This window comes from Dendrobates tinctorius, unplaced genomic scaffold (assembly GCF_039654945.1).
Source record: "Dendrobates tinctorius isolate UK_male_01 unplaced genomic scaffold, ASM3965494v1 ptg000031l, whole genome shotgun sequence".
NCBI lineage: Eukaryota > Metazoa > Chordata > Amphibia > Anura > Dendrobatidae > Dendrobates > Dendrobates tinctorius.
The window spans coordinates 8,534,824-8,606,912 of NW_027361699.1; positions in this window are offsets into that span (position 1 = coordinate 8,534,824).

The following is a 72,089-nucleotide window of genomic DNA, read 5'->3' on the forward strand; positions in this document are numbered from 1 at the left end:
GCATTTATGAGGTAATAACTCTGGAATGCTCCAGTGGATCCTGGTGATTCTGACATTGTTTTCTCATGACATATTGTACTTCATGTTAGTGGTAAAATGTCTGATATAACTTGCGTTTATTTGTGAAAAAATGGAAATTTGGCAAAAATTTTGAAAATTTGTCAACTTTGAATTTTCATGCCCTTAAGTCACAGAGATATGGCACATAAAATACTTAATAAGTAACATTTTCCACATGTTTGCTTTACATCAGCACAATTTTGGAGCCAAAATTTTTTTTGTTAGGAAGTTATAACGGTTAAAACTTAACCAGCGATTTCCCATTTTTACAACACCATTTTTTTTGGGGGGGGACAGCATCACATTTCAAGTCACTTTGAGGGGTCTATATGATAGAATATATCAAAAAGTGACACCATTCTAAAAAATGTACCCCACAAGGTGCTCAAAACCACATTCAAGAAGTTTATTAACCCTTCAAGTTCTTCATAGGAATTTTTTGAATGTTTAAAAAAAAGAATATTTAACTTTTTTCACAAAAAAATTATTTCAGGTTCAATTTTTTTATTTTCTCAAGGGTAACAGGAAAAATTGGACCTCAGAAGTTATTGTGCAATTTGTCCTGAGTACACTGATACCTGATATGTCGGGGGAACCACTGTTTTGGTGCATGGCAGAGCTAGGAAGGCAAGGAGTGCCGATTGACATTTTCAGTGCAAAATTGGCTGGAATTGAGATCCGATGCCATTGTCACGTTTGGAGAGCCCCAGATGTGCCTAAACAGTGGAAACTCCCCACAAGTGACCCTATTTTGGAAACTAGACTCCCTAAGGAACTTATCTAGATGTGTGGTAAGAACTTTGAACCCCCAAGTGCTTCACAGAAGTTTATAATGTAGAGCCATAAAAATAAAAAATCATATTTTTTTCCACAAAAATGATATTTTCGCCACCAATTTTTTGGTTTCCAAAGGGTAACAGAAGAAATTGGACCCCAAGAGTTATTGTCCAATTTGTCCTGAGTACGCTGTTACCCCATATGTGGGGGTAAACCACTGGTTTGGCACATGGCAGAGCTCGGAAGAAAAGGAGCACTGTTTGACTGGAATTGAGATCAGACGCTGTGTCGCGTTTGGAGAACCCCTGATGTGCCTAAACAGTGGAAACCCCCAATTCTAACTCTAACCCTAACCCCAACACACCCCTAACTCTAATCCCAACAATATCCATAACTCTAGCCACAAACCTAACCCTAATCCCAACCCTAACCCTAATTCTAATTTTAGCCCCAACCCTAACCCTAACTTTAGCCCAAAACCTAACCCTAAATTTAGCCCCAACCCTAACCCTAAATTTAGCCCCAACCATAACCCTAACTTTATTCCCAACCCTAACCCTAGCCCTAACCCTAACCCTAACCCTATTGTGAAAATGGAAATAAATACTTTTTTTATTTTATTCTTTTTCCCTAACTAAGGGGGTGATAAAGGAGGGTTTGATTTACTATTTATAACAGGTTCATATGTTTGGCAGCTGTCACACGCTAAAAGATGCTTTTTATTGCAAAAAATGGTTTTTACATCACCACACTTTGAGAGCTATAATTTTTCCATATTTTGGCCCACAGAGTCATGTGAGGTCTTATTTTTTGAGGGACAAGTTGACGTTTTTATTTTTTATGATTTTCGTGCACATGACACTTTTCGATCGCTTTTTATTATGATTTTTGGGAGGCAGAATGAACAAAAACCAGCAATTCATGAATTTCCTTTGGGGGGGCGTTTATACTGTTTTGCATGTGGTAAAATTGATAAAGTGGTTTTATTCTTTGGGTCAGTATGATTACAGCAATACCTCATTTATATCATTTTTTATGTTTTCGCTCTTTTATACAATAAAAACAATTTTATATAAAAAATTATTTTGCATTGCTTTATTCTTCGAGCTATAACTTTTTTATTTTTTCACTGATGATGCTGTATGGTGGCTCGTTTTTTGCGGGACAAGATGACGTTTCAGTGGTACCATTTTTATTTATATCCTTCTTTTTGATAGCTTGTTATTCCACTTTTTGTTCAGTGGAATGATGATGATAAAGCATTTTTTGACTTTTTTTAAGGTGTTCACTAAAGGGGTTAACTAGTGGGACAGTTTTATAGGGCGGGTTGCTACGGATGCGGCAATACTAAATATGTGTACTTTTATTGTTTTATTTATTTTTTTACATAAAGAAATGTATTTATTGGTTAATATTTTTTTTCTATATTTAGGATTTTTTAAAATATTTTTACACATGCTATGTTTTTTTCTTCACTTTTTAACTTTGTCCCAGAGTGGGACATCACTGTATTATTTCAGCTCGTTGATCTGACACTTTGCAGAGCGATCTGACAGGCAGTGCAGGAGGCTTGCCGGTGACTGCTCTCAGAAGGCACTGACAAGCCACTTCCCTGCCTGACCCTGCAAGACCCTACGGCCATCTTGGATCTGGGGACCTGCAGGGTGGAGGCCCTTGGAGCAACACGATCACATTGTGTTGCTCTGAGGGTCTCAGCGAAGGACGCAGGGAGCCCCCTCAATGCTCGATGCTTGCCTATGCCACCGGATCACTGCGATCACAGTGTGCTGGGGTTAAAGTGCCAGGAGCAGTCCGTAACCACTCCTTGCACATAGTGCTGGTTGTCAGCTGTGATAATCAGCTGACACCCAGCCGCAATCAGCTGCGCTCCCCCCGTGAGCGTGGCTGATCGCGTATGACATACTATCCTGTCCATGGGCATTCAGGCCCAGTGCACCTGGACGGGATAGTACATCATATGTCAAAAAGAGGTTGTATGTTGGATGCTCCCCTTCCTGATTTCCTATTCTTTTGCATGTTTGTCACACTTAAATGTTTCAGATCACCAAACAAATTGTAGCCACATAACGGCCGCCGATACGCCTTTTAATGGCAGCAGTTAAGGGTACTTATGCCTCAGCACCACTTTTTAATGGCGTTGAGTAATAAGTGTATGGTACCCCAGGGTCAGAATTTCTCCAGGGTCTTGGCTACCCAGGGTAACTGAGACCCCAGAAAACATGATTCGGTTCAGTTTTTACCAACCCCAGTGTTGCGATCACCATTATTAATGGTATAACGGCAACCGCAAAAAAAAAGTCAGATTTCCCATTTAATTTCTCTCTCTTCTGATGTGATTGCACATCAGAGGAGAGAGAAATGGGGTCCCCGATCCCCTTTGGTACCTCCGGAGTCCCTGCAACCCCCGTGAAGTCCCCCGGGTCACCGGCATCTTCTTCCGGAAGAAAATGGCGGGTGCATGCACAGTGCGCCCGCTGAGATCTGACGGCCGGAAACCAGCAACAATAGGAAATTTTTCCTATTGGTCCTTTTTGATCACTGGGATAGATCCTATCACTGTGATCAAAATAAAAAAAGTAAATCAAACCCTACTTTATCACCCCCTTAGTTAGGTAAAATTAATAAAAAAGAAAAAAATGTATTTATTTCTATTTTTCCAGTAGAGATAGAGTTGGGCTAAAAGAGTTGGACTAAATGAGCTGGGCTAAAGTTAGGGTTGAGCTAAAGTTAGGGTTAGGGTGGGGCTAAAGTTAGGGTTATGGATGGGCTAGGGTTAGGGTTGGGGCTAGGGTTAGGGTTGAGCTAAAGCTAAGGTTTGGCTAAAGTTAGGGCTGTGCTAAAGTTAGGGTTGGGCTAGGGTTAGGGTAGTGCTTATAGTTGGTATTATGGTAAGGGTTGGCATTAGGGTTAGGAGTGTGTTAGGGTTAGGTTTGTGGTTAGGGTTATGGTTATGGTTGGGATAAAGGTTAGGGGTGTGTTGAGGTTAGGGTTGTGATTAGGGTTATGTTAAGGGTTGGGATTAGGGGTAGAAGTTTTTGGGGTTAGGGTTGGAGTTAGAATTGGGGGGTTCCACTGTTTAGGTACTTCAGGGGGTCTCCAAACATGACATGGCACCACCATTGATTCCAGCCAATTTGGTATTCATAAAGTCAAATGGTGCTCCCTCCTTTCTGAACCCTGCCAAACACCCAAACAGTGGCTTTCCCCCACATATGAGGTATCAGCGTACTCAGGAGAAATTGTGCAGCAAATTGTGTGGTTCATTTTCTCCTGATACCCTTGTGAAAATAAAAAAAATTGGTATAAAAAAAGTTAAATGTTCATTTTTTCCTTCCACATTGCTTTAGTTCTCATGAAACACCTGAAGGGTTAATAAACTTCTTGGAAGCTAAACAACACCTCCCCTTGAAAAAGCATGGCAAAATAGCAGTGAAATGTGCATCGGGGTTGTTCTACCACTCAAATGTTGTACCTCAGTATTTGGTAAGATGACCCTAGTCCATTGTTTTATGCATTTATAGTACAACTGTACACATTTTATGCAGTATGTTCATTTGAGTGTCTAGACTGGTTAACCCCATTATGACAAATAGGGAGATATAAGACTAATTAATATCAGCATCTGTAATCTATGACAGTAGCGGTTGGCTCTGAATGAGAAATGGAGTTTTTTATGGTTTTGACATTAATTTTATAGGGTTTTTTCCTTACTGGTTTACATACATATTGGTATGTGACCATTGTGACTTAATTGATACTGAGTGCCGCCTATTGGCATCCATATCTTGCACTTTATATGTATGTCTTTTTTACTGTTTTCTAGTGTCTAATATACACTCACTGGCCACTTTATTAGGTACACCATGCTAGTAACGGGTTGGACCCCCTTTTGCCTTCAGAACTGCCTCAATTCTTCGTGGCAGAGATTCAACAAGGTGCTGGAAGCATTCCTCAGAGATTTTGGACCATATTGACATGATGGCATCACACAGTTGGCGCAGATTTGTCGGCTGCACATCCCTGATGCGAATCTCCCGTTCCACCACATCCCAAAGATGCTCTATTGGATTGAGATCTGGTGACTGAGGAGGCCATTTGAGTACAGTGAACTCATTGTCATGTTCAAGAAACCAATCTGAGATGATTCGAGCTTTATGACATGGCGCATTATCCTGCTGAAAGTAGCCATCAGATGTTGGGTACATTGTGGTCATAAAGGGATGGACATGGTCAGCAACAATACTCAGGTAGGCTGTGGCGTTGCAACGATGCTCAATTGGTACCAAGGGGCCCAAAGAGTGCCAAGAAAAAATTCCCCACACCATGACACCACCACCACCAGCCTGAACCGTTGATACAAGGCAGGATGGATCCATGCTTTCATGTTGTTTACGCCAAATTCTGACCCTACCATCTGAATGTCGCAGCAGAAATCGAGACTCATCAGACCAGGCAACGTTTTTCCAATCTTCTACTGTCCAATTTCGATGAGCTTGTGCAAATTGTAGCCTCAGTTTCCTGTTCTTAGCTGAGAGGAGTGGTACCCAGTGTGGTCTTCTGCTGCTGTAGCCCATCTGCCTCAAAGTTCGACGCACTGTGCGTTCAGAGATGCTCTTCTGCCTACCTTGGTTGTAACGGGTGGCAATTTGAGTCACTGTTGCCTTTCTATCAGCTCGAACCAGTCTGCCCATTCTCCTCTGACCTCTGGCATCAACAAGGCATTTCCGGCCACAGAACTGCCGCTCACTGGATTTTTTTTCTTTTTCGGACCATTCTCTGTAAACCCTAGAGATGGTTGTGCGTGAAAATCCCAGTAGATCAGCAGTTTCTGAAATTCTCAGACCAGCCCTTCTGGCACCAACAATCATGCCACGTTCAAAGGCACTCAAATCACCTTTCTTCCCCATACTGATGCTCGGTTTGAACTGCAGGAGATTGTCTTGACCATGTCTACATGCCTAAATGCACTGAGTTGCCGCCATGTGATTGGCTGATTAGAAATTAAGTCTTAACACACAGTTGGACAGGTGTACCTAATAAAGTGGCCAGTGAGTGTAGATTTTGTGCATATTTTTAAACACTCCTATTTTTTTTCTTTTTGAAATGTATAATTTTGGTGTTGTCTAGTAGTGGCTAAGTGTATGCCTCTTGGCTAAAGCATTAATATGAGTCTCGGTTTTTGTGTGTGCAGTTGTGAGCTGATTTTAACAGACTGGAAAGCTCCATGGGTATTACCCCCTTCCCAGGCTATAAACATCTGCCCCCAGCTGTCGGCTTTCCCTCTGCTAGTTACGAAAATTGCACGGGAGCCCACGCCAATTTTTTCAGAAAAATAATCTTTTATTAATTAAATACATATACAGTAATTTGAACACACACTGTACTAATTGTATTTGTCGCAGACATCTATATATCTACGTATTCTATTTGTAATTACTGTATGTAATCCATCTCTTCCAAGCTGTTGGTTCCTACAGTGATTTTACACTACGTGACTGGTGAATTGCCGGCTTTTCTTCTATCTATCTATGTAATATATATACATATATATATGTGTGTGTCACTGACATCTACAGTGCGTTGTGAAAGTATTCGGCTCCCTGGAACTTTTCAACCTTTTCCCACATATCTTGCTTCAAACATAAAGATACCAAATGTAAATTTTTGGTGAAGAATCAACAACAAGTGGAAAATAATTGTGAAGTTGAATGACATTTATTGGTTATTTTAAATTTTTGTGGAACTTCAAAAACTGAAAAGTGGGGTGTGCAATATTATTCGGCCCCTTTAACGTAATACTTTGTTGCGCCACCTTTTGCTGCGATTACAGCTGCAAGTCGCTTGGGTTATGTCTCTATCAGTTTTGTACATCGAGAAACTGAAATTGTTGCCCATTCTTCCTTGGCAAACAGCTCAAGCTCAGTGAGGTTTGATGGAGATCATTTGTGAACAGCAGTTTTCAGCTCTTTCCACAGATTCTTGATTAGATTCAGGTCTGGACTTTGACTTGGCCATTCTGACACCTGGATATGTTTATTTGTGAACCATTCCATTGTAGATTTTGCTTTATGTTTGGGATCATTGTCTTTTTGGAAGACAAATCTCCGTCCCAGTCTCAGGTTTTTTGCAGACTCCAACAGGTTTTCTTCAAGAATGGTCCTGTATTTGGCTCCATCCATCTTCCCAATGTCAGGACTCTCATGTCAGGACCCTGTCAGCCTCAGCAAACTGCCACGCCGCGCCGGGTGACTTACCCACACTATGGGAGAGCACGGGGTCCAATACAGTAGTGATGGTTCAAACAGACAGGACCTGTGGCACTGAAAATAGCAAGGGGTCCCAGGACCTACGATCATATGACTGCGGGGGGCGGGGCTTAGCGTCCTACTGCTGCTGATGATGTAATGTACCTGCTGCAGGGCAACTGCTGTAGAGGAGAGGAAAACGCAGGTCAGACAAGCGAGGGTCGTACACGGAGAGGGCTATGCGGTACCAGATGGACGAGCAGAGAATAGTCAACTCACAGGCAAAGGGTCATACACAGAGAGGTAGCGCAGTACAAGAGGGACAGGCAGAACTCTTAACAGGGAAAGAACCGGATCAAAACCAAACAAGCAACAAATTATCAGGCACAAGGCACACGTACGCACAAAGTCAACTAACTCAGCCGAGGGCAGGAGTATAACTGACACCGGACCTAGGTCGAGTGAGCATTAAATAGCCGCCCTCAGCCAGAGAGAGGCAGAAACAATTAACCCCTGTCTGACCAGGACGGGCCAAAGACAAACCCCATCCTGGATCATGACACCCATCAATTTTAACCATCTTCCTTATCCCTGCTGAAGAAAAGCAGGCCCAAACCATGAAGCTGCCATCACTATATTTGACAGTGGGGATGGTGTGTTCAGGGTGATGAGCTGTGTTGTCTTTATGCCAAACATATCGATTGGCATTGTTGCCAAAAAGTTAGATTTTGGTTTCATCTGGCCAGAGCATCTTCTTCCACATGTTTGGCGTGTCTCCCAGGTGGCTTGATGCAAACTTTAAACAACACTTTTTATAGATATCTTTGAGAAATGGCTTTCTTCTTGCTACTCTTCCATAAAGACCAGATTTGTGCAGTGTATGACTGATTGTTGTCCTATGGACAGACTGTCCCACCCCAGCTGTAGATCTCTGCAGTTCATCCAGTGCGATCATGGGCCTCTTGGCTGCATCTCTGATCAGTCATCTCCTTGTTTGAGATGAAAGTTTAGAGGGGCGGCCAGGTCTTGGTAGATTTGCAGTGGTATGATACTCCTTCCATTTCAATATGATCGCTTGCACAGTGCTCCTTGGGATGTTTAAAGTTTTGTAAATCATTTTGTATCCAAATCCAGCTTTAAACTTCTCCACAACAATATCACTGACCTGCCTGTTGTGTTCCTTGGTCTTCATGATGCTCTCTGTGCTTCAAACAGAACCCTGAGACTATCACAGAGCAGGTGCATTTATACAGAGGCTTGATTACACACAGGTGGATTATATTTATCATCATTAGTCATTTAGGACAACATTGGATCACTCAGAGATCCACAGTGAACTTCTGGAGTGAGTTTGTTGCACTGAAAGTAAAGGGGCCGAATAATATTGCACGCCCCACTTTTCAGTTTTTGACTTTCCACAAAAATTTAAAATAACCAATACATTTTGTTCAACTTCACAATTGGGTTACACTTGTTGTTGATTCTTCACCAAAATTTACATTTGGTATCTTTATGTTTGAAGCATGATATGTGGGAAAAGGTTGAAAAGTTCTAGGGGGCCGAATACTTTCGCAAGGCACTGTACTACATACCGCGGTCCTGTGTACAATGTCATCAGTGATCACTGTATTACCTTTACTCTGACATTATATAGAGAGCTACTGTGTATAATGTCATTGATCACTGTATAATCTCTACAATATATACAGTGCTCGTGTGTATAATGTCACTGATAATCACTGTATTACCTGTACACTGATACTGTATACAGAGCTGCTGTGTATCATTATCACCAGTAATCACTGCATTACCTGTACAAAGACACTGCACATTAAGTACAGATCTCCTGTGTATGATGGCAATTATGGTGATATTAGTATGGTGTGTTTTTTAATGACCAGTATTGTAGTATTCAGTCACTATGCGGTGGTAATAAGTGGTCTGGTCATGGTGTAGTGGTACTTGTTCCTTGTCTGTGGTATTATTGGTCACCATGTGGTGGTAATATGTGATCTGGACATGGTGCGGTGGTATTTGTCCCTTGTATGTGATATTATTCGGTCACTGTGGTGGTAATATGTGGTCTGGACATGGTGGGGAGGTATTTGTTCCTTGTATGTGGTACTATAGGTCACTATTTGGTGGTATTACGGTGTCTGGTCATGGTGTGGTAGTATTTGTCTCTTTTAAGTGATATTATTGGTTATTTTAAAAATTGAAAAATAAATAAAAATATACCTCTTAATTGTATTGGATATTTTAACAAATGTTTAATAGATTAGAGTAGATTAGGGCCAGGCCAAAAGAATCTACCTTGTCTTGGAGGCAGCTTAAAAAATCTTTTGGCCAAAACAAAAGCTGCTGGCTATATGTGTGGTCTGGTGATGGGAACTGTTAATGTGTGATTGGTGAGAAGTGGAGTTTTTTCAAAAGAGAGCGGTGGGGCTGTGGACATTTCAAAGGGTGGAGGCGGGGCTAGGGTGGAGCCTGGGTGGAGTCTCAAGGGGGCCCCTAAAATTTTGCCAGTATGGGGCCACGAAATTCCTAGTGGCAGCCCTGCATGGAGACAATCAGCCTGTGGCACTGCTGAGGTGTTATGGAAGTCCAGGTTGCTTTGATAGCAGCCTTCAGTTTGTCTTCATTGTTGGGTCGGGTATCACTCATCCTCCTCTTGACAATACCCCATAGATTCTCTAAGTTAAACAAATGATAGACAGCAGCATTATACATATGTAGTAAATATATTAATATCTTAGTATCAGCTGTCAAAAACTGGATAAAAAAATTAAGGATCAATCGCCTAAATACATAGAAGCAGAAAAGAGGAATGTGGAAACCACACGAAAAAAGGTGATCAAAGATCCATATAAAAATATACCTTTATTAGTTATACAAGACAGGACAAATGGACAACATGTGCAAACAGATCCAAAGTGCAACTGTGCCAACAGAGAGACGTTTTGACCCTCTTGTTAATATTCTCTTTGTACAATAATGAATAATTTTAGTATATCATACACACAAGACCACCAGCTAACCATGCATTATGGGATATAAAGCTTGTTACTCCATATCATATAATGTAGTTCATACTAATTAGGGGAGAGGGACAAAAGTACATAAATTTAAATATATCTCCCCAAGTGGCAATACATACTTCTAAGTGTCCCCTCGATTGCCCAGATACTCACAGGGCTTAACCCGTTCCATAGAAAAGCATTACATGCATAGGTCAAATGAACATAGCCAGTGGTATTGTTACCTTTTACAGGTGAACCCACGTGTGTCCAGGTGCACATATAGTTATCATATAGTGTACTGGAAAACAAGAAAAAATTCCAATTGTGGTGAAATTGCAAAAAAGTGCAATTCCACAATAGTTTGTTTTTACCATGTTCACTAAATTCTAAAACTGACCTTCCATTATGATTCTCCAGGTTATTATGAGTTCGTAGATACTAAAGATGTATAGGATATTTTTTATTTAACCCCTTCACAACCTGGGTTTTTCCACTTTTGAGTTTCAGTTTTTTGCTCTCACTTTTCCCAGAGCCATAACTTTTTTCAATTTTTCTGTTAATATGGCCATGTGAGGGTTTTTTTTTTGCGGGACGAGTTGAACGTTTGAACGACACCATTGGTTTAACCATATAGTGTACTGTAAAACGGGGAAAAAATAAAAGTGCTGTGAAATTGCAAAAAAAGTGCAATTTCACAATAGTTTTTTTGGGTTGTTTTTTTACCATGTTCACGAAATGCTAAAATTGATCTGCAATTATGATTCTCCAGGTCACTATGAGTTTGTAGATACCAAACATATATAGGTTATTTTTATTTAAGTGGTAAAAAAAATACAAAGTTTGTTATTAAAAAAAGTTGCCATTTTCTGAGACCTTTAGCATTTCCTTTTTTCATGATCTGGGGCTAGCTGAGGGCTCATTTTTTTGCATTCCAAGCTGACATTTTTATGGATAACATTCTGGTGTAGATGCAATTTTTTGATCGCTTGTTATTGCATTTTAATGCAATGTTGCAGTAACAAAAAAAATTCTGGAATTTTGATTTTTTTTTCTCTTTACACCGTTTACCGATTGGATTCATTCTTTTAATATAGGAAAGATGTATATCTTTGCACCGTGTTAGCCAGTAGATAGAAAAATATTCAGGATTTTCAGGATTTTCAGTTAGCCATTAAAAGGTATCAACCACTGAGGACTCTCAATCCTGAATATTTTTCTTTTAATATATTGATAGATCGGGTATTTCTGCACTCAGTGATGCCAAATATGTGCATTTTTTTCATTTTTTTTAGTTGTTTTTGTTTGAATTGGGCAAATGGAAGGTGATTTAAGCTTTTATATTTTTTTCTAATATTTTTAAAACCTTTTTTTACTTCTTACTAGCTTCAAGTCTCCTTGGCAGACTAGAAGCCACGATCTTCTGATCGCTCGTGCTACACGCATCAGGGCGGTGCTCATAGCTAACCGGCAATGACAAGACCCTGTGTTGTCATTCCAACCCATTGGCAACCCGCTGTCATGTGACAAGGGCGCTGATGGGTGGGGTTTGTGACATGCTTCCAGCGTGATCATGTCAAATACTGCTATCAGAGATTGACAGCAGCATTTAACATGTTAACAGCTGCGGGTGAATTGATTTTAGGGGCACATGTCAGCTGATTTCATCAGCTGACATGTGCCTGAAAAGTTGACTGCTCATCGCCAGAGCCCGCGGCAAACATGTGGAGGCAACCTTGGATGTACCTATATGTCCAAAGTCATAAAGGGGTCATAAAGGGGTTAAGTGGTGAAAACAATCCAAAGTTTGTATAAATAAGTGCCATTTTTCAAGATCCGTAGCGTCTCCATTTTTTGGGATCTGGGTGAGGGCTTATTTTTGCTCACTGATTTGACGTTTCTATCAATACAATTTAGGGGTAGATATGATCTTTTGATCTCCTGTTATTGCACTTTAATGTGAAATTGTGGCGACCAAATAAAAAATGTAATTATGGAATTTTTTTTTGTCGCTACACCGTTTCACGATTGGATTAAATCTTGCTGTATGATATATATAGCAGAATTGATCATCTGCTGTGACCACCGGTCATGAGGTAGAGCTCTTAGCTGATCTGCCTATCCATTGGAGCCCTGTGATCATGGGTGGGGTTTGTGACACACTTCTGGCATGCACATGTTAAATGTCGCTGTCTGAGTTTGGCAGCGGCATTTAACATGTTAACAGCTACTGGTGGATTGCGATTCTACCCGTGGCTGTTAGGGGCACATGTCAGCTGATTAGATCACCGCTGATCAAATTAGCTGTCATATACCTGAAAAGATGCGGGTTCAGTGCCAGAGCTCACATCAGAGGGGGTGGCGACCTATGACGTATCTATACGTTATAGGTTGTAAAAGGGTTAAAAGCAGCAGGACAGATACCAGCTGCACCATATCACTAATCTATCTCCCTGAGCCTTGGCACCTTTATTATCTCTCTTTCCTTTTATAGATTGAATTTTTGTGTTTTCCAAAGATAACTGCTCATTTACTTCAGTGCTGCAGATGTATAACATATTACTGCACGGAATATTTGTCCAATATTTCTCTGCCTATCTCTATTGCAAAGTTGTGAGCTCTGAGGACCTCTCACTATGGCTAGGTTCACATTTGCATTTGAGTCCATAGTGTATTATCCGCATGGGCAAACGCATGCAAAAATGCATGCAAACACAGCGTTTTTATCAGCATCATCTTAAGCATGACGGAAAAAAAACGCTGCGCTTAAGCATGCATTTACGCATGCGTTTGCATTATTTATGCGCATTTGTTCGATATTTCCAATGTTTTGCAGTAGCTTTTCCTTGACATCAGACACCCAATGGGCGTGCCTCATGAGATTTCTATCTATAGACACACTGTACTATGGAAATCCTCGCCTTTGGCTGCTGTATCCAGCTGCAAGATGGATCTTGACATAGAGAGCTTCTATGATAACCTGGATTTACAATTGAAATTGGCTGTTGCCTTTGCTTTTGCTCGTCAAGAAGAAAGAAGACAAAGACTGAGAAGACGTCATCGCTACTGGCAACACCCAATCCTTGAACTCAGAGAGAACCATGGAGCATACCACTCTTTGTACACTGAGCTGCCTGCAAACCCTCAGAAGTTTTTTGACTACACAAATACAGTGGGGCAAAAAAGTATTTAGTCAGTCAGCGATAGTGCAAGTTCCACCACTTAAAAAGATGAGAGGCGTCTGTAATTTACATCATAGGTAGACCTCAACTATGGGAGACAAACTGAGAAAAAAAAAATCCAGAAAATCACATTGTCTGTTTTTTTTTTCATTTTATTTGCATATTATGGTGGAAAATAAGTATTTGGTCAGAAACAAAATTTCATCTCAATACTTTGTGATATATCCTTTGTTGGCAATGACAGAGGTCAAATGTTTTCTGTAAGTCTTCACAAGGTTGCCACACACTGTTGTTGGTATGTTGGCCCATTCCTCCATGCAGTCTCCTCTAGAGCAGTGATGTTTTTGGCTTTTCGCTTGGCAACACGGACTTTCAACTCCCTCCAAAGGTTTTCTATAGGGTTGAGATCTGGAGACTGGCTAGGCCACTCCAGGACCTTGAAATGCTTCTTACGAAGCCACTCCTTCGTTGCCCTGGCGGTGTGCTTTGGATCATTGTCATGTTGAAAGACCCAGCCACGTTTCATCTTCAATGCCCTTGCTGATGGAAGGAGGTTTGCACTCAAAATCTCACGATACATGGCCCCATTCATTCTTTCATGTACCCGGATCAGTCGTCCTGGCCCCTTTGCAGAGAAACAGCCCCAAAGCATGATGTTTCCACCACCATGCTTTACAGTAGGTATGGTGTTTGATGGATGCAACTCAGTATTCTTTTTCCTCCAAACACAACAAGTTGTGTTTCTACCAAACAGTTCCAGTTTGGTTTCATCAGACCATAGGACATTCTCCCAAAACTCCTCTGGATCATCCAAATGCTCTCTAGCAAACTTCAGACGGGCCCGGACATGTACAGGCTTAAGCAGTGGGACACGTCTGGCACTGCAGGATCTGAGTCCATGGTGGCGTAGTGTGTTACTTATGGTAGGCCTTGTTACATTGGTCCCAGCTCTCTGCAGTTCATTCTCTAGGTCCCCCCGCGTGGTTCTGGGATTTTTGCTCACCGTTCTTGTGATCATTCTGACCCCACGGGGTGGGATTTTGCGTGGAGCACCAGATCGAGGGAGATTATCAGTGGTCTTGTATGTCTTCCATTTTCTAATTATTGCTCCCACAGTTGATTTCTTCACTCCAAGCTGGTTGGCTATTGCAGATTCAGTCTTCCCAGCCTGGTGCAGGGCTACAATTTTGTTTCTGGTGACCTTTGACAGCTCTTTGGTCTTCACCATAGTGGAGTTTGGAGTCAGACTGTTTGAGGGTGTGCACAGGTGTCTTTTTATACTGATAACAAGTTTAAACAGGTGCCATTACTACAGGTAATGAGTGGAGGAAAGAGGAGACTCTTAAAGAAGAAGTTACAGGTCTGTGAGAGCCAGAAATCTTGATTGCTTGTTTCTGACCAAATACTTATTTTCCACCATAATATGCAAATAAAATGAAAAAAAAACAGACAATGTGATTTTCTGGATTTTTTTTCTCAGTTTGTCTCCCATAGTTGAGGTCTACCTATGATGTAAATTACAGACGCCTCTCATCTTTTTAAGTGGTGGAACTTGCACTATTGCTGACTGACTAAATACTTTTTTGCCCCACTGTATGTCTGAATGGAGATTCGATGACTTGCTGCAATGTGTCCTAGGATCCATCACCAGGCATGACACACAACTCCATCGAGCAATTCCTGCTGAGGAACGTCTGTTGGTGACCCTGAGGTACATAATAGTGAAAAACAAACACATGTTCATAGTATTATTGCTAGAAAACCCATGTATTAATTTTTTTTTTCATTTTCTGTTTGCAGATTCCTGGCTATCAGAGAGACCTTATCATCTCTCCATTTCCAGTTCCGGATTGGAGTGTCTACCCTTTCTGTGATTGTTGGAGACACCTGAAGGGCTTTATGTGATGTTCTGCATCAAGAATTCCTCCCCCAACCCACAATTGAAAATGCTAAGAAATTCAAGGACTGTGGACGGCAAACACATTAGGTTATGAAACTTGCTGGAAGTGGAACCGAGTATTTTAATTACAAAAAATACTTTTCGAAAGATATTCATGTTCCCTGAGCAAGTGCAGGCCTCAGAAAAGCAAGGTTACGGTGGTATTTGCATTTTCTTATTATCCTTTGAACAGCACCACTTTTAACCTGGTTCTCCTGTCTCATGTCCTTGTTGAAGCGATCCTTCATCGAGCGCCAACGGACTCTTATTCTCTTCACTGTGAAGGGGGAAGAAAAGGAAAAAAATAATTGTAAAACAATGCACCTACATTTACGGTTTCAATGGCATGTCACTCCACATTGCAATTACAACACTGATGAAAAGAATACTTACACCCCGACTTTCCTCCTCAGACATATGAGCCCGACAACCCGAATCATTTCCACTCGACTGCTCCTGCTCTTCATCAGTGGAAGGTACCTGTAAAGATATTACATGATTTAACACAGGTATAGTATTGCTAGTCACTACATACCAATCAGTATAGCAAATGTGATTATGTGGCGCCCCCAGGAGTATGGCCACCACAGTGGCTTTGCCTTCCTCCAGGGAGGGTAATGCCAGGCTTGGAGGCAATGATGGGTCTCTCTCGCAGTTTATCTATGCATGCAACACAGTTCCACTCCAGGCCAGTAGGGGGGACTTTGAACCGGAATTCGGGGGAGGAGTGCCCTCTGGGGGCCAAGAGGAAGGAGTGGTAGTTAATCTGCGGAGGGTGAAGTGTGCAGACGTGAGGAAGGAGCACTGAGATAGAGCTGAAAGGAAGAGCTCGTCTCCCACAAGAGCGCGTGAACTGGAGCCTGGTCTCCACGGCTGTATGGACACTGATGGTCCTACAGCAGACACCAGAGGAGTAGAAGGCTGTAAATGCAATACTCCCATCTAAGACTTGAGGGCACAACAGCAACACTGATAGTGAGCCGGGACTTAGGAGTGAGGAGTCCCTGGAACAAGCTACAGCTGTCTTCCGTTCAAGTAGAGTTCTTGGGAACATCTGACAGGAGGAACTTCAGTGTAACTCGGTACTGGAGATCCCTCAAATAAGCGCTAGGAAGGAGACTGCACAGCCCATCTGCTGAGAGAGAACCCCTGAGTTGCTTCCAGGGTAGCCTGCTCCGTTACCATCTGTAATCAGGACCCTGGACTGCATTTGTGAAGTAAAGGTACAGAAACTGCACCCCATTGTGTCTTGTCTGCTTCCTACCCTTCCGGCACCGCTACATCCCCATGCCAACCACATCTACACTGCTCTGGGACTACAGCTTCGCCTGTGGGGAGTTTTTACATCTTTGCTGCACCATACCATCAGTCCCAGAGGATTTGCATGCAACGTCTGCCTAACATCTCACTTGCCGAACACCACAGGTGGCATCACGAACTATTCCATTAACTACATTCCACCATTCAATCTTCTTTTTTTACATTGGGCGCCCAGGGCCACGGACCGGGTCACGGCTGCTGTGACACATCCTGCTGACACCGGCCCGGTAACGAGTACCCCACAGCCCTGGGAGGGCGACCCAATTACATAATCTTTGTCAGGTCCACCCTGGGAAGAAGTCAGTTCTTCACTTGAGGACATGGTTGAAGAGCAGGCTGCAGTCAAATGAAACACTACAGAAAAAAAAGATAACAAAAGTTAAACTTGTTAAGAGCCAAACACAATGTAGCCAAAAAAATGAACACCAATACTTACATTGCAGGCAGTAGTCCAGCAGCACAACAGTCATCACAGGACAGGGACAGATGGCAGCACCAGGAGAGACAGCAGCACCAGGAGAGACAGCAGCACCAGGACAGATGGCAGCACCAGGACAGATGGCAGCACCAGGACAGATGGCAGCACCAGGGCAGACGGCAGTACCATTAGAGACAGCAGCAACAGGAAAGATGGCAGCACCAGGGCAGACGGCAGCACCAGAACAGACGGCAGCACTAGAATAGATGGCAGCACCAGGACAGAGGGCAGCACCAGGAGAGACAGCAGCACCAGGACAGACGGCAGCACCAGGAGAGACTGCAGCACCAGGAGAGGTACCAGCACCAGGAGGCAACCAGTCTAAAAGGAACAGAAAAAAAATTGACCTGAGCATAAGGAGAGGTCCCTTAATTTGCCACAAAAAACTGGGAAAACTTATTGACTTGCATATAAGCCTAGGGTGGAAAATTCAGCAGCTACTGGTAAATTTCAAAAATAAAAATAGGTACCAATAAAAGTAAAATTAATTGAGACATCAGTAGGTTAAAAGTTTTTGAGTGTCTATATTGAATCAGGAACCCCATATAATGCTCCATACAGTTCATGATGGGCCCCATAAGATGCTCCATAGAATAATATGCCCCATATGCTACTCCATAAAGGTTAATGGCCCTTTAAGATGCTCCATAGAATTATATGCCTCATATGCTGCTCCATAAAGGTTGATGGCCCCATGAGATGCTCCATAGAATAATATGCCCCATATGCTGCTCCATATAGGTTGATGGCCCCATAAAATGATCCATAGATATATATGCCCCATATGCTGATCCATAAAGGTTGATGGCCTGATAAGATCCCCATAGATATATATGCCCCATATGCTGCTGCAATTAAAAAAGAAATGACATAATCACCTCTCGTCACTGGGGGCCAGGTGCCGGTGTCCTGAGCAGGCAGAGACACTGGCGCACTATGGGGGCCAAGTGCTGGTGTCTTCGCTGGCTCAGGGCCCCAACACCTGCGATATTCACCTGTCCCCATTCCACCGCCATGCGCCGCTCTGTCTTCCGGGTCTCTGCAGCGACTGTTCAGGCAGAGGGCGCACACTAAACATGTCTTCGCGCCATCTGACCTGAACGTCACAGCCAGAGGACTTGGAAGACAGAGAGGCACGCAGCTGTGAAATGGGGACAGGTGAATATCGCATGGTTCCCCCATCATACTCACCCCCTCCTGGTGCGGTCTCTGTAGTCCTTACTTCTCTGATGGTCTTCGGTGCCGGCAGCTCTTTCCAGTGTTCAGCGGTCACGTGTTACCGCTCATTAAAGTAATGAATATGCACATATTCATTATTTTAATGAGCAATACCACATGACCGCTGAACACAGGAAGAGCTGTGGCACCAGAGACCATTGGAGAAGCAGGGACTACAGAGACCATGCCAGGAGGGGGTGAGTATGATCTGACAGCCGCACTCCCCTCCCCCCACTGACAATGCGTTCCCACAGACAGTAATGCGTTTTTTGATGCAATCATCCGTATGCGCATGCTTGCGCATATTTGATGGATTTTTGATGCCACAAAAAATGCAACATGTTGCGTTAGCCGCGCCCCGCCGCATACCACGAAACGACGCAAAAGCATGCGAACCCATGCAAACACAGGTCCCTGTGTACACCATGTTAAATATATGTATGAACGATGCTACATTCCCTGTGTAGGCTTTTATACAAGCTATGATAGTCATTATTGATTTGCACTATGCTATGTGATGTATTAGTTGCAAAGCATAATGGGGAAAGCCCTGACACCATGACAGCTTTCTTTGACTGATGTAATCTTCTGCAATTTATAAAAAAACATTGTGTATTTTTTGGCTATTCACATAAATTGAATCGCAAATTGTTTGAATTTGGGATCCGCGAATATCATAACATTTACTAAAATTCTATTCTCATTGAATTGATTCAATCATCTGAAGTACTGGTTCGAATTGTTTTAGTATGTTTTTAATCTTTAGGTGGTATGGATTGTTAGTTAGAAACCCATTTGAAAAATCAGGGGCATTCGTGTTACTAGAGATTCTTTGTGCAAATTGACTCTTCAGAGGAAGAGTACTTGAACTCTATAGCACCACATGTTGGAAGCAGCAATCCTACAAGTCATTATCAACCCTTTAAAGATTCTTGCAATGTTAGGATAAAACCCAAAGGGTAGATAATGACTTGTAGAATTGCTGCTTCCAACAGGTGGTGCTGTAGAGTTCATGTTCTCTTCCTCTCTCAAGATGCAATTTGCATATTAAATTTCCCAAAGGAGCATTGCATGGCAAATAAGCCTCCTTACCTTGGCATGCCAGAACAGGTATGTCATTCTCCACAAGGAGAAAAGTTACCCCTTAAACCTCAGTCCAGAGCCTCTATGATAGCCAAATCAGTTCTCATACTTTGCACTGATGAGTAGTGTTGAGCATTCCGATACCGCAAGTATCGGGTATCGGCCGATATTAGCTGTATCGGAATTCCAATACTTAGTTCCGATACTTTTTTCATATCGAATACCGGAATCGGAAGTTCCCATAATGCTAGGAGCCCGCTCGATTTGATTCAGCCAATGGGGATCCTCAGAAGTGTGGGCATATCCTGTTAGGCATGTAGGCATGTTAACTACTGGCATGGCTGTGATTGGCTGCTGAAATGATGTCATGAAGCACTATAAAAAGCGCTGCAGCCGCCATTTCTGGTCACTCTGCTGTGAATTCAGTTAGGGACAGGCTGCTGTTGAAGACTGTGAGGGACAGTTAGAAATAACGATTCCACAAAACATATAGTGCTTAACCCAGGCTACATAAACCACCACTGTAGCTTGCTTTTCCCTAGCAGCGCTGTTTTCACAGCTGTCTGCAAGGGCTGTGTGAGTGCAGACCCACGCTGTGTTGTGTGTCCTGCAGGCACGTCTGCTTGTAGGCCGGCCAGCGTGTGTCTCTGCCTCATACACATTTTTCTTTTATTGCTGCTTTTTTTTTCTCCTGTATAGTGTGCTTCCATACGTATCCATATACGTTGGTTGCAAACACTAAAGGAGTGGACAGCGGAGCCTTTCAGCAGCCTTTCAGTGCTATAGCCCATTTCTCTGCACTGTTTTTGGCTGTCTGATAGGTCTCTCTGTGTGTGAGTGCAGCTCATGTTGCAGTGTGTTCTACAGCCACCGCTAGCTGTAGTCCGCTCAGCGTGCGTCACTGCCTCATACATAGTCCTTTTTTTGCAGCAAATTTAGCCAGATTTTTGCTCCAATATTAGTGTGCTTCCAACCGCATCCATTGTCATTGGTTGGTTGCAAACACTATATAGGATTAGATAGAGGAGCCTTTTTGCTGGCTTGTGCCCTTCAGGGCCAGCCAGGCTAGTATCACCCTATTTTTTGGAGCCTCATCAATTGCATTGTAGGTTAGCTTCCTGCATTGTAATCGCTCCAAAAAGTTTGTGATACTATAGCTTTCAAACTTTGGTCACATCCTTTCCTTTCCCCCCACCCAAAAAAAAAAGGAAATAAAGTTCACCAAACACTCCACTTTACAGTTGTCTAGGCCACATTAGATCATATTAAAGTGTAGTACACACACTCTTAGCCAAATTAGTGTTTCTTATACTGGTTAGCAGGTGTTCAGGAATAAGAACACTAAGCCACCCCTTTTTTACTTTTCTGCCTATCTTTATCAGTCTACCAAGATGAAGAAGGCAGGGAGTAAGGCACGTGGTCGTGGCCATGGAGTTTCAGCAGGGAGAGGACGGGGGGATTCAGCAGGGAGAGGACGTGGGGATTCGGTGTCTGCTGCGGCCACCAGTGACCCGGCATCCCCCACTTTTACCAGGCAACAGTCCTTCATGCGCAGCTTTGTAGGACCTCGCCGTACCCCACTGCTGCGTGACGAACAAATTGAAGCCGTTGTCGGATGGATGGCAGCTAACGCATCCACTTCAATGACTTCCACATCCTCCCAAGGCCAGAGCACTGAAGAGCAACCATCTGTCTCTTCACCACCTGCCAAATTGCCCAGGCAGTCTGAGAGCCCTGGACAGGAGCCATCTCAATCTTTACTTCTGTTCTCAGAATCTGTTGGCTTGGAAAGAGGTGGCCAGCCAAGCAGCATTCTAGAGCGTGAAGAAGAGGGAGTATGCAGTGATGCGCAACTGCTTTGTCCCTCTGAATCTGAAGAGGCGGGTGGGCCAGTGCCTATGGTCAGCACACCTCAGTATGCATCAGATGATGATGAGACTCAGTTGCCAATTTCTGGTGCGTACGCTGCTGGCGAGACAACCCAGGATCAGCCGGTGCTTGAAGAGGGGAGTGGAGATGATGAGGTCCTTGACCCATCATGGCGTCAGCCACAGGAAGGTGGTGGGAGCAGCTCTGAGGAAGAGATTCCCCGAACGGCCAAAAGAGGAGGGAGAGGGCGGGGGCAGACTTGGTTGCCTGTAGCCTCCACTTTGGCACCCGTGAGGAGCAATCCTCTTCCAAAACACAAAACGGGCGCTCCCAGGACTTGCAGTGCGTGGTCTTTTTTTGACACAGTTGCAGATGACATTTGCTTTGTCAAATGCAAGCTGTGTCATCAGAAAGTGAAACGAGGCAAAAATGTGACCAACCTCAATACCACAAATATGTGGAAACATGTGCGTACCAAGCACGAGGTGGAGTTACACAGACACACTGAAGATGTAGGCCAACCTTCAGCAGCACCTACCACCTCTTCAGCTCGTGTTGGGGCCTCTTCCTCCAGGTCACACACAGCTGGTTCGGCTTCCTCACTGGAACGCCATGGAAGAACCACTGCCACTGTTGTCCAGAGACCCAGTGAAATTCCACCCACTGAACCACGTTCGCAGTCATCAGCACCCTCCCAGGCCACTCACCAGCAATCGGTAGCACAGGCATGGGAGAAAAAGCGGCCATACTCGGCAAACCATCCCCGAGCACTGGCTCTGAATGCCGGCATTGCCAAACTACTGGCCCTTGAGATGCTGTCATTCAGGCTGGTGGAGACTGACACATTCCGGAACTTTATGTCATTGGCAGTTCCACAATACAATGTGCCCAGCCGCTTTTATTTCAGCAGGCAAGCTGTCCCTGCCCTGCAAAAGCATGTGGAGGGAAAAATTAAAAATGCGCTACTAAATGCCGTCAGTAGCAAGGTCCACCTGACCACCGATGCGTGGACCAGTAGCCATGGACAGGGACGATACCTTTCCCTCACTGCCCATTGGGTCAATGTTGTGGAGCCGGGTACAGATCTGGAGAGTGGCTCTGTACGTATTCTGCCAACTCCAAGGATTGCAGGAATGCAGTCTGTACATATTGAGTCCTCCTCCTACTCTAGTTCCTCGGAATCAGCACTGCGTGAGCCTGTTAGGCCAGATATGAGCACAGGTGTGGCCAAACGTCAACAGGCCATCCTTAAATTAATTTCTTTGGGGAATCGGAGCCACACAGCACAGGAGCTCTGGAATGCCATCAAGCAGAAGAGCGATGTGTGGTTTGTGCCAGCGAATCTCCAGCCAGGTTTGGTAGTGAGTGACAATGGCCGAAATCTAGTGGCAGCTCTGGGCCTAGGCAACCTCACTCACATACCATGTCTGGCACACGTGCTCAATTTGGTCGTGCAGAGCTTTCTGAGGGACTATCCGGATCTTGATGCACTGCTGCACAAGGTTCGCCTAGAGTGTGCTCACTTGCGGCGTTCCAGCATGGCAAGATCGCGCATTGCATCTCTACAACGCCGATTCCGCCTGCCAGAACATCGCATCATATGTGACCTCCCCACCAGGTGGAATTCAACGTTACATATGTTGGAGCGGTTGTGTGAGCAGCAGGCAGCAGTAATGGAGTACCAGCTGCATCAGGCGCAAACAAGTCACACTTCACCACCACTGAGTGGGCCACTATGAGGGACATCTGCCAAGTTTTGTGTGCCTTCGATGACTCCACGCGGATGGCCAGTGCAGATGGTGCACTAATCAGCATGACTGTCCCCCTCATCTGTCTGCTTCAAAAAACCTTACAAGCACTAAGTGAGGAGGTTTTTGAAGAGGTCGAGGATGAGCAGTCAGAAATGCCATCTGCTTCTGGCAAGTCTGCGCAACGTGCTTCCACACAAAGGCCCAGGCAGGGGACACTTAGTGAGGAGGATGACGAGGAGTCAATGGAGGAGGAGGAACACATCTCTCCAGAGGAGGGAGGTACACAAGGCTCTAGTAGTCAGTGTGTACAGCGAGGGTGGGGTGATGCTGAGCAGGCAGAGATGCTGCCTCAAGCTGGGGACAGTGTTTCCGGTCCAGTTGGCAGTCTGCAGCACATGGTTGATTTCATGCTGCAGTGCTTGTTAAATGACCGCCGCATCGCCAACATTCTCCACACGGTTGATTATTGGGTGTACACCCTCCTAGATCCTCGCTACCAGGACAACTTACAAAGCCTCATACCACAGTTGAACCGGGAGCGAAAAATGCGGGAGTACAAAGAAACACTTGTGCAGGCCATCATGTTCTCCATTCCCCCCACAAGTGTTGCTGGTAGTGCTTTTCAAACCAGCCATGTGGGTAGAGGCAGTGGAGGAAGCTCTGCACAAAGAGGTAGCAGAGGCAGTGCCGCAGGACAAGGCAAGGCCAGTATGGCCCAAATGTGGAAAAGTTTTGTGGGACCGCCACAAACGGCTACACCATCACAGACGGCTCCAGTCAGCAGGAGGCAACGTTTCCGTCAGATGGTGACAGACTACTTGTCGTGCCCTGTTAGTGTTCTCCCAGACGGCTCTTCCCCGTTCAAGTATTGGGTCTCTAAGCTGGATATATGGCCAGAGCTTAGCCAGTATGCATTGGAGGTGCTGGCTTGCCCTGCTGCCAGTGTATTATCGGAACGTGCCTTTAGTGCTGCAGGTGGTGTGGTAACAGACCGTCGCACGCGACTATCCGCCGATAATGTTGACCGGCTTACTTTTGTGAAAATGAACAAGGCCTGGATCTCACCTGAATTTGCCAGTCCTCTTCCAGAATAAATAATTGGCTGGCAACAGGATCCAGGTCTCCTGTTGTGTTCATGTTTCTATGACCTGAACTTTATTTCCTGGGCTACAGCAACGCTCGTTGTTGCTCAGAAGTGCTGTCCACACAGACAAAACACTCGCTCATGTGTAAGTGGGGTTCGGTAACGTCAGCTGATCCCCTGCTGTGCGTATGGCAAAGTGTCCTGCTCCCTCCACAGTCAAACAACCTCAGATTTACACCTGGCTCCAAGTAGGCCTTGGCCTACTACCTCATTTTCCCTGGGCTCCGACAACGCCAGTTGGTGCTCGGAAGTGCTGTCCGCACAGACAAAACACTCGCTCATGTGTAAGTGGGGTTCGGTAACGTCAGCTGATCCCCTGCTGTGTGTACGGCAAAGTGTCCTGCTCCCTCCACAGTCAAACAACCTCAGATTTACACCTGGCTCCAAGTAGGCCTCGGCCTACTACCTCATTTTCCCTGGGCTCCGACAACGCCAGTTGGTGCTCGGAAGTGCTGTCCGCACAGACAAAACACTCGCTCATGTGTAAGTGGGGTTCGGTAACGTCAGCTGATCCCCTGCTGTGTGTATGGCAAAGTGTCCTGCTGCCTACAACTTCTGACTACCTCTGATTTAATATGTTCTCTGATTTGCCCTCTGTCTCCACTCTGTTTTGAGTATTTCCTCCGGCCTACAACACCGCCTGTTTCTGCTCTCAAGTGCCGTCTGCACAATCCACACTTGTTCCTGTGGTACCTGGGTCCTGTAACATCTGCTCATCTCCAGAGTTGAGCACGGCAATGTCTCCTGCTTTGTCTACATTCCCACTACTTGTAGTGGAAATGTGGACAGAGCAGGAGACTGCCTGACTCACCTCTAGGGAGAAGCTGCTGTTACAGAACCCCAGTAACACAGGAACAAGTGTGGGTTGTGCAGACGGCATTTCAGAGCAGCAACTGGCGTGGTTGGAAGCCAGAGGAAATACTCGAAACAGAGTGAAGACAGAGGCCTAATTGGAGTACGTTGACAGTTAGTAGTAGTCTAGAAACAATCGCAAACTGCCACCAAGTAGGCCTCGGCCTACTACCTGATTTTCCCTGGGCTCCGACACCGCCAGTTGGTGCTCAGAAGTGCTGTCCGCACAGACAAAACACTCGCTCATGTGTAAGTGGGGTTCGGTAACGTCAGCTGATCCCCTGCTGTGTGTATGGCAAAGTGTCCTGCTCCCTCCACAGTCAAACAACCTCAGATTTACACCTGGCTCCAAGTAGGCCTCGGCCTACTACCTCATTTTCCCTGGGCTCCGACACCGCCAGTTGGTGCTCAGAAGTGCTGTCCACACAGAAAAACACACTCGTTCATGTGAAAGTGGGGTTCGGTAACGTCAGCTGATCCCCTGCTGTGTGGCGGGCAAACTGCTGCTGCCTCCAAATTTTAGCTACTTCAGATTTAAACATTCTCTGATTTTGCCTCTGTCTCCACTCTGTCTCTAGTATTTCCCCTGACCTCCAACACCGCCAGTTCCTGCTCACAGTTGCCGTCCACGCATTCCACACTTGTTCCTGTGTTCCTGGTGTTCTGTAACGTGAGCTGATCCCCCAATGTGTGTCCGGCACTGTCTCCTGCGCTGTCCACCTTCCCACTGCAAGTGGTGGGAATGTGGACAGAGCAGGAGACATTGGCAGACAAACATCAGGGGATCTGCTGACATTACAGAACACCAGTAACACAGGAACACATGTGGATTGGGCAGACGGCTACTGTACGCATAAACTGGCGGTGTTGGTAGTCACATGAAATCCTGGAAACAGAGTGGAGACAGATGCCTAATTGGAGCACGTTGACAGTCTGTTGTAGCCTACAAACAATCTAAAACTACCACCAAGTAGGTCTCGGCCTACACCATGATTGTCCCTGGGCTCCAACAACGCCAGTTGGTGCTCGGCAGTGTCTTTGGCACGGGGACTCCCTGTTGCCCAGCCTGGTTCCAGCACGCCTGCTGTTTCCGGGTAGTGTCAAGGTCACTATGCCACCAATCCGTTGTCCTGTCGTCTTGCGGCCGGGTTAGCCGACTCTACAGTGCCTGCAGTTTAGGTGACTCCTATGTGGGACTGAAGGCTGGATCCATAGTGCCAATGGGACATCGACCCCCTGTAGGACTGTGGGTTTCGGTAACTGCGGCCGGCTTGCAGCCTGGCTACTTTGCTTTCAATGGGTACCTTCTGCTACCCACCCGGGTTCCAGCACTGTCTGCTGGTTCTCGCCAGAGCCTTTGGCCTAGGTGCCTCCATCTCGGTATCCGAGGTCCAGCACCGTCAGCTGGTCCTTGGTAGTGGTTTCTAGCACAGGTACCTCCTGCCTAGTAACCGGGGTCCAGCACCGTCAGCTGTTCCTCGGTAGTGCCATTGGCTCTTGTAGCTTTTGACACTCATCTGGGTTCCAGCACCGTCAGCTGGTTCTCGGCAGTGTCTTTGGCACGGGGACTCCCTGTTGCCCAGCCTGGTTCCAGCACGCCTGCTGTTTCCAGGTAGTGTCAAGGTCACTATGCCACCAATCCGTTGTCCTGTCGTCTTGCGGCCGGGTTAGCCGACTCTACGGTGCCTGCAGTTTAGGTGACTCCTATGTGGGCTGCGGGAACTGGCACTGAAGGCTGGATCCGTAGTGCCAATGGGACATGGACCCCCTGTAGGACTGTGGGTTTCGGTAACTGCGGCCGGCTTGCGGCCTGGCTACTTTGCTTTCAATGGGTACCTTCTGCTACCCATCCGGGTTCCAGCACAGTCTGCTGGTTCTCGCCAGAGCCTTTGGCCTAGGTGCCTCCATCTCGGTATCCGAGGTCCAGCACCGTCAGCTGGTCCTTGTTAGTGGTTTCTAGCTCAGGTACCTCCTGCCTAGTAACCGGGGTCCAGCACCGTCAGCTGTTCCTCGGTAGTGCCATTGGCTCTAGTAGCTTTTGATACCCATCTGGGTTCCAGCACCGTCAGCTGGTTCTCGGCAGTGTCTTTGGCACGGGGTCTCCCTGTTGCCCAGCCTGGTTCCAGCACGCCTGCTGTTTCCGGGTAGTGTCAAGGTCACTATGCCACCAATCCGTTGTCCTGTCGTCTTGCGGCCGGGTTAGCCGACTCTACGGTGTCTGCAGTTTAGGTGACTCCTATGTGGGCTGCGGGAACTGGCACTGAAGGCTGGATCCGTAGTGCCAATGGGACAGGGACCCCCTGTAGGACTGTGGGTTTCGGTAACTGCGGCCGGCTTGCGGCCTGGCTACTTTGCTTTCAATGGGTACCTTCTGCTACCCACCCGGGTTCCAGCACTGTCTGCTGGTTCTCGCCACAGCCTTTGGCCTAGGTGCCTCCATCTCGGTATCCGAGGTCCAGCACTGTCAGCTGGTCCTTGGTAGTGCTTTTTAGCACAGGTACCTTCTGCTTAGTAACCGTGGTCCATCACCGTCAGTTGGTCCTCGGTAGTGCCATTGGCTCTTGTTCCTTCTGCTACCCATCCGGGTGCCAGCACTGTCTGCTGGTTCTCGCCACAGCCTTTGGCCTAGGTGCCTCCATCTCGGTATCCGAGGTCCAGCACCGTCAGCTGGTCCTTGGTAGTGCTTTTTAGCACAGGTACCTTCTGCTTAGTAACCGTGGTCCAGCACCGTCAGTTGGTCCTCGGTAGTGCCATTGGCTCTTGTTCCTTCTGCTACCCATCCGGGTGCCAGCACTGTCTGCTGGTTCTCGCCACAGCCTTTGGCCTAGGTGCCTCCATCTCGGTATCCGAGGTCCAGCACCGTCAGCTGGTCCTTGGTAGTGCTTTTTTAGCACAGGTACCTCCTGCTTAGTAACCGTGGTCCAGCACCGTCAGTTGGTCCTCGGTAGTGCCATTGGCTCTTGTTCCTTCTGCTACCCATCCAGGTGCCAGCACTGTCTGCTGGTTCTCGCCAGAGCCTTTGGCCTAGGTGCCTCCATCTCGGTATCCGAGGTCCAGCACCGTCAGCTGGTCCTTGGTAGTGGTTTCTAGGACAGGTACCTCCTGCATAGTAACCGGGGTCCAGCACCGTCAGCTGTTCCTCAGTAGTGCCATTGGCTATTGTTCCTTCTGCTGCCACTACGGGTTCCAGTACTGTCTGCTGGTTCTCGCATGAAGACAACCACCAAGATACAGAACAAAAGACAGAAGAACAAGATGCAGAAGAAGCAAAAGCAGAAGAACAGAAAGCAGAAGAACATTAAGCATAAGACAAAAAATCAGCATAGAAGAAATCAAAATTATAAGCAGAAGAAGACTAAGCAGTAAATGGGGGTGAGTCCGTTCCTCCTCGTGGTGCCCCTGGAAAATGCCTGCTGCTGCAGGCCAAACTGAACGCGGACAAATCCTGTTGTAAATCTTTTGTGACAGGCAGAAAGTAAGGTGTAATCTTATAACTTTTATAGATAAGTACTACAGGAATGCCTGTCACCATAAGAAAATGAAGAATAGGAAGAAGATGAAGAACTAGCATATGAAAATTAATAATAGCTGAATAAGAAGAATATGAAGAATGGAAAAAAAAAATTAATGGGAAGAAGGTGAAGAAGAAGAAGATGAATAAGGTGAAGAAAAAGTTGATGAAAAAAATGCTACTGCTGCGGATCATGAAGGAGAAAGTGTGGGAGAAGTACAAAAGAAGGTGAAGAGCATGGAAGTTGTGAAACATACATATCTGACTAAATATAAAAAAGGTTAACATAGTCAATATCTTTTTAACTCCGAACGTCTTGAAAAAAAAAAATTGGAATTAATGCTATGCCATGTGATTTGAATAAACCACTATGCTTTTAATGTCTCCTCCACCTCCCACAATACATTCTACATGATTCTTATTTGTTTTCAGTTATGTAGAATTAGCCAACAAGGAAATAAAGGCCTTTTTTTTAATTCCGATACCGGAAGTCCCATTGACTTGAATGGGACTTCCGGTATCGGAATCGGCGATACCCGATATTTTTTTCGTATCGGGCGATACCATCCGATACGATATTTTTGGGTATCGAATGGTATCGCTCAACACTACTGATGAGGGGAAATAACCCGAAACACCGTGTCTGCAAATTAAGATTCTGATTTGGCTTTTTCAAGCCTCCTTACCTTGGCATGCCGTTGCTGGTATGTCACTCTCCACAAGGAGAAATGTTACCCCTTAGACCTATGGATTCTTTGAGCTTTTCTATCAGAGATATCTGCTTAACTCGTGCTGCAGAGTTTCTCACTAGTTCATTCAGGTACCCTTTCTCAGAGAATCTGCCTATCATAATTTTTAATTGTTTTTTCAGCAAATTGTTTGTTGAACAATTTCTTTGAATTTTCTTAATTTGATTATAAGGAATATTATGCTTCCAATTCTGATAAAGATAATTATTATAGTTAAAATAATGGTTAGCATCTCCTTTTTAAAAAATGTCTCAACTCAGATGCAGGAGCCATATACAGATCCAGAAACAATGTTTCATGTTGCTGTATATTTGAAGTGATATAAAGATCCCATTCATTATGGTTAGGCCTTCAATGAAGTAATTTAAAGTATCTATAGACCCCTTCCATACGAGGATCAATTCATTTATATACTGCTGGTAAAAATAAAAACTTTAATGTTTGCACCAGCAACTATCTTGTTTGAAAACACCTATGAAAAGATTTGCTCAAGTAACTTCTTTGTTAGGCTGTGTGCCCACGTAAGTGTCTTTTTTGCATTTTTTAAGCGTTTTTACTGGCAAAAACGCTTAAAAATCGCTTAAAAGAAGCATTCCATTCATTTTAATGCATTCTGCACTTTTTGTGCATATTGATGCGCTTTTTCCACAAAAATAATGCATCACGGTAAAAAACGCAGCATGCTCATTAATTTTGCGGAAAAGTCTGCGTGTTTAGCTATTTTCTAGACTAGACTGGGGAAGCGCGGAAAAAATGCATCAAAAACGAGCTTTTTTTGCGCAAAAGACGCGCAGAGAAAACGTGCGTTTTCTGGGAAGGGGTCCGGTTTTCATGCAGAATTTTTCTGCATATGTGGGCACATAGCCTTACATGTAGAATTGTGCATTATATGTAAAGAATACAGGGGTAAGTATAAACTCTATAGACATCAAAAGAAATTTGCACTGTATTTTGGGCATACGAAAACTCTTTAAATGCCCTAAATCCAAGTAGGTGCTTGATAATACTGTGTAAAGAACTAATATTTAGAGCTTACCACCATATACTTTCCTTCCAAATAATATGGTACAAAAGTTAATGGAAGGAAATTCTCACATAGTATGGAAGAGTAAGCACAGATCTGTGTAACTGATCATTTGAATACACAGTTAGATTTGTAGTCAGGGAATCAATATCAGCTATAAAGGGTCTTCCTAGTGGTCTATCAACTGATTTATAAATTTTAGGAAGAAAATAAAAACACTGTATAGAAGTATAACAAATCTTGATTAACTTTTTTTGATATTTAGTTATTTATAATATACTAGAAATAGGCCCGATGCTATTGAGGAGTGCGGTGAAATAAACATCCGCCGGCATGCAGCTCAGCCAATGAGCGGTGCTGCGCGGCTTTGGCTAGGGATTTGAATCCCCTGCCCCGCCGGCTGAGCCATTGAGCGGGGCAGGGGATCCTGGTATGCATGGCCCTCTCACCTCCCTATCCTGGTATGCATGGTCCCCTCACCCCCCAATCCTGATATGCATGGTCCCCTCACCCCCCAATCCTGATATGCATGGTCCCCTCACCCCCCTATCCTGGCATGCATGGTCCCCGAACCCCCTATAATAATAATCTTTATTTTTATATAGTGTTAACATATTCCGCAGCGCTTTACAGTTTGTACACATTATCATCACTGTCCCTGATGGGGCTCACAATCTAAATTCCCTATCAGCATGTCTTTGGAATGTTGGAGGAAACCAGAGTACCCAGAGGAAACCCACACAAACACGGGGAGAACATACAAACTCCTTGCAGATGTTGTCCTTGGTGGGATTCGAACCCAGGACTCCAGTGCTGCAAGTCTGCAGTGCTAACCACTGCCCTATCCTGTTATGCATGGTCCCCAAACCCCTCTATCCTGGTATGCATGCTACCTCTCACCCCCCAATCCTGATATGCATGGTCCCCGAATCCCCCTATCCTGGTATGCATGCCCCCGCACCCCCTATCCTGATATGTATGGTCCTCTCACCCCTATTATACTGCACACATACGAAAAACAAAAAACATTTATACTCACCTTTCTTCCCTGTGCTCCAGCGCTGTCACGTTCTGCCGGAGGCCGGAGGAGGAGTGTGGGGGGAGGAGTGTGGCGCCAGAGTACGCGCATGCCCATACCGCGCTGTCCGGCGCCATATTGCTGAAGGCACACTGCAAATGTCTTCGGTAAAATTGCACCGGATTTCGCTATTCGCATGCGCGATTCCGACACCGCACTCCTGCCCCAGTCTCCGGTGAGAAGAGAAGCGCCATGGCAACGCTCCTCCCGGTCAGGTAAGTATGTAATCCCCCGCCTGTAAAAGTAGCCTTACTGTTAAGAGCCTGGGTACTCTACTACTTGTGTGTCTATGGTACAGCATTTATAATGTGACATCCATTAAAATATGAACTAAATTTAGGAATAGTTCTCCAAATTGATGGAAGTAAACAATACACTTCATTTTAGTTTTCTTCTGCATAGTTTCATGATAGGAGTTCAGAAAGCTCCTATTTACTGTCAAGGTGAAGAATGTCAATAAAATTGCACTAGTTCCAATGTGCAGCAATTATTCTGTAAGAAATTGCACCTGTGATACAATTTATAGGCAGCCGCTGTCGATGTAGAACAAGTGTCTCATTGTAAAAAGTCATTCATCTGTGGCTTGCTATGAAGCTTGCAATGGAAGGATACGGCCTTTCTTTCTTCCCTCCGCTTTGTTGTCTCCACTGAAGTTACTCTTGTCATCAATGCATTGCATTACTTCACATGATACTGCAGAAAATATGGGTTACGTGTGAATTGCTAGGCATGTGGCTTCACATCAAACACTGTAATAATTCATTAATGGTGACATACTCAGCCCCTGTTGTAAATTAAGCTCTTGAGATCTGCGGTGACAAAACAGAACATTAAAAGTTGGGATAATTGACAGCTTTCACAGCTGAATTTACTTTACAAACGTCTATACTTGAAACGGAATAAATTATACATTGCAGAAAAGAGGGGGAATAAAATCAGCTTTGTATTTGAGTTTAATGTAAATGGCATTGGACACCTGGCACTTTCTAAACACTGTGACACTGTGCAGTGGTAAACAGGGGTACAATGGCGTTCTTATTCTGGAGTGGAGAATCCATCTGCGCACCACAGCACAAAGACAAAAGAGGATTGTTAGCACTTTAAGGCACCTTGATGCAATCATACCACTTGACTGTTTTATTAATTGTTCCATCTGCTAAGTGAGAACTTTCTGACATTGGCTGGTACAGCGATATGAAACCCTAAAGTCTGCTTCCTATTGGTTCCACATGTGTTTGTGTTCGTTCTCAGCTAGTACAGATTCCAGTGAAAAGACAAAGCGCTTCAGATCGATTGCTTTATCAGTCATGCAGAATAGAAGGCGAGACGTTTCATACCCTCCTTTTAAACGCATTTCATTAGCTGCTTTAATACCAGGAGAAAAAAAATGTTCCAAAAGACACATATATGGATGGCCATACTTATTACTTAGTTTGCTTAAATGAACTTGTAAATAACTTTTTATTTAAAAAGCCCAAATATGTTTATCATTATTTAGATATTTTTTACAATTTATGTTATTATTATTATTTATTATAGTGCCATTTATTTACACATTGACACAATTACACATTTTTGTGCAATGTTCATTACCTGCAGGCCATAGATAATAGACTATAATATATTGCATGTTTTTCTTAATTTATTTAAGCTATTTAAATAATTTTGAAACAAAGGTAAAATAAAAATGATTTTATTTAAGGTCAACTATCTAGCTGTAAAGCAATGAACTGTTTGCAAGGCTTGTATACCATACACACACGTGGTCAAAATTGTTGGTACCCCCGTGTAATGACAGAAAAACCCACGATGGTCACAGAAATAACTTGAATCTGACAAAACTAATAATAAATAACAAATCTATGAAAATGAACAAATGAAAGTCAGACATTGCTTTTCAACCATGCTTCCGTGGAATTTAAAAAAGAATAAAACTCATGAAATAGGCCTGGACAGAAATGATGGTACCCCTGAAAATAATCTGACAAAAGGGACTTGTTAAATCAAGGTGTGTCCACTAATTAGCATCACAGGTGTCTACAATTTTGTAATCAGTGAGTGGGACTGTATATACGGCTACAGATACTCACTGTGCTGTTTGGTGACATGGTGTGTATCACACTCAAAATGGACCAGAGGAAGCAAAGGAAAGATTTGTCTCAAGAGATTAGAAATAAAATTATAGACAAACATGTTAAAGGTAAAAGTTATAAGACCATCTCCAAGTAGCTTGATGTTCCTGTGACTACAGTTGCACATATTATTCAGAAATTTAAGCTCCATGGGACTGTAGCAAACCTCCCTGGACGTGGCCGCAGGAAGAAACTTGATGACAAATCAAAGAGACAGATAATACGAATGGTAACAAAAGAGCCCAGAAAAACTTCTAAATAGATTAAAGGTGAACTTCAAGCTCAAGGAACATCAGTGTCAGATCATACCATCCGTCGTTGTATGAGTCAAAATGGACTTCTTGGGAGACGACCAAGGAGGACACCATTGTTGAAAAAAATCATAAAAAATCCAGATTAGAATTTTAAAACTACATGTTGACAAGCCACAAAGCTTCTGGGAGAATATCCTATGGACAGATGAGCCCAAAATGGAACTTTTTGGCAAGGTGCAACAGCTCTTTGCTCACAGATGGAAAATTGAAGCATATCAAGAAAAGAACACTGTCCCTACTGTGAAACATGGAGGAGGCTCTGTTATGTTCTGGGCTGCTTTGCTGCATCTGGCACAGTGTGTCTAGAATCTATGCAGGGTACAATGAATTCTCCAGACTATCAAGGGATTCTAGAAAGAAATATGCTGCCCAGTGTCAGAAAGCTTGGTCTCAGTCACAGGTCATGGGTCGTGCAACAGGATAATGACCCAAAATACACAGCTAAAAACACCCAAGAATGGCTAAGAGAAAAACATTGGACTATTCTGAAGTGGCCTTCTATGAGCCCTGACCTAAATCTGTACTGTATGTCTATGTATGTATTTTTTGCACTGCCATTGAGTTACATGGGCGAGTCTCATCCGGTAGTAGTACATTCTGCATTTTTTTTCTCATGGATGATCTAACTGAGAAGGAAATCTGTCATCTGAACAGCCATATTGAATAATTTGGGTCATTAAATTATATATGTCTTGAAAAATCTTTTCAAAGTGTAAGTTAATTTGGTCTACTGGTCATTACACTGTATCTCAGCCATCCTGTGTGTTCCCTATAAATTGAAGAAATTAAGAAGCTGAATCTTGGTAATTTTTACTTGACCTTGCAGACAGCCGGCTTTCTGGTAGACCATCCTGTATAGAATATGTGAGTCTAGGTACAGCTCATTTATAACTTACATGGACCACAGGAGATCAGTTCTGGAATGTCCTGGAAAAAGCAAAAATCTGGTGATATATTAAAATATGAAAATGATTATTACAGCCTAGTCGTCAAATATATCTTCCAGAATAAACAATCTACAATCATTTTTCATTCACTACCTACCAGGCTAGTTCATATTCAATGTTTCTGCATTTCGCACTAATAGTAAACTTGTCATTTTCTCATGGGTCTTCAATGCACTCTCCATGTGACTTTGGATACTTAAACCTCCTGGCCTGAGTTCTTGGTTAGAGGAACATGATATTAATTCCCTGCTTTCACCATTATTTGGTGTTATGCCTTATGCATCTTGGCTCTTACATGCTTCTTTCTGATCAAGAATTAATTCCAATGGCGCCTGCTGTTTTCTTTCAAGCTTCACTTGCAAAAAGAGAAATCCTCATACCATTCTTGCTATAAATGCTACACAACATTTAAACTATATTCACTGAATATGCCGAAAAGAGCAGCTTCGAAATAACATAAATCAGCATGAACCGTATGGTTAACTGAACTAACGCCACACTGAGATTTGTATTCAGAGTATTCTGATAGTAATTAGTAAACACGACGGAGCATGGAATTGCAGACAGATCGTTACTGACCGCATCTATGGAGTCAGCCAACCATTGTGCAGCACACATGGCCAGTCCCTTGGCTTTAACAAATGTCAAGGTGGGCACCATGCCACACAGACATATGGGTAGGTATGTTAAGCAGACCAAAAACAGGTATGGGATTACAGAAAATAAAGAATTTCAAGGGCAACTACTCCAGCTGGCTACAATGATCCACTTTTCTAGATTCAAGCAAACATCATCTATATTAAATAGTTTATTTTAAAAGTAAAGAAATCACCCTAAATTTAGTATGATGCAACATACACTTCTTGCAATATCTGAATGTGCTTGAGTGCTTGTAAATATGTAATACATGTTTTTAATAGGTTATAAAATATACATACTGTCTACATGACGTATTCATTATTATATGTGAATATTAGGATACTAGATTAAGGCCCGATGCTATCGCATCGAGAGGATAGTGACACACCTCTTGCCATGTTAACCCTCAATACACACACACCTCCTCAACACACACTCCTCTCACCTTTCACCATCTCCACTCACATCCACTCACTCTTTCACTCCACATACGACCCTTTCTCTCACTCCGTCTCTCATACTCACACTGTCATCGTCGCTGCTCCATGATTCCCGACATCTTCTTCCCCGGCGCCATCCTGGATCCCGACGTTGTCCACGCCGGCGACATGTTCTTGCGGCCATGCCATCTTGAGTATTCTGAAATCCTGCGAGTGGACATTAGTGGAGATAGTGAAAGGTGAGAGGAGTGTGTGTTGAGGAGTGGTGTGTTGAGGGTTAACATGGCAAGAGGTGTGCTGTGACGTCACCGGTTACAACTGGACGGAAGTTGTTACAACCCGGAAGCTGCTTAGCGCATTTATTATAGTAGATTAAGGCCCGATGCTATCGCATCAGGAGGATAGTGACACACCTCTTGCCATGTGAACCCTCAACACACAGTACTTCTCAACACACCACACCGCCTCAACACACACTCCTCTCACCTTTCACCATCTCCACTCACATCCACTCACTCTTTCACTCCACATACGACCCTTTCTCTCACTCCGTCTCTCATACTCACACCGTCATCGTCGCTGCTCCACGATCCCCGACATCTTCTTCCGCCGGCGCCATCCTGGATCCCGACATTGTCCACGCCGGCGACATGTTCTTGCGGCCATGCCATCTTGAGTATTCTGAAATCCTGCGAGTGGACATTAGTGGAGATAGTGAAAGGTAAGAGGAGTGTGTGTTGAGGAGTGGTGTGTTGAGGGTTAACATGGCAAGAGGTGTGCTGTGACGTCACCAGTTACAACTGGACGGAAGTTGTTACAACCTGGAAGCTGCTTAGCGCATTTATTATAGTAGATTAAGGCCCGATGCTATCGCATCGGGAGGATAGTGACACACCTCTTGCCATGTGAACCCTCAACACACACTCCTCCTGAACACACCACACCGCCTCAACACACACTCCTCTCACCTTTCACCATCTCCACTCACGTCCACTCACTCTTTCACTTCACATACGTACGACCCTTTCTCTCACTCCGTCTCTCATACTCACACCGTCATCATCGCTGCTCCACGTTCCCCGACATCTTCTTCCACCGGCGCCATCCTTGATCCCGACGTTGTCCACGCCGGCGACATGTTCTTGCGGCCACACCATCTTGAGTATTCTGAAATCCTGCGAGTGGACATTAGTGGAGATAGTGAAAGGTGAGAGGAGTGTGTGTTGAGGAGTGGTGTGTTGAGGGTTAACATGGCAAGAGGTGTGCTGTGATGTCACCAGTTACAACTGGACGGAAGTTGTTACAACCTGGAAGCTGCTTAGCGCATTTATTATAGTAGATTAAGGCCCGATGCTATCGCATCGGGAGGATAGTGACACATCTCTTGCCATGTGAACCCTCAACCCACACTCCTCTTGAACACACCACACCACCTCAACACACACTCCTCTCACCTTTCACCATCTCCACTCACGTCCACTCACTCTTTCACTCCACATACGACCCTTTCTCTCACTCCGTCACTCATACTCACACCGTCATCGTCGCTGCTCCACGATCCCAGACATCTTCTTCCGCCGGCGCCATCCTAAATCCCGACGTTGTCCACGCCGGCGACATGTTCTTGCTGCCACGCCATCTTGAGTATTCTAAAATCCTGCGACTGGACGTTAGTGGAGATAGTGAAAGGTGACAGGAGTGTGTGTTGAGGAGGAGTGGTGTGTTGAGGGTTAACACGGCAAGAGGTGTGCTGTGATATCACCAGTTACAACTGGACGGAAGTTGTTACAACCCGGAAGCTGCTTAGCGCATTTATTATAGTAGATAGATGTATCACACCTATGTTTTTATGTGGATAAGATATTTACATAGTGAGCCTCAAGAAGGACAGTATTACTGATGTATGTAAAGTGCTATTGAAATAATAGTACTCTATTAATAAATAAAAAATTAATTATTATTACCTAAGTTATGTAGGTATGTGTTAGCTATGTAGTTGAAATCTACGTATGTTTGCCTAAATTTTTTTTGTTTTTGCCTTTTTTTTTTTAATCTATATATACCTATTCCTATGTATATTTTTATGGATTTAAATATGTCTATGACATATATGTGAAAGAGATAATTTGTGTAAGATATATCTATCTGCTTAAAATATTTATATATATAACATATATCAAGCTATGTATAGAAGTCTTAGAAGTCTATTATCTATATCTATTTAGAATGTAACTATTATTTATATATCTATATACCTATCAATTCTAGGACCAACTTAAATAGTTTAAAGTAAGACATTTTTGTAAACGACATTTCTAGTGAAGATTTTTGGGCTATTAGGTAGCAATTGTCCTTGAAGTGGTGTATCCACCACTTTGACCCTAACGTTGCTGCGTTGCTTTACTCGGGAGAATGCAACATACAATTGTCCATGGGCAAATACAGGTTCGGGCAAAAAAATTCCAACTCGATTGAGGGTCTGTCCTTGGGATTTGTTAATGGTCATAGCAAAAGCAGGTTTTAGAGGAAACTGTCGACGTTTTAATTTAAAAGGTAACCCAGTTTCTGAAGGACACAAATCGATGCGTGGAATAAACACAATGTCTCCTTCAGCTGAGCCAGTAATCACTTTAGCCTATATGATGTTGCGGAGTAAGGCAATGACAATGAGGCGAGTGCCATTGCAGAGACCTTTCTTGGTGTTTAGGTTTCTTAATAGCATCACAATGGTGCCAATTTTAAGTTTTAAGAGATGTGATGGCATTCCTGATGGTGTCAGAGAGTTTAAAAATTCAACTGGGTAGTTTTCACATTCCTCTGCCTCATCAGCATCGACAGAATCATCGCTTGTATATACAGTATAATCACCACTGATGCGATCCATTACTTTACAGTTCAGAAAATCGACGTCATCATTTTTCGGACATAGTATAGCATGTGATGCAGCAGTGTTGAGGCTTTGTTGATCATTAACATCAATGCAAATATGGTCTCCAAAGATCTCCGTTACTATAGAGCCAGTGCAAAGCATGTCTGGAGGAATTTCAATGACATCCTCTCCAAGGTTATGTTCATTAGACAGCTCACCATTTCCAAGTTTAAGCAACCAAGTGCTGTATTCAGGATCAGTGGAGCGCATGTTGTTGATTAGCGGTAGTCTGGTAAAATGTTGCCAATGTTCTGAATATTTAATGCAGGAATCTACAATGTCTATTCTTGTTCCATGAGCGATGACGGGAAGACATTGTCTGAAGTCTCCTCCAAGAACAATAACTTTACCTCCAAATGGTGTTTTATTTTTTTCAGCAACATTTGTTGTCATGATGTCACGTAGAAGTCTATCTATCACATTCAATGCATGTTTTTGGACCATAGTGCACTCATCAATAATAAAAAGTTTTGTACTCTGTAAATGTTTTCCTGCATTTGTATCGTTTTTAATCCTGGAAACAGATGTTTCGTTGATCGGAATAGGTATGCCATATAGAGAGTGGATTGTTCGGCCTCCTTGTATCAAGTTAGATGCTATTCCTGTAGTTGCTGCAGGTGACACAATTTCTCCTTGTCCTCTTAAATGATGTGTAAGTAGATGGTATAGGTAGGTCTTTCCACTGCCACCAGGTCCATCGAGAAAAAAGCACTTTGGTATTAAACTGCTAATTTGTAAAGCTTCAGTAATGACATCATAGGCAAAAAGTTTCTCCTGATTAAGAGTTTCTTTCATCTCTGCAGCTTTTTTTAACTCATAATCCTTATCATATTGTTTAAGGAGTTGTTTAATATTTTTTGCTGGGCGTGGTAAATTATAATCAGCAAAAGTTTTTCCATGGACTATGAGGACATCTTGGACATCTTTCATAGCATATCCTTCACAATCGATACACTCTTCAGTGTTGCTGTGGTATGTATGACAATAGTCTTGTAAAAAATGGTCCTTAAATTCATTCCACAATTCAAGTGGATTACTGGGGGGGCCAAAAATACAGATATAAGCAAACATGTCTCTAAGTTGGGAAGGCATGTTAAGAATGCAAGCATCTGTTAAAGTATGTCTCCAGATGCTATCATCGAATAATAATCCAAGTGCTAACGCAGCATCCTTAAAGGTTTCATGCATAACTCCATTGACGGTTTTAATGCTGTCAAAACTGGTAGCAGCTTTTACATGCAGTAACAACAAACGTAAATAATAGCGTTCTTGGTCTTTCACACTAACAGTGTACATTCTTCCAATAACTGTGAGACCCCCTCGTTTTCTTTGTTCCCATGTGCCTTGTTTCCAAACGTAGTGTTCTGGAATTTCGCGGTAGAAATAGTTATGTGCATTGTGGTCGATCTTATTAAGGTTGAAATACGCCATAAGTGTAGAATTGGAATTGAGCTTTTAATGGATGTTGTCTGCAGAGTCATTCTCATGAAAATAGAGTGGTTGAGAATTAGGCAGATGTACGGCTAGGCGAATGATGGCATGAGATTGTTTATGCATAGGAAAAGCAAATATCCGCCATGCAGCCTCAGGTGCACTAACATATCTGGTATCCGTAAATTGGTGTGTTTCATCATGTTGGATGTTATTTTGGGAAATTTCAAGGTTGGCTTTGTCATGTCCTTTGTAAACGTATTTAAATAAATATTTTACACTTTGAATGGAAGCACATATTTCTACATTAATATGGCACTTGTATTTGGTGAGTAAAAATGGGTTATATGGAACTACCCATGAATTGTCAATCGTCTTAGAATGGTGTTCATATATTTTGCTAATGGGTCTGCGGTAAGTGGGATAGCCATCCTTTTCTTTGATGGTATATGGTTGGTTTTGTTTTGGGAAACCTTTGCTACACTTTTCAAGATCCATACAGGGAGAATTAGGATTGTGTTCTCCACAGGGACCATGAATCATGTGTTGAAGAACAATGTTATGGAGCTGAGGGTAGATTGTTTCATCAGGTATTTCAGCCCAGACTATATTGTCTATGTCCGCCTCAGTCCGTAATTTAGACAGGCTGTCAAGAATAATTAAAATATGAGCGTGTGGGAGACCACGCTTCTGAAATTCAATGACATGGACCATTGCAGTGACGTTTCCAAATAATCCACTGCTAATGTCTTTTAAGAGGGATTCCAGTTTAATTTTAAAGACACGTGCAACCAAGTCTGGTCTGTGTTCAACACGCTGCCACGGTTCTAAATGTGTAGTAATCTCATTCCACTTAGGATTACATGTCATGGTGATAAATAGATCTGGTCGACCATACTTTGTAACAATAGCCATAGCATCCTGGTAGCGCTGCTGCATGTTTCTTGGACTGCCTTCAAAAGAAGATGGTAAAATGACGGTTTTCCCAATAGGGATGCCCTTTTGAACCGATTTTTTGAGTAGATGTTCTTGAAGGAGGCAGTAATCCTCCACTTTTAAATCTTTTTGGTGTTTGCGGATTTAATGTAGGCGATTAGCTTCGATTTTGACATAAGCATCTACTAAATATTGCTGTGTTAGCTTACCACCATTGAGGAGTGGATTAAAGTAATTTCTGACAGATAACATATAGCAATAGTATTGGAGTTGAGTGATCCTCCTCGAACTTTTGCCTTGTTGTTTGAGTCCATCATGCCATCCTTGGTCTCCATAAGGGAAAAATATTGGATAGAGGAGGGCATCCAAATTGCTATGGAGAATACTAATTTGTTGTGTTTTTGGAGCTAAAGGGTTATGGGGATCAGGTTTTAAATGAATTAATATGTCTCTATTGAAAGGTGGCTCACCATTGTCATTTTGAAACACAACTGCTACTTCACTGACAGTGGGATTATTGTAGCGTCGAGGGTCTTGAGAATGATCTTGTTTAATAGCCATAGTGATGTTTGGCATGACAGTTCCGTTTTGTAGAGATTTAATTTTTTCTTGTTCTTCCACATCACGTAACATTTGATAAGCTTCCACAAAAGGATTAATAGTTTGGATTTGAAGGGCAATAATGTTCATCAATGTAGGATGACATTTTTGATTTTCTTTACATCGTAAGCATTGTTCGTTTGCGGTAGTGGTATCGAGAATGTAAAGTTGGGCAAATGCGCGTTGCTGGTCATCTGAGGGATGTAGTGTTCCAGTTCTATGATAGATCTGGCCATGTATGCGGAAACAGTATGGGCCATATCCAGGAGGTGGTGAAATATTTGCACCCATGGAGGCAAAAGCAAAGGAACTGTTAATACTTCGAATATTATCCATGAAATTTTTGCTAAATTCACTTTGCCCTTTCAGCAAACGTGTAAAGACATCAGGATATTGTAGTATGGGTACATGGACTTTACCCTTCTGACAGCAGAGCGTAAAGTTGTTATCTGAAGGTATCTCTGCTACAAAATGCAAAGCTTCGCAATGCTCACATACATGGATCATGTCACCACAGCTGTGTTCGGTAATACTATTTTCATCATTAGTGAAAATGTGAGGTTGTAGTAGAAGTGCATGTCCAACCGATGGGGTGCGCCTAGTTTTGAGACCAACGTATATTTGTCTTGGTTGCACTTTCTGCGGGCTAACTGCAGCTTGTATGTGAAGAAACTGTGCGTTGGTATTGACTAATGGTGGTATTGATAGGGCAGAAACAGATTGCTGATTAGTTATGTCAGTGAACGGCATATAGAATGAAGTGTGGTAGTAACTTGTTCCACATGCTGATGTGGAAGCATCCTGTTGTGAGTCTACTAATAATGATGAGGAAGAAGCCGTCTGTTGTTGGCGGTGATGGCGTGTAGAGGCTTCTTCAGCCAATGTAATAGATTTAGAGTTAGGGGATTCGTGTGTGAGACGACGGCGTTTATAAGCCTTAATCTTGTCAAGTCGATGCTGTTTTTCCTCAGGAGTCTCATTAGCACGGCGTTGTTTTTGTCGTAGTGCTAAAGCTGCTTTCCTTTCACTGGCATTGGCATACTGTGCATCGGTATTGAATGGTGGTATTGATAGGGCAGAAACAGATTGCTGATTAGTTATGTCAGTGAACGGCATATGGGATGAAGTGTAGCAGTAAATTGTTCCACATGCTGATGTGGAAGCATCCTGTTGTGAGTCTAATAATAATGATGAGGAAGAGGCCGTCTGTTGTCGGCGGTGACGGCGTGCAGAGGCTTCTTCAGCCAATCTTATGGATTTACAGTTAGGGGATTCATGTGTGAGGCGACGGCGTTTATAAGCCTTAATCTTCTCAAGGCGATGGTGTTTTTCCTCAGGAGTCTCATTAGCACGGCGTTGTTTTTGTCGTAGTGCTAAAGCTGCTTTCCTTTCACTGGCATTGGCATACTTTTTGTTATGACTCATGTTGGCACAGGTAAAGGAGTCTATTTGGCAGTTATCTGGCAGTGAAGAAGGCGTCCTGGAGTATTGTAGAGTAAACAGATACTAATTGACCCTGTAATTGCCCAGCAGTAGTTATGAAGTGGTAGTGGCAAATTGGCCCTGTAGTTAGACACCGGCAGAGGAGCAAGGCAGCAGTAGTTATGGCGGTAGAGGCAAATTGGCCCTGTAATTAGACACCGGCAGAGGAGCAAGGCAGCAGTAGTTATGGCGGTAGAGGCAAATTGGCCCTGTAATTAGACACCGGCAGAGGAGCAAGGCAGCAGTAGTTATGGCGGTATTGGCAAATTGGCCCTGTAATTAGACACCAGCAGAGGAGCAATGCAGCAGTAGTTATGGTGGTAGAGGCAAATTGATCCTGTAATTAAACACCGGCAGAGGAGCAAGGCAGCAGTAGTTATGGCGGTAGAGGCAAATTGGCCCTGTAATTAGACACCGGCAGAGGAGCAAGGCAGCAGTAGTTATGGCGGTAGAGGCAAATTGGCCCTGTAATTAGACACAGGCAGTGAACAGTCAGAGGAGCAAGGCAGCAGTACTTAAGGCGGTAGAGGCAAATTGGCCCTGTAATTAGACACCGGCAGAGGAGCAAGGCAGCAGTAGTTATGGCGGTATTGGCAAATTGGCCCTGTAATTAGACACCAGCAGAGGAGCAATGCAGCAGTAGTTATGGTGGTAGAGGCAAATTGATCCTGTAATTAAACACCGGCAGAGGAGCAAGGCAGCAGTAGTTATGGCGGTAGAGGCAAATTGGCCCTGTAAATTAGACACCGGCAGAGGAGCAAGGCAGCAGTAGTTATGGCGGTAGAGGCAAATTGGCCCTGTAATTAGACACCGGCAGAGGAGCAAGGCAGCAGTAGTTATGGCGGTAGAGGCAAATTAGCCCTGTAATTACACACCGGCAGAGGAGCAAGGCAGCAGTAGTTATGGCGGTAGAGGCAAATTGGCCCTGTAATTAGACACCGGCAGAGGAGCAAGGCAGCAGTAGTTATGGCGGTAGAGGCAAATTAGCCCTGTAATTAGACACCGGCAGAGGAGCAAGGCAGCAGTAGTTATGGCGGTAGAGGCAAATTGGCATTGTAATTAGACACCGGCAGTAAACAGGCAGATGACCAAAGCAGCAGTAGTTATGGCGATAGAGGCAAATTGGCCCTGTAATTAGACACCGGCAGAGGAGCAAGGCAGCAGTAGTTATGGCGGTAGAGGCAAATTAGCCCTGTAATTAGACACCGGCAGAGGAGCAAGGCAGCAGTAGTTATGGCGGTAGAGGCAAATTGGCCTTGTAATTAGACACCGGCAGTAAACAGGCAGATGACCAAAGCAGCAGTAGTTATGGCGGTAGAGGCAAATTAGCCCTGTAATTAGACACCGGCAGAGGAGCAAGGCAGCAGTAGTTATGGCGGTAGAGGCAAATTAGCCCTGTAATTAGACACCGGCAGAGGAGCAAGGCAGCAGTAGTTATGGCGGTATTGGCAAATTGGCCCTGTAATTAGACACCAGCAGAGGAGCAATGCAGCAGTAGTTATGGCGGTAGAGGCAAATTGATCCTGTAATTAAACACCGGCAGAGGAGCAAGGCAGCAGTAGTTATGGCGGTAGAGGCAAATTGGCCCTGTAAATTAGACACCGGCAGAGGAGCAAGGCAGCAGTAGTTATGGCGGTAGAGGCAAATTGGCCCTGTAATTAGACACCGGCAGAGGAGCAAGGCAGCAGTAGTTATGGCGGTAGAGGCAAATTAGCCCTGTAATTAGACACCGGCAGAGGAGCAAGGCAGCAGTAGTTATGGCGGTAGAGGCAAATTAGCCCTGTAATTAGACACTGGCAGAGGAGCAAGGCAGCAGTAGTTATGGCGGTAGAGGCAAATTGGCCTTGTAATTAGACACCGGCAGTAAACAGGCAGATGACCAAAGCAGCAGTAGTTATGGCGGTAGATGCAAATTGGCCCTGTAATTAGACACTGGCAGAGGACAAAGGCAGCAGTAGTTATGGCAGTATAGGCAAATTGGCCCTGTAATTAGACACCGGCAGAGGAGCAAGGCAGCAGTAGTTATGGCGGTAGAGGCAAATTGGCCTTGTAATTAGACACCGGCATTAAACAGGCAGATGACCAAAGCAGCAGTAGTTATGGCGATAGAGGCAAATTGGCCCTGTAATTAGACACTGGCAGAGGACAAAGGCAGCAGTAGTTATGGCAGTATAGGCAAATTGGCCCTGTAATTAGACACCGGCAGAGGACAAAGGCAGTAGTTATGGCAGTATAGGCAAATTGGCCCTGTAATTAGACACCGGCAGAGGAGCAAGGCAGCAGTAGTTATGGCGGTAGAGGCAAATTGGCCCTGTAATTAGACACAGGCAGTGAACAGTCAGAGGAGCAAGGCAGCAGTACTTAAGGCGGTAGAGGCAAATTGGCCCTGTAATTAGACACCGGCAGAGGAGCAAGGCAGCAGTAGTTATGGCGGTATTGGCAAATTGGCCCTGTAATTAGACACCAGCAGAGGAGCAATGCAGCAGTAGTTATGGTGGTAGAGGCAAATTGATCCTGTAATTAAACACCGGCAGAGGAGCAAGGCAGCAGTAGTTATGGCGGTAGAGGCAAATTGGCCCTGTAAATTAGACACCGGCAGAGGAGCAAGGCAGCAGTAGTTATGGCGGTAGAGGCAAATTGGCCCTGTAATTAGACACCGGCAGAGGAGCAAGGCAGCAGTAGTTATGGCGGTAGAGGCAAATTAGCCCTGTAATTACACACCGGCAGAGGAGCAAGGCAGCAGTAGTTATGGCGGTATAGGCAAATTGGCCCTGTAATTAGACACCGGCAGAGGAGCAAGGCAGCAGTAGTTATGGCGGTAGAGGCAAATTAGCCCTGTAATTAGACACCGGCAGAGGAGCAAGGCAGCAGTAGTTATGGCGGTAGAGGCAAATTAGCCCTGTAATTAGACACCGGCAGAGGAGCAAGGCAGCAGTAGTTATGGCGGTAGAGGCAAATTAGCCCTGTAATTAGACACCGGCAGAGGAGCAAGGCAGCAGTAGTTATGGCGGTAGAGGCAAATTGGCATTGTAATTAGACACCGGCAGTAAACAGGCAGATGACCAAAGCAGCAGTAGTTATGGCGATAGAGGCAAATTGGCCCTGTAATTAGACACCGGCAGAGGAGCAAGGCAGCAGTAGTTATGGCGGTAGAGGCAAATTAGCCCTGTAATTAGACACCGGCAGAGGAGCAAGGCAGCAGTAGTTATGGCGGTAGAGGCAAATTGGCCTTGTAATTAGACACCGGCAGTAAACAGGCAGATGACCAAAGCAGCAGTAGTTATGGCGGTAGAGGCAAATTAGCCCTGTAATTAGACACCGGCAGAGGAGCAAGGCAGCAGTAGTTATGGCGGTAGAGGCAAATTAGCCCTGTAATTAGACACCGGCAGAGGAGCAAGGCAGCAGTAGTTATGGCGGTATTGGCAAATTGGCCCTGTAATTAGACACCAGCAGAGGAGCAATGCAGCAGTAGTTATGGCGGTAGAGGCAAATTGATCCTGTAATTAAACACCGGCAGAGGAGCAAGGCAGCAGTAGTTATGGCGGTAGAGGCAAATTGGCCCTGTAAATTAGACACCGGCAGAGGAGCAAGGCAGCAGTAGTTATGGCGGTAGAGGCAAATTGGCCCTGTAATTAGACACCGGCAGAGGAGCAAGGCAGCAGTAGTTATGGCGGTAGAGGCAAATTGGCCCTGTAATTAGACACCGGCAGAGGAGCAAGGCAGCAGTAGTTATGGCGGTAGAGGCAAATTAGCCCTGTAATTAGACACTGGCAGAGGAGCAAGGCAGCAGTAGTTATGGCGGTAGAGGCAAATTGGCCTTGTAATTAGACACCGGCAGTAAACAGGCAGATGACCAAAGCAGCAGTAGTTATGGCGGTAGAGGCAAATTGGCCCTGTAATTAGACACTGGCAGAGGACAAAGGCAGCAGTAGTTATGGCAGTATAGGCAAATTGGCCCTGTAATTAGACACCGGCAGAGGAGCAAGGCAGCAGTAGTTATGGCGGTAGAGGCAAATTGGCCTTGTAATTAGACACCGGCATTAAACAGGCAGATGACCAAAGCAGCAGTAGTTATGGCGATAGAGGCAAATTGGCCCTGTAATTAGACACTGGCAGAGGACAAAGGCAGCAGTAGTTATGGCAGTATAGGCAAATTGGCCCTGTAATTAGACACCGGCAGAGGACAAAGGCAGTAGTTATGGCAGTATAGGCAAATTGGCCCTGTAATTAGACACCGGCAGAGGAGCAAGGCAGCAGTAGTTATGGCGGTAGAGGCAAATTAGCCCTGTAATTAGACACCGGCAGAGTAGCAAGGTAGCAATAGTTATGGCAGTACAGGCAAATTGGTCCAGTATTTAGACACCGGCAGTAAACAGGCATAGGACCAAGGCAGCAGTAGTCATGGTGGTACAGGCAATGCCAAGCGTCCGCACAGCAAGTCGGCGTGAGGTAAATGACACAATTTCACGAATGCAAGATGGCGTCGGCGAAATCTCGCGAGATTTCGCCGACGTCGTTAACACCTCTTGCCATGTTAACCCTCAACACACCACACCGCCTCAACACACACTCCTCTCACCTTTCACCTCCACTCATGTCCACTCACTCTTTCACTCCACATACGTTCCTTTCTCTCACTCCGTTTCTCATACTCACACCGTCATCGTCGCTGCCCCGACATCTTCCTCCGCCGCCGCGATCCAGGGTCCAGACGTTCTCCAGGCCGCCGACATGTTCTTGCGGGACGCCATCTTGGATTTCGTGAAATCCCGCGATATTTAAGATGGCGTCGCCGCAACGACATGTCGCTGGCGTGGACGACATCGGGATCCAAAAAGATGGCGTCGGCGAAATCTCGCGAGATTACGCCGACGCCATTTTGGATCCCGATGTCGCCCACGCCAGCGACATGTTCTTGCGGGTCGCCATCTTGGATTTCGTGAAGTCCCGCGATATTCAAGATGGCGTCGCTGCAACAACATGTCGCTGGCATGGGCGACATCGGGATCCAAAATGGCGTCGGCGTAATCTCGCGAGATTTCGCCGACGCCATCTTTTTGGATCCCGATGTCGTCCACGCCAGCGACATGTTGTTGCGGCGACGCCATCTTAAATATCGCGGGATTTCACGAAATCCAAGATGGCGTCCCGCAAGAACATGTCGGCGGCCTGGAGAACGTCTGGATCCTGGATCGCGGCGGCGGAGGAAGATGTCGGGGCAGCGACGATGACGGTGTGAGTATGAGAAACGGAGTGAGAGAAAGGAACGTATGTGGAGTGAAAGAGTGAGTGGACATGAGTGGAGGTGAAAGGGGAGAGGAGTGTGTGTTGAGGCGGTGTGGTGTGTTGAGGGTTAACGTGCGTGTGTGTGTGGTGACATCACCGGTTACAACTGGACGGAAGTTGTTACAACCGGAAGCTGGTTAGGGCATTTATTATTATAGAAGTGCACAAGATGCATATTTGGTGCTGATTCGCATGCAAACATTTTCAGCCTAATATAGTAGTATGTAAGTAGATAGCATAATAAGAATTGTATTCATATGTTGCTAATATATTCCATCCACCAATAATCCTGCAGTGACGATTTTTAAGTCCTCAGCACGTCAATTCTTTCTGCTGGTTTTCATTAGAGATTCAGCCTTTGCAATGCATTACGTGAAATACGCAAAAAAAATATGCAACAAAATCCTCTTATGTTATTCTGAAGCGTTTCCGTAATGTATCTGTATGAGTTAGAGAACCATATTTTTATGTTCAAAAACTTATAAAAAGAATACATTAACGCCTTCACGACCTTTTTCCGGTTTTGCATTTTGTTTTTTTTTGCTTACCTTCTTCCCAGAGCCATGACTTTTTTTATTTTTCCTTCAATATGGCCATGTTTTTTGCAGGACGAGTTGTAATTTTGAACCACATCATTGGTTTTACCATATTGTGTACTGGAAAATGGGAAGAAATTCAAAGTGTGGTGAAATTGCAAAAAAAAATGGAATTCCTCAATAGTTTTTTTTTCTACTATGCCCACTAAATGCTAAAACTAACCTGCCATTATGATTCTTCAAGTCATTGCGAGTTCCCAGATACCAAACATGTATCAGCAATACCAAAAATGCTTATTTTTTTAATCATTTTGTTTGTTATTTGTTTTATTTTGAATGGGGAAAAAAGGAGGGTGATTTGAACTTTTATATTTTTTAATTTTTAAAATATTTTTAAAGACTTTTTTTTTCTGCTTTTCACTTCCTCCATAGGAGACTTGAAGCTGCAATCTTCTGATCGCTTGTGCTATACATAACAGGGATGCAGCCTTGCTATGTGTAGTACAATTAATCATCGGCTATGTGGCCGGTGCTCATAGTAGTTTTGCAATGACAACCATAGGGGTCTCCTGCAGACCACAGGTTTTCATGACAACCCATAGGTGATCATGTGACAGGGGTGCCGATGGACTAGATTAGTGACGCACTTCTGGAATGGCCAAGTTAAATGCCGCTGTCGGAGTTTGCCAGTGGCATTTTACATGTTAACAACAGCAAATCTCGATTTCACCCTCGGCTGTTAGGTGTACATGACAGCTGATAAAATCAGCTGTTATATGCCTGAAATCATGTAGGATCAGTGCCGGAGCCGACATGGAATGCTGGGACACAACCTATTTCCTATTTATCCATCATAGGTCTTGAAGAGGTTAAAATTGATATTAGTAAGATTATAATTGTCACATCTCTCATTGTCAATTTTCATCTCATTACTTTTTATTAATTGACCTTAATTCCTTTCCACAGTGGCCAATTTTCATTTTTTCACTTTCATTTTCATCCCACTCTTCCAAGTGCCATGTCTTATCATCTTTCATAGGAGGGTTTGCTTTTTGCAGTCTAAGTTTTAGTTTTGAATTACACCTTTCATTTCATACAGTGTTTTGGAAAATGGTAAAGCAACACCAACTGCAGTCAAGTGGTGAAAAAAATGCAATTACGCCATTAGTTTTTGGGTTTGTCTTTTGCAATGTTAATTGTGCAAAATAAAAACTATCTGGAAACATGATTATTCAGGTCAGTATTATTGCAGAACTAGCAAAATTCTAAAGATTTTCATTAATTCAGAATTTTGTAAAATCCGTTAAAAAAGAAGCTTGTGTCTACTGTGACAACAGCGGCCGTGGCCGCTGCCGTCCCACGGGCACCGGCTCCCCCCGCGGCTCTCACTTACCCGGCGGCACGCGTGCTCCCTCCTCCCTCCTTCTCACGTGCGTCTTCTCTTCCTGGCCTCCGGGCAGCTCCCCGCCTGCACATGCACACTAGGGCGCGGGCGCGCGCCCGTCGTGATGTTTTACCCTGCGGTGGGTGGCGACCGATTAGCGGTTAGCCAATCGACTGCCAGCAGAGACTATATCAGGCGTCTCCCATAAGGGGAGGATGCCTGGTTATTGTGTGAAGTCCTTGCACTAATTTGGCCGCCTATAGGGTCCCTATAGGTTCACCCTCTGTCCTATACTTGTCCCAGCCTTTCCGTCTCTGCCTCTGCCTGTTCTCCCTGTCTGCCCTCCGTCCTGCCTGGTCCATGTTTCCTAGTCTTTGGTTCTGATCCGCTCCTTGTGTCTGGCACTTTCCCTGTCCAGTTCCCTTGCCTGCCGTCTATCTGTCTTCCTCATTTCCTCTGGAACTGGTTGCTTTGTATATCACCTCGTCCCGTACTTAGGTCCCGGTGCGGTCTCTCAGCCCTGCCTGTGGTCTCTCCGGTCCTTTGAGCTGCATCTCTTGGTTCCAGCTGTCGCGCTGTCTGTTCTCCTGCGGGCCTGCCCCAAACGGTCCCTGTATAGGGGTCGGTTCCACCTGTGCACTCGCCCCGGGGGCCTCAGTTCCATGACCCAGAGGGTCCACTCTCGAACGCTGCCGAAACCCCTGAAGCGTCACAGTATAACCAGGCCATGGACCCCGCTGGAGCCGTGGCCGCTACGCCAAAGGAGTTACTTTTCCTGCGGGAAAACCAGACCCGACCCGGATAATGTCATTCATGAAGTCCATGGACACCCGGCTATCCGCCCTTCAAACCACCGATCCAGGGCATGCTCCCATATTAGCCGACCTCCAGCAAGAGCTCGCGCAGCAGCGCGACGCCCAGTCCCACATCTTAAATTACATGGCATCCGTCGATGACCGTCTACTTTGCCTACAGTCCTCGGCGGTCGCCTCTGTCCAACCCCGGGATCCAGCATCTCACCCGCCACCTCGCCTGGGAAAACCCCCCAGGTACAGCAGGGATCCCAAGCTATGCCGGGGCTTCTTGAACCAGTGCAGACTGCACTTTGAGCTGTTACCCCAGCAATACCCCTCCGACCGTGCCAAGGTGGCGTTCATCGTGTCCCACCTTGAGGGAGAGGCTTTGGCCTGGGTGAATCCTTTGTGGGAGAGGGATGAACCTGTGGTCTCTAGTATCCAGAATTTTCTTGACATGTTCCGCAAGGTATTTGATGAGCCCGGGCGGTTGGCTTCTACTACTGAGGCTCTGTTTAACCTCCGTCAGGGTTCGCTCACCGTGGGGCAATATGCCATCCGCTTCTGGACACTGTCTTCGGAACTTGGATGGAATAATGAAGCCATAGTGGGAGCTTTTTGGAGGTGTCTTTCTGGCAAAATAAAAGACGAGCTTGCCGGACGGGATACTCCTACCACCCTGGAAGATCTCATATCCCTGGCACTCGTATAGATCTCCGGTTTCTCGAACGTTCTCGGGAGGCCGCCAGAGAGAGGAGACCCTTTAGGCTCTATCAAGCCCCCATTCCACGTTCCTCCGCACCCTCTGCCAGTTCCGCCCCCGAGCCCATGTATTAGATTGTCTGAGCAACGGCGCAGGGAGAGAATAACGGAGGGCCTTTGTCTGTATTGCGGCGGTGCCAATCATTTTCTGCGCACCTGTCCTGTGAGACCGGGAAACGCCTCCACCTAGGCCAGGTAAGAGAGGCCTCCCTAGGTGACTATAATTCCTCTCTGCCCCTTACCATTTCGGCTTTAATCATTCTAGGTCGGGAGCGTAGATCTGTGGAGGCGTATGTGGACTCGGGTGCGGCTGGTAATTTCGTTCGGCTTGAGGAGGTTGACAAGTTCCAGATTCCTGTGGTTACCTTGGAAAACCCACGTGCGATTGCCTCTGTGGATGGCAGACCACTTCCAGAGCTCATCACCATGATTACTGCCAAAGTTGAGTTTCAAGTGGGAGCTCTTCATCTGGAGAAGATAGCTTTCTATGTACTGCCCAATTTGTCCCGCTCCATCCTCCTTGGATTACCCTGGCTCAGATTGCATGAACCGGTTCTGGACTGGCGCTCTGGGGAGATTCTGCGCTGGGGCCACATTTGCCAGGAATGCTGTCTGTTGTCGGTGGTCCGTTCTCATCCGCCACAGGAACCAGCCGATCTTCCGGGACTCCCTGCACCATATCACGTGTATGCCGACGTCTTCAGTAAGAAGGAGGTGGATTCCTTGCCGCCAGTTCTTTGACTGTCCCATTGAGTTGATTCCGGGAGCCACCCCCCCAGGGGGAGAACGTACCCTTTGTCTCCAGCAAAGACCTCCGCCATGATAGAGTATATACAAGAAAACTTGGCCAAGGGTTTCATTCGGAAATCTTCGTCCCCTGCAGGCACAGGTTTTTTCTTTGTCCGGAAGAAAGATGGATCCCTCAGGCCATGCATTGACTATCAAGGCCTGAACAATATCACCGTTAAAAATCGGAATCCTCTTCCGCTGATCCCAGATCTCTTCGACCGGCTGAGAGGGGCCCGGGTCTTTACCAAACTGGACCTACAAGGAGCCTATAATTTGATCCGAATCCGCGCTGGGGACGAGTGGAAGACGGCTTTCAATACTCGGGATGGCCATTATGAATATTTGGTCATGCCGTTCGGACTTTGCAATGCCCCGGCAGTGTTCCAGGAATTCGTCAACAAGGTTTTTCCGGATTTATTATACTCCTGCGTTGTGGTGTACTTGGATGACATTCTCATCTTTTCACCCGATCTTTCTTTGCATCGAATAAGCGTTCGCCTGGTCCTGCAACGTCTTCGGGAGAATCGTCTCTATGCAAAATTGGAGAAATGCCTGTTTGAACAAACCTCATTGCCTTTCCTGGGTTACATCATCATGGATTCTGGGCTGAAGATGGACCCGGAGAAACTCTCTGCTGTCCTCAAATGGCCTAGTCCTGTCAGTGTGAAGGCCATTCAGCACTTCCTGGGATTTGCTAATTATTACCGACAGTTTGTTCCTCACTTTTCCTCAGTGACCAAGCCCATCACGCTCTTGACCCAAAAAGGAACCAAATCGAACACCTGGTCTCCCGAGGCTGAAGATGCCTTTCTTACCCTGAAGTGCTCCTTTGCCTCAGCACCAATCTTGCATTGCCCTGTAGCCAGCAGGCCCTTCATCCTAGAGGTAGATGCCTCCTCCACCTGGGCTGGGGCAGTACTTTCCCAGCGGGCATCATCTGGACATCTGGTTCCCTGTGGGGTTTTTTCCAAATCCTTTTCCTCTGCCGAGTGCAACTACTCTATTGGAGACCGGGAGTTGCTCGTTATAAAGATGGCTCTGGAAGAATGGCGGTATCTGCTTAGAATCATAGAATCATAGAATCGTAGAGTTGGAAGGGACCTCCTGGGCCATCTGGTCCAACCCCCTGCTCAAAGCAGGATTCGCTAAATCATCCCAGTCAGATGTCTGTCCAGCCTCTGTTTGAAGACTTCCATTGAAGGAGAACTCACCACTTCTCGTGGCAGCCTGTTCCACTCATTGATCACTCTAACTGTCAAAAAGTTTTTTCTAATATCTAATCTGTGTCTCCTCCCATTCAGTTTCATCCCATTGCTTCTAGTCTTTCCTTGTGCAAATGAGAATAAAGTTGATCCTTCTACAATGTGACAGCCCTTTAGATATTTGTAGACAGCTATTAAGTCTCCTCTCAGTCTTCTCTTTTGCAAACTAAACATTCCCAAATCCTGCAACCTTTCCTCATAAGACAGGGTTTGCAGACCGGTCACCATTCTGGTCGCTCTTTTCTGAACTTGCTCCAGTTTGTTGATGTCTTTTTTAAAATGTGGTGCCCAAAACTGGACACAATATTCCAGATGAGGTCTGACCAAAGAGGAGTAGAGGGAAATAATGACTTCACGTGATCTAGACTGTATGCTTCTGTTAATACATCCTAGAATTGCATTTGCCTTTTTTGCTGCTGCATCACACTGTTGACTCATATTCAGTTTGTGATCTATTAGTATACCCAAGTCTTTTTCACATGTGCTGTCACTTAGCCCTATTCCTCCCACTCTATATATGCTTTTTTCATTTTTATTGCCCAGATGTAGTACTTTGCATTTCTCCCTGTTAAAAACCATTCTGTTAGTTGCTGCCCACTTCTCCAGTTTATTTATATCTTTTTGAATCCTCTCTCTCTCTTCTCTAGTATTAGCTATCCCTCCTAGCTTTGTGTCATCAGCAAATTTAATCAGTTTACCCTCAATTCCTTCATCTAAATCGTTGATAAAGATGTTGAGGGGGCAGTTCACCCCTTTACTATTTTCACGGACCACAAAAACTTAGCCTATCTTCAATCTGCCCAAAGACTCAACGCCCGGCAAGCCCGATGGTCCCTATACTTCTCGTGCTTTGATTTCAAGCTCCATTTTCGACCCGGGAATAAGAGCACCAAGGCGGATGCGCTCTCTAGGTCGTTGCAGACACCAGAAATGGAGGAGGTTCTATCTTATATCATCGAGCCTGCGAAAGTTATTACCGTGGCTCCCGTGAGCCTCTCTACCCTTCCACCAAGCAGGACCTTCTTTCGACATTGCAAAAGACTGGAGGTGCTACGCTGGGGGCACTCGTCCAAAATCGCAGGACACATCGGGACCAAGAAGACCCGCTTGCTTCTCTCCTGCTACTATTGGTGGCCCTCTCTCCGCCAGGACATGACAGATTTTGTAGCATCCTGTACTACCTGTGTGCAGAACAAGGTGCCCTCCGGTCTCCTTCATCCGTTACCTGTTCCAGAGGTCCCTTGGCAGCAGATTGCCATGGATTTCATGACAGACCTGCCTTCCTCTTCTGGGTGCACTACTATCCTCGTGGTAGTAGATCGCTTCTCCAAAATGGCCCATTTCATCCCATTACCCGGTTTGCCTTCGGCTCCTAAGTTGGCCGAGATCTTTATCCATCAGATCTTCGAGCTGCATGGACTCCCTCCACGGATCGTGTCTGATTGAGGAGTTCAATTTACCTCTCGTTTCTGGAGAGCCCTCTGTCGGCACATGGGTACGTCTTTGGATTTCTGCTCTGCCTATCACCCTCAGACCAATGGGCAAGTGGAAAGGGTCAATCAAGTTCTAATGAACTTCCTGCGCCACTTTTCCAACACCCACCAGGACAACTGGGTCTCACTTTTTCCTTGGGCGGAGTTTGCCCACAATAATCATCCTAATGAGTCCACCTCCAAGTCACCGTTTTTTGTGGTCTCAGGCCAAAACCCTGGCATCCCGCTGCCCATGTCCACGTCTTCGGGGGTTCCCGTGGCAGATGCTCTCGCCGCTGACTTCGCGCAAGTTTGGAAAGAAACCAGAGAAACCCTCGCGAACTCCAGTGCCCAGATGAAAAAGCATGCGGACAAAAGACGAAGGGATCTTCCACCATACCATCCTGGTGACAAAGTCTGGCTTTCAACTAAATACATCCGTCAGAAAGTTCCCTCATACAAGTTGAGCCCCCGTTACATTGGGCCTTTTGAAGTACCTGTCATTCTTTACCGGTTCTGCCCTTCTCCTATCTCTTCCCCTCAGCCAATTGGGGATGATAACGTCTTTGAAGATAAAGACATTTTGGCCATGAAAAAGGTCAGAGGAAGGACCTTCTTCCTTATCGATTGGAAGGGATTTGGTCCCGAGGAGAGATCCTGGGAGCCACGGGAGAATGTAAATGCCCCGCAAATTCTGAAAAAGTTTTCGGCCAATCTCAGAAGGGGGAGATGTAAGGAGGAGGGTACTGTGACAACAGCGGCCGTGGCCGCCGCCGTCCCACAGGCACCGGCTCCCCCCGCGGCTCTCACTTACCCGGCGGCGTGCGCGCTCCCTCCAGCTCACACGCGTCTTCTCTTCCTGGCCTCCGGGCAGCTCCCCGCCTGCACATGCACACTAGGGTGCGGGCGCGCGCCTGTCGTGATGTTTAACCCTGCAGTGGGTGGCGGACGATTAGCGGTTAGCCAATTGCCTGCCAGCAGGGGATATATCAGGCGTCTCCCATAAGGGGAGGATGCCTGGTTATTGTGTGAAGTCCTTGCACTAATTTGGCTGCCTACAGGGTCCCTATAGGTTCACCCTCTGTCCTATACTTGTCCCAGCCTTTCCGTCTCTGCCTCTGCCTTTTCTCCCTGTCTGCCCTCCGTCCTGCCTGGTCCGTGTTTCCTAGTCTTCGGTTCTGATCCGTTCCTTGTGTCTGGCACTTTCCCTGTCCAGTTCCCTTGCCTGCCGTCTATCTGTCTTCCTCATTTCCTCTGGAACTGGTTGCTTTGTATATCACCTCGTCCCGTACTTAGGTCCCGGTGCGGTCTCTCAGCCCTGCCTGTGATCTCTCCGGTCCTTCGAGCCGCCCCTTTTGGTTCCAGCTGTCATAGTGTCTGCTCTCCCGCGGGCCTGCCCCAAACGGTCCCTGTATAGGGGTCGGTTCCACCTGGTGCACTCACCCCGGGGGCCTCAGTTCCGCAACCCAGAGGGTCCACTCTCGGATGCTGCCGAAACCCCTGAAGCGTCACATCTACACTTTATGAGACCCAAAACTTTTTCATTTTTCAATTGATGGAGCCATTTGGAGTCTTGTTTTTTTGTTTGCTGAGCTGCTATTTTTTATTGGTGCCATTTTAGGACATATATGACTTTTTGATTGGTTTTTATTTTGTTTTCAAGGGGAGGCATGGCGGCTACAAAATGTTAATTGTGGCGTTTGGATTTATTTTTACTTTACGACATTTTGCTTTTGAGTTTAATAGTTATAAATTTTGATCAGAATGCTAAACTTGTGGCAATACCAAATATGTTACTTGTATTTCTTTATTTTCAGTCAAATTAAAAAAATAAAAATAGTTTATAATATATATATATATACTGTGTATATATATATATATATATATATATATATATACACACAGTGGGGAAGATAAGTGTTTGATACACTGTTGATTTCACAAGTTTTCCCCCGTACAAAGATTGGAGAGGTCTACAATTTTTATCGTAGGTACACCAACTGTGAGAGACAGAAAATAAAAATAAAAAAAGCAGAAAATCACATTGTATGATTTTTAAATAATTATATTGCATTTCATTGCTTGAAATAAGTATTTGATCACCTACCAACCAGCACAAATTCTGTTTCTCGCAGACCTGCTATTTTTTCTTTAAGAAGCCCTTCTACTCTACACTTATTACCTGTAATATGTGCTCCTGTTTGAACTCATTACCTGTATGAAAGACACATGTCCACATACTCAATCAATCACACTTGGCCAAGACCAAAGAGCTGTCTAAGGACACAGGGGCCAATATGGTAGCCCTGCACAAGGCTGAGATGGGTTACAGGATAGTAGGCAAACAGCTTGGTGAGGAGGCAAAAACTGTTGGCACAGTTACTAGAGAATGGAAACTACACAGGAGGACCTGATCAATGACCTGAAGAGAGCTGAGACCACAATCTCAAACATTACTGATTGTAACACACTACATGCATTAAAGTTCTGCAGAGCACATAAGGTCCCCCTGCTCACGCCAGTACATCTCCAGACTTGTTTCAAGTTTGCCAATGACCATCTGGCTGATCCAGATGAGATATGGGAGACAGTCATGTGATTAGATGAGACCAAGATAGAACTTTTTGGTATCATCTCCACTCGCTGTGTTTGGAGAAAGAAGGATGAGTACAAACCCAAGAACTGCATCCCAGCTGTGAAGCATGTTGGGAGAAACATCATACTTTGTGGGTGTTTTTCTGTAAAGGGGACAGGATAACTGCAGCATATTGAAGGGAGGATGGATGGGATCATGTATTGCGAGATTTTGGGCAACAACATCCTTCCCTCAGTAAGCGCATTGAAAATTGTGTCATGGCTGGGTCTTCCAGCATGACAATGTCCAGAAACACACAGCCAGGACAACTAAGGAGTTGCTCCGTTAGAAGAATTTCAAGGTCCTGGAGTGAGTGGCCTAGCCAGTCTCCATACTTGAACTCGATAGAAAATCTTAGGACGGAGCTGAAACTCAATCTTGCCCAGAAACAGCCCCGAAATATGGAAAATCTGGAGGAGATCTGTATGGAGGAGTGGGCCAAAATCCCTGCAGCAGTGTGTGCAAACTTGGTCAAGGACTCCAGGAAATGTCTGACCTCTCTGATTCTGTTTTTCGATTGTATCAAATACTTACTTCATGCAATAAATGATTTTGTAAGTTTGCCCACTGACAAAGACATCAACAGTCTATAATTTTAAGGGTAGGTTAATTTTAATATTGAGCGATAGGAATATCAAAAATATAATCCAGAAAATCACATTGTCTAAATTATATAAATTTATTTGCATTTTGCAGTGAGAAATAAGTATTTGATCACTCGGGCAAACAAGACTTAATACTTGGTGGCAAAACCCTTGTTGACAAGCACAGTAGTCTGACGTTTTTTGTAGTTGATGATGAGGTTTGCGCACATATCAGGAGGAATTTTGGTCCACTCTTCTTTGCAGATCATTTCTAAATCTTTAAGATTTTGAGGCTGTCGTTTGGCAATTCGGAGCTTCAACTCCCTCTATAAGTTTTCTATGGGATTAAGGTCTGGAGACTTGCTAGGCCACTCCATGACATTAATGTACTTCCTTTTTTTGCCTTCGCTGTATGTTTTGGGTCATTATCTTGCTGGAAGACCCAGCCACAACCTATTTTTATTTTAATGTCCGGGTGGAGGGAAAGAGGTTGTCACTCAAGATTTTACAATACATGGCTCCATCCATTCTCCCATGCGGTCAAGTAGTCCTGTTCCCTTAGCAGAGAAGCACCCCCAAAACATAATGCTTCCACCTCCATGCTTGACAGTGAGGACAGTGTTTTTTGGTCATAGGCAGCATTTCTCTTCCAGGTGAAAGCTGCGGTGAAACTCGCGTTGGGCGCTGCTGTCAGAGGGGGTAAGCAGCCTCTATTTACTTTCTGGCATTTTCTATCTTTTATACTGTGCACTAGTCACATTAGTATTTTATATATTCTTATAATTAGTTCAGCCAGTTTGTTGTGTCTCTTTTCCACTAGGTCTGAGACACTTTGTTTACAGCAGGGGCATAGGTGCAATTACTATTGTGCACTGGTCTATTAATATTTATTTATATAACTATTGCCTTCATATGCACCTGTGATTTTTGTACCTCATTTTCTTTACCCCTTTGTGTAATATTTTGGCTGCTACTGTTATCATGTATCATGCGTAAGCACTTTATTATATCCTGTCCACCAACCATTTTTCTGTTGAGAGACTTATTTTGTCAGTCTGATTTTGACTATGTTAATAAATATTCAAATTTACTTCAGTCATGTTTCGCATTCATGTTTTGCTCAATTGCAACCAGTTGTTCTGTCCCTGCAGCTGAAAACGACCCAAATAGCATGATGCTGCCATCACCATGTTTCACTGTTGGGATTGTATTGGGCAGGTGATTAATAGTGCCTGGTTTTTATACACATATACCATTTAGAATTATCACCAAAAAGTTCTATCTTCGTCTTCTTTACCTCTCTCCCGAAGGCTCTTCTCCCACGATTGCTCAGTTTGGCTGGACGGCCAGGTCTAAGAAGACTTCTGGTGGTCTCAAATGTCTTCAATTTAAGTATTATGGAGGCCACTGTGATCTTAGGAATCTTGAGTACTGCAGAAATTCTTTTGTAACCTTGGCCAGATCTGTGCCTTGCCACAATTCTGTCTCTGAGCTCCTTGGCCAGTTCCTTTGACCTCATGATTCTCATTTGGTCTGACATGCACTGTGAGCTGTGAGGTCTTATATAGACAGGTCTGTGCCTTTACAAATTAAGTCCTGTCAGTTTAATTAAACACAGCTGGACTCCAATGAAGGAGTAGAACCATCTCAAGGAGGATCACAAGGAATAGGACAGTATGTGTCTTAAAAATGTGTGTCTGAGCAAAGAGTCTGAATACTTATGACTATGTGATATTTCAGTTTTTCGTTTTTAATAAATTTGCAAAACTGTCTACATTTCTGTTTTTTTTTTCAGTCAAGATGAGGTGCAGAGTGTACATTAATGAACTTTTTTGAATTTACCAAATGGCTGCAATGAAACAAAGAGTGAAAAATTTAAAGGAGTCTGAATGCTTTCCGTACCCACTGTATATATTTTTTTGTTTGTTTGTTTTAACCCCCTAAAAGCCCACTGCATACACCCATACCAACATGTGACAATTTTGTCACTAATCTACATTTTAGTTATCAATATTTTATATTAGTATTTTTCATCTGGATATCCAGTGTTCAAGAGCCATGTAGCTCAAAAAGCGTATGGATTAAATCCTGTTATACACACCACCCCTCTTTATTGCTTTGTTGTCTGAGATGCCCTTTTTTTCATTACTTTTATTTTTACAGGATTTTCAATAAAGATTTTGTGAATTTTTAATTTTTCCGGTTTGTCGAGCTGGTTCCACCCCTATTTTCCTCATTTAACAGTAAATTCATATTGTTAAGGGGCATAATTTTGGCAGTGGCTCACGGTCTGAAGGGTTTATCACTTGAGGCATAATTGCTGTTCCCAAATAAGTTGTCTGCTTTTTCAAATTATTATTAGTGATAACTATATGGTATCTAATTTTGTGCTGTTATTACTTACGGATACAAGGAATTTTATGAAATTACTCAGGACAAGCCAGATTGTGGAGATTTTGTTCCTCTGTAACTGAGGACAGGAAGCAGTAGGGTCTCCTAGTGAAAGCCGCCGAGGAGCGGGTGCACCATTTGTCGTATTACATAGGGTGTCAACCTCTGCTGTTAGGCAGATACAGCTAACAGGGCTGCCTAGGGCTTGTATATATACTGTATGGTTTGTTTATGTCTGTCTTAGGTTATACATTTTTAACATTATTTAATAAACATTAAAGATTTTAATAAGGTTTTTTCTTTGATGCTACAGTATGATTTACAAACAGAGCAAACTAAAGTGTTAGTTTACTTGAATTATTTAATTTCCCAAAATTAGAATAAGAAATGTTTTATTACAAGAGTTTATCAAACCCTCAAAAGCCTCATGGCAACATCAGTCAACCGACAGATATCTAAACATCAAGGAAGATATCGATTTTAACAGCTGGTGAGCTGAAGACTGCTCATCCTTGACCTACAAATTCTACAGAGATCAGATTGTGCAAGGAATCCTAGTGTCTTTAAAACACCTTCTGCTATGTGTAAATCCATATGGATGGGCCTTTTTAAAAATGTGTTGGCTCTCCCAATCCATGTTTTTTTTGCAGTTTAGGTCAAATTAAATTAAAAAAGGGCAGGTTTACTAAATTCGGCTATTTATTTTAGACAGATAAGAAATGTTCATGCTGTTTGATAAGTTTGTTTCACCTTTAAACTGTGTAGGATAAATTTACACTTTAGCTATCTTAGTGCTAAATTTGACTTTACCCCAAATATTTGCTGTCACTTGGTTATTTTGTAAAGAAATTGTTACCATGGTTTTCACAAAGTTTTGCATTGCTAGAAATGACAAAATCCTAAAAATCATCAGTTATAATAAGATCTTTCACAAACTGACCCCAACAAGCTGAAGATTTTTATTTCTCTTCAGGAAGAATTATGACTAGTGATGAGTGAACATGTTCACCACTACTCGTTACTCACCCGAGTGTCACAGTACTCGGTGTACTCGGCAAGCACCGAGATTTTCCAGATTACTTGGCGAGAACTCGGGTCTCCACCCTGAATTTTTGGCGGTCTTTAGACACCCAATCACCATGCAGGGATTGTCTGCCAGGCACTGATATGACGCAGTCATCTTTGTTGTGGTCATGCAGTGATTGGCTGGCCGCACAGCATTATCAGGGGTATAAGAGACCGGACTCTGCCCTGTTCGGCGCATTCAGCTCCAGATTGAGATAGTGTAGAGAGAGCTGCTGCAGAGATAGGGTCAGATTTGGGGATTTATTAGTCAGTGTAGGGTCTGCCATCCTAAAGTACTCAAACCCAGCTAAACTAACAGTCCTTCTAAGGATTAATTCCGGAGTATATAGGTTCAAGTGTTAGGTAGGCAGGGGATTGTACGTCGCTCTATACATATCAGTGCAAGGCCTGCAGGCTCTGTATGCGTGTATATAGATATCATTGCTTACATCAAGAGGGTCCATTCCCTTACTGTCTGCTACTGCTGCTGGTACGTATAGGATATATTGACCATATATACCTAGCCCCAGGTCTAATTGGCCAAGTAAAATTTTTTGCCGGGTTAATAGAGCTTATTTTATTGCAAAGCAATCCATTTGCTTTTTGAAACTGCACAATAAAGCCAAATCCTTTTCCTAACACAGGGTGAAAATCCAGCAGTTTTAAAGGGATCCCAAAAATCACTTTTGAGCGCGCAGAGAAATCTTTCATTTTTATGTGGTACGGTAGAGTGGAATTTATTTTGAGTGTCTTACACAATTTTTTGACACAATTTTGCTGAACTCCCCAAAAAAATACATACAGGCCACATATTTTACAGTGTGGTATATCAGTGACATGCCTCAACCATCAGTCTGCTACAAATTTTGGGCATTTTAGGCCTAAATTCCAATTTTTTTGCTGTCTGTCACTCCAGTTATATACAGCACTATTTTGCCTTTTAAAAAAAAACAACAGGCCACATATTTGTCAGTGTGGTATCTCCGTGCCAGCTCATATATCTGCGTGCTCCAAGTGTTGCCATTTTAGGCCGGTATTCCATTTTTTATAGTGGGTCACTGTAGATATATACAGCAATTTTTAGCATAAAAAAGCAAAAATCACAGGCCACATATTTGTCAGTGTGGTATCTCCGTGGCAGCTCATATATCTATGTGCTCCAAGTTTGGCCATTTTAGGCCGGTATTCCATTTTTTTCCTGTGTGTCACTGTAGTTATATACAGCACTATTTAGCATAAAAAAGAAAAAAATACAGGCCACATATTTGTCAGTGGTATCTCCGTAACAGGCCTCATTTATCTGTGCAAAAAATTTGACCATTTTAGGCCTACTTATTCTAGTGTTTTTGCAGTCTGCTACCGTACTTATTGACACAAATTCGATAAGCCAAAAATCTTTTTTACCTACAGTCCAGATAGGTAAAAGTGTGGTTTTCCTGCACTCGTATCACATACAAGTTCACTCCCAATTCAGCCATTTGTAGTGAACATGTATAATATTCTAGTCCATTTACAATAGGCAAGGTGCATGGCAAAGGACAGGGAAGTGGACGTGATCGTGATGGTGCATGCTGAGGCCGTGGGCAAGCTGAAATTGGGCCACCAAAAACACCCACATCTTCTCGCTTGACTTTAGGGTCCGAAGTCCTAGGAGACCGCAGCAAGACAGCACTATTGAAGCCAGAGCAGTGAAAAAAGGTTGTTGGTTGGATAGCGGATAATACTTCCAGTTACTTATCCACCACCACCAGAACCCTGTCTTCCACACGGTCAAGTCAGAGTAGCCGTGAATCTGGTCCGCATATTCCTTACCCTGATCCTCCTTCCTCCTACCATGCTGAGTGCCCTGAGCCAACTGATCCCACACTCGGGCACTCCAAAGAGCTGTTCAGTTTTCCATTTGTATATTCGTGCCTCTCACTTGGTCCACTTGAAGCAGGGCAAGATGAGATTTCATGAAGCGATGCACAAATATTTGAGCAGCCACAGTCGCAAGAGGTGGACCATGATAAGACACACATGTTGGAAAGTCAGGAGGAGGACCAGGGTGCAGAAGTAGAAGATGAGGTGGTGGATGATATAGTAACTGACCCAACCTGGCAGGAGGACATGCAGAGCAAGGAGAGCAGCACACAGGGGGAGGGAGGCATAGCTCCCCTTCAGGCAGGAAGAAGCAGTGTGGTGGCTGCAGACAGAAGGCGTGCAACCATTCCCCGTAAAACCAACATGAAGGAAGTTGCCAGTCCAACTGTTAGGTCTTCCCGAGTCTGGTTATTCTTTAAAGACTCTGCCGATAACCCCAAACAGGCCATTTGCAACACCTGTCATGCCAGCATCAGCAGGGGTAGCAAAACTACCAGCCTTACCACCACCAGAAAGATCAGGCACATGGCAGCAAAGCACCCGACTTTGTGGGCCCAACCCCAGTCTCCAGGAACAGTGTCTGCGAGTGACACCACTACTTCTTCCACTGTTGTGCGTGCAAGCCAATCTCCTGTCCACGGTGTTTGCGAAGATGCCTCCTGCCCTGCACCTGCTGTTGCCCACAGTCAAATAGCACCATCATCATGCACGTCTAAGTCCTTGTCCCAGCGCAGCCTTCAGTTGTCCATACCCCAGTCATTGGAACATAAGCGGAAATACGCAGCCAACGCCCCATAGGCCACAGTACTAAATTCTCACATTTCTCATCTGCTTGCACTCGAAATGTTGCCTTTTAGTCTCATGGAGATGGAAGCTTTCCGCAACCTGATGGCGGCGGCCGTCCCAAGGTACTCGGTCCCCAGCTGCCACTATTTCTCCCACTGTGCCGTCCCGGCATTACAAAAGCACGTGTCCCACAACATTACCCGTGCCCTCAACAATGTAGTTACTGGGAAAGTACACCAAACCACGGACAAGTGCTTGTGGACAGGGATGGTGCATCTTGCTGACAGCACACTGGGTTAACATAATGGAAGCCGGGACCCAGTCTAACCTTGGGATGTAACACGTCCTCCCGACGCCAAGGATAGCGGGCCCTACGTCAATCAGGTTTGCCCCCACTGTGTACAGCTCCTGCACCTCCTCCTCCTTTTCAGCCTCCATCTCTGAAATGAGCACATCAAGTCACAAGCTGGAAGCACTGCAACACTGCCAAAGCCAAGCTGCAACAGGCTGTGCTGAAGCTAATTTGCTTAGGTGACAAACTGCACAATGCTGAAGAGTTGTTGACAGCTCTGAAAGAGCAGGCAGATGTGTGGCTGACACCGCTGAATCTCCAACCAGGCATGGTTGTGTGTGACAATGTCAGGAACCTGGTGGCTGCTCTGAGGTGAGGTGAACTAGCTCTAGTACCATGCCTAGCCCATGTGCTTAACCTCGTTGTTCAACGAGGTATATAGAGTTGTGGTATATGTTTGTGCATGACTTGGTAGCAGGGCAGGCCTTGCAGTCAATGAATAAGAAAAGAGTATGGGAGTACAACATGAATAATGTAAAGTGTATTTTCCTGTGCTCATCCAGTATGTGGGCTCTAAGGCTTATTGGGGTGCATATGACTTGGTAGCAGGGAAGGCCTTGCAGTCAATGCATAAGAAAAGAATATGGGAGTACAAAATGAATAACATGAAGTGGATTTTCTGGTGGCCATCCAGTACGTAGTTGAAAAGCTTATTGGTGTGCATGTAACTTTGGGGCACGCCAGGCCTTGCATTCAATGCAACATTTTGTCAGGAAGCCTTCCTTTACCTCTTGTGAAAAGGGTATTGGGGTGCGTCATAATTCTTGGCAGCCTATCCACTCACTGCATAAGACAATAACAGCATAGGAGATCCACTGTTTAATAATGTCCCTTTAAGAAGATTAATGCTGCCTGATGCCCCTGTAAAAATAGGCTCTGTGACTTTAAGAGTCCCTCCTTCATAAATGAAACAAGATGTGTTTGCTTTTGTGTCACACACCACATGGCCAGCTAGGGTTGTTAAATATTCCAATGATATTTCCCAGTGAATGCATTTGTATTGGTTGAAAGCAATGCTAAAGTGGACAGACGCCTCAAAAACGCTGTGTTTGAACATAGCCCATACCCTTTGATTTCAATAGGGTTCAGGTTCAAGTTCAAGTACAGATCTGGACTAAATTTCGATCTCTTACCAGAACCCAAACTCTCCCGGGTCCACTCATCCCTAAAGATGTTAAGACTGTCTAGTCTAAGTTTACACCTCTTGTTAGATGGTTTAATTTGTATCAGAAATGTGCACCACAAGCTTGCTACATTGTGTCCCACATTAGGCCATGACCTTTCCTGTGAAGCCATGACACTTTTTCTGTGAGGCCATGTCCATTTAAAATGAGGCCTTGCATCACTAATCTAACAAATTGTCAAATGTGTCTAAAACGCATCAAATATATGACGCAAGCCATGAAAAGACATTATTTTTATTAAAAAATAATGACAGAATTGGGGTTCATTTTCATTGATAATTAAGCCCCATTTGTTTAAATCCTAGAGGTAGCATAGCATTAGGTACATTTGATCAAAAATATGAATTAAGGTAGCAGTGGTAAAGTAGTATCAGTAGAAAATGTATTTCATGGATTAGAAGTTTTCATTGCTTTACAACATAATATGTTCGGTTTCTTTTTCTGTTGAATATTTTACTAACATATACTGTAAATAAGGTAGTGATGGGCGAAACCGTGGATGTTCGGGTTTGGCGGGTTTGGCGAACATCTTAAAAAAGTTTGGTTCGGGAACCAGAACGGTATCCAAACCCGAACCCCTTTCAGATGAATGGGGGGCCTGAACATCCGTTGCTTGCCACTCTGTCATCTGCATGACACCATGGCAAACACAGGCTCTGGTTGGGGGTTCCCACTCTGTCAGTTGACAGTGTAAGCCAGCAGCTTTGATCGGCGGTAAAAAAGTTACCACTGATCAGAAGCATCGGCTGATGAGAGAGTTCTACTATTATCAGCCTATGCTTGCTGTCACTGATAACAGCAAAAGGAGGTGCCGCTGACAGGAGTATTGATCAGCCGGCACCTGTGCTATAGCTGTCATCAAGCCGCTAGCCGCTGTCATCGAGCCCACAGGTTAGTAATTATTACTAACCTCATATTAGATTGTAAAAAAAACACAGCCAGAATAAAGTCCTTTATTTGAAATAATGATACAGACTCCTTTATGCCTATTCCAATGAAGCCCATGTCACCTGAAAAAAAGAGAAAATAAAAAACAACCATAACACTCACCTTTATGCCTTATCCACCATTGTTCATGTCCCCTGGAAAAGAAGAAACAAAATTAACAACCATATCCGATGTGAACATAATCCATACTTTCCTACGACAAACCGGCTGATTTGGAAAGCGGTCACATCAGTGATGTGACTGCTATCCATGGCTGCCAGCTCACATTGAGACAGGAGTGTAATCGCTCTTACATTGTGTAGTGCTCAGCTCACATGAGAAAGTTCTCCAGAGTTCATAGCTGATTATCCCCGGTGACCTCACTGCACCGCTCGCTGTGTGAGACAATATTCAAGGCTCTTTCCTAGGCTATTAATAGCAGCCTGCAGCTGTCTGCATAGCCTTTGCTGGTTATTGAGTATAGAGGGGACCCCACGTCATTTTTGGGGTGATCTCCCCTATAATCAGTAAAGGCTAGGCAAACAGCTGTGAGCTGATATTAATTGCCTGGGAACCTTTATGGCTATTGACTCCTTCCCAGACTATTAACATCAGCCCTCATCTGTTGGCTTTCTCTCTGATACTTATGAAAATTATGGGGGACCCAAGAGCATTTTTTTTCAACTTTTTTAATTTAGGGGTAAAGGTGAGTATTATGGTTGTTTATTATCTGCTTTTTTTTTACCGGTGACATGGACTTCAGTGGCATAGGCGTAAAGGTGAGTATAACTGTTAATTTATTTTTATTTTAAATAAAGAAGTATGTATCATAATTTCAATTAAAGGATTTTATACTGACTGCTTTTTTACAATCTAACTATGGGGTTAATAATGGGGGCGTCTTATAGATTCCTCTCCATTACTAACCTGTGAGCTTGATGTCAGCGGCCATAAAACAGCTGAAATCAACCCCACAAACATTACTTCACTTTCCACTGTAACAGGGCAAGTGGGATGAGCTGAGCAAAGCACCAGCATTGACACATCTAATAGATGTGCCTTTTCTGGTGAGGCTGCGGGCTGCTATTTTTAGGCTGGGGGGCCAATATCCATGGCTCATTACCAGTCTGAGAATACCTGCCCCCAGCTCTTTGCTTTACTATACTGGTTGTCAAAAATGGTGGTGACCCCATCCCATTTTTTCAATTAATTAGTTAAATAATTTAAAAAACAGCAAGACACCCCTCTATTATAGATAACCAGCTGTGATAAAGTTGACAGCTGAGGGTTGCAGCCCGCAGCTGTCAGTTTTGCTTTTGCTGGTTTTCAAAAACAGAAAAGACTCGAAGTCAATTTTTAAAAATGTATTTACTTATAGCACAGGCACCGGCTGATGAATACTTCCATCAGCATGGCCTGCTCTCTCTGTTATCAGCAACAGTAGGCGTAGGCTGATGAGAGTAGTACTCTCTTACCAGCCGAAGCCTGTGACCAGTGGTATCCTTTATACCACCAGTCACAGCTGCTTGATTATGCTGTCAACTGACAGAGTGGGAACCGTAGCTCTCATACCTGGGGTAATGATCTTACCGCCAATCTGAGCCACTGATGTTTCTCACATTGTCATGCAGATGACAGAATGGGGAACACCCAATGTTCGGGGTGCCAAACTCAAACAGTAACATGGACTTCCTGGAGAAGTCTGTGCTCGTGGTCTGTGCATGAACACCAGGTGTTTTGGAATGGACCCCAAACTTTACTTTTTGGGTTTGCCCATCTCTAAGGTTAGGACATTAATTTTCTCCCTCCTCAATAAAGTTTTATTTCCTTTCTTCCCCATTCCACTCCCTTTCCCAGACTCCTCTTCCTCCTAGTTTAACTTAAAACCAATAAAAATATTTGAGCAACAACGTAATATGTAACTATCATATGGTCATGTAATGTAGCCACAGTATATATATATATATATACTATATGGACAAAAGTATGGAGACAGTTACACTTTATACCTACAGGGTTTTTAAGAAACACCATTCTGAATCCATGGACATTAACGGGGTTTTCCCAAGAACAAAGTTAATTTTAGTCAACATTTTAATCAATAGATCTAGAATAGAAGTTCCACAATTGGATGTGTTTAAAAAAAGTTCCTGTGCTGAGATAATCTAATAAATATGCCTGCTATGTATTGTGCAATGGCTGTGTTGTACATGTGGTGGAACATGGTCTGATCATAACACATCTCCTAGTCAGGGGAGGATGCAAAAGTGAGTATACAAATATTATCACACAGGATTGCAAATTATTATTTCTATGAGATAAAACATTGCTGAAAAAGGTAGGGAAATGTTTTGTATCACAAAAAGACTGTGACCCCATTCTGTAATGTCTGTATACTCTGTTTTGTTTACTCCCCTGCCCAGGAATTGTGATATGATCAGACCATTTTTCAGCAGGGTCAGATACAGCCATTACACAGTACACATCAGGGACACATTTATAAGATTATCTCAGCACAGGAACATTTTTTAAACATCAATTTTGGAACTTAATTTTATTCCAAAGCTATTACAAAGCTATTAATTAAAATGTACTTTTGTTTCTGGCAAAATCTCTTTAATTTGGAGTTGTCCCCTGCTTGGCAACTTCTCTGGGAAAACTTTCAATAAGATTGAGTGCTTATGAGATTTTTTCCGATTTATTCAGAAAAGCACCTGTGACATCATGGATGTTGGACAAGGACAAAAGGGCATGGCTCGCGATATACATTTTAGCTCATCCCAAAGGTGTAAAATTTAGTTAAGGTAAGGACTTTGTGAGAACCAGTCAAGTTCTTTCATACCAAACTCACCAAACTATGCCTTTATAGACTTTGTATTATGCTAGTGTAGCAACTCACTCAGGATAATAGGTAAAGTTAAAATCTGCAACTGACCCTGCTGGTTTCTGTAGAGACTAGAGATCCTGACCATGCAGTCACTACTGGTGCCTGCATGAGCTGAGATAGCCCTAACCACAGTCTAGATTATGGGAACTAGCACCTATGTTTCCTGGAAGGTCACTGAGTGCTTCATGTTCTTCATAAAGAAACAGAAAGCAGAGCAAAGTGTAAATTACATACAAAAGGGAAAGTGTGCTGAAAAAATTAGAGTTCCCAGAGTGAGTGAAATTAACCACTAAATAGAAAACTAAGTATAAAGTACCTACAGTTAGATAATATGCCTAATTCCTGAACAGAAACAAAGGTAGGTGCAGAGTAAAGAAACAAACAAGAAAGAGATAAAACCTAGCTGGAATTTCACTGACTAGCTTTAAAGTACAATAGAATGGACTGAACATCTAAATGAGACTATCACCAGCAGGAAATACCAGAAGGGGCAAAGAATATAAAGCCATACCCGAAAGGTGATAGGGCAAACAAATGAAAATACCTGTGTTATGCTAAACAGACTGCAGCCAAGATAACAGAACATAAACACCAGGGAAAAAGGAGTCTCTGCTGTGGCTCGGCTGACAGAGAAGCTGGCCACAAAATGTAGGCTCAAGGGTTCGAAACCAGAAGAATATCATCTTGCTTTTTGGCCCAGTCATGCTGGAATAGAAGTGTCTTTAGCAAACTGTTCCCACAAAGTTAGAAGCCTACAATTGTCTAAGATATCTTTGTATGCTTAAGCATTAATAATTCCTTTCACTGTAATTTAGGGTCCTAGACTAACCTCTGATAAGGAAACACTTAGCAGTATCCCTCCCCACAACCAAACTTTACAGTTGACACAGCGCAGTCAGGTAGGTAACAAAATTTTGTAATTTGCTAAACCCTGACTCGTCCATTAGAATACCAGTTAAAGAAGTGAAATTTGTCACTCCACGAAACACATTTCCAGTGCTCCAAAGTCCAGTGAAAGTGTGCTTTACACCACTTTATCTGAAGTTTGGCATTGTGCTTAGTAATGTAGGACTTGCATGCAGTTCCTTAGCTATGGAAACCTGTGCCATGAGCATTGGTGAATTTTACGCATTATGCACCTCAGCACTCATCTACTCTGTCCTGTAACAGTCGGAGTTTTTTTGGACAAGTTGCTGTGGTTCCCAAAGTCCTCCACTTCTCAATAATACCTCGTACAGTCGATTATGGTCGAAAGACATGTCGAGCAAAGGAATTTAATGAATTGACTTATTGCAGTCTTAACATCCCATTACAGTACCACATTCAAATTCAGTGATCTCTTTAGAATGTGACATTTATTCACAAATATTTGTGAGACGAGACTGCACGGCTAAGGCTGGTTTCACATTTGCGTTTTTTTTCGCGGTATTTTAGCGCTAAATAGCGCATGCGTTTTTTTTTCCTATACTTTGCATGGGATGCGCTTATGTGCGCATACACATGCGTTTGTACGCGTTTTACCGCGCATGCGTTTTTTTGCGGTATGCGCTCGGGCGCACAAAATGCAACCTGTTGCATTTTTTGGTGCGTCCGACTTGCCTCAAAAAAACGCATGCGCGCGCAATGCGTTTTTTTACAGCAAGACACCCATTATAGTCTATGGGTGCGCATATGTGCGCATTGGCATGCTTAGGCTAGTTTCACACTTGCTTCTTTTTGCAGCTCGTTTTTCCCGCAAAAAAACGCATTAAAAAAACGCATACAAATGCATACAAACTCTGCGTTTTTTTCAAGCATTTTTATGCGCATGCAGGAAAAAAACGCAGCGTTTTTGTACGTTTGTATGCGTTTTTTGTGCGTTTGCGTTTTTTTACAGATTTTGGAAAAACCCCACAAAAAAGAAAAAACAACCATTCAACAACACACAAGACCAATGGGACTGCATTGTGGGTGTGGTATGTT